This window comes from Bufo gargarizans, chromosome 2 (assembly GCF_014858855.1).
Source record: "Bufo gargarizans isolate SCDJY-AF-19 chromosome 2, ASM1485885v1, whole genome shotgun sequence".
Lineage (NCBI taxonomy): Eukaryota > Metazoa > Chordata > Amphibia > Anura > Bufonidae > Bufo > Bufo gargarizans.
In genome coordinates this window covers 535954304-536026392 of record NC_058081.1, presented here as the reverse complement: position 1 = coordinate 536026392, position 72089 = coordinate 535954304, and the positions used below count along the sequence as shown (strand labels likewise).

Here is a 72089-nt window from a genome sequence, read left to right as displayed (position 1 = left end):
CAAAGTCTGAGAGCCATAGTGTTTTATGTTCTCTAGGGGACTGTTGGAGATTATAAAAATTTAGTACTCCATGGAAGTGTGATACTCAGGGGTCAAGTCCTGGGAAAAAAAGTGTGGGAACTCACCCAAGATCCACTGCAACCCCCCCCCCCCTCCAAAAAATAAAAAAGCACAGAAAATCTAGCATGCTGTAATTTGTGCCGCTGCGGACTAAAAAAATAAATAAAAAAAATAACACTTTTAGAAAAGTTTGTCCTGGGATTCGATCTCATGACCTCTACACAGCAGAAGCAAGGCATATGCCCTCACAGCTATGAAAGCTGTCTAGCTTGTTACTTTAAAAAAAAAAAATATAAGACTTCTACTGTAGGTAACTTTGCCCACTGTGTATGGATGTAGCAGGGCTGGGTGTGTTGGGGCAGCTGTCATGTGTATGGTTGTACACTAGGTATCAGTACACTAGGTATCAGTAGAAGTATCAGAAAAAAAAAAAAAACACTTTTAGAAAAGTTTGTCCTGGGATTCGAACTCATGACCTCTACACATTACAGGCAAGGCATTTACCCTCACAGCCATAAAAGCTGTTGAGGTAGTTGCTTTAAAAAAAAAAAAAAAAACTAAGACTTCCACTTATACCTAGTGTACTGATACCTAGTGTACAACCATACACGTGACAGCTGCCCCAACACACCCAGCTCTGCTACATCCTTACACAGTGGGCAGCTGTCATGTGTATGGTTGTACACTAGGTATCAGTAAACTAGGTATCAGTAGAAGTCTTATAAAAAAAAAAAAAACACTTTTAGAAAAGTTTGCCTTGGGATTCGAACTCATGACCTCTACACATCAGAGGCAAGGCATTTACCCTCACAGCCATAAAAGCTGTCTAGGTAGCTGCTTAAAAAAAAAATAAAAATAAGACTTCTACTTATACCTAGTGTACTGATACCTAGTGTACTGATACCTAGTGTACAACCATACACATGACAGCTGCCCCAACACACCCAGCTCTGCTACATCCATACACAGTGGGCAGCTGTCATGTGTATGGTTGTACACTAGGTATCAGTACACTAGGTATAAGTAGAAGTCTTATATTTTTAACAGTCTTATATTTCTATTTTTTGGAAAATTTTCCATTTTAACCCTTACTTTATTACTGAAAAAAATGGGTTAACAGCCAAACAAAACTCAAAATGGGTTGCCCTGATTCTGTAGTTTGCAGAAACACCCCAAATGTGGTCGGAAACTACTATTTGGCTAAACGGCAGGACATAGAAGAAGGGGAACGCCATACGGTTTTTGGAAGGCAGATTTTGCTGGACTGGTTTATTTACACCATGTACCATTTCAAGCCCCCTGATGCACCCCTAGAGTAGAAACTCCATAAAAGTGACCCCATCTAGGAAACTACGGGATAAGGTGGTTGTTGATTTGGTACTATTTTAGGGGTAAATATGATTTTTGGTTGCTCTATATTACACTTTTTTGAGGCAAGGTAACAAAAAAATTAAATTCTAAAATTTTTCTACATTTGCTATTTAGTTTTGTGGAACACCTAAAGGGTTAACAAAGTTTATAAAGTAACTTTTGAATACCTTGAGGGGTGTAGTTTCTTAGATGGGGTCACTTTTTTGGAGTTTCTAGTCTAGGCTACATCAGGGGGGGCTTCTAATGGGACATGGTGTCAAAAAAAAAAACTGTCCATCAAAATCTGCCTTCCAGAAACCATATGGAGTTCCCTTCGTTCTATGCCCTGCCGTGCGGCTATATAGCCATTTACGACCACATATGGGGTGTTTCTGCAAACTACAGAATCAGGGCCATAAATATTGAGTTTTTTTTGGCTGTTAACCCTTGCTTTATTACTGGAAAAAAAGGATTCAAATGGAAATTTTGCCCAAAAATGGGTGTTTTAGCACCGTTTTTATTTTATATTTTTAACACCGTTCATCCGAGGGGTTTGGTCAAATGTTATTTTTATAGCGACGACTTTTACGCACGCGACGATGCCCAATATGTATGGCTCTCAGACTTTGGAGACACTAAGCAGGCATCCTAAAACTGCGGCCCTCCAGATGTAAAACTACAATTCCCACCATGCCCTGCTGATGGCTGTAGGTTGTCTGGGCATGCTGGGAGTTATAGTTTTACAACATCTGGAGGGCCGCAGTTTGAGGATGCCTGCACTAAAACTAATATTTTTTTGGGGAAAAAAAATTGTTTCTGTGTCTCCAAAGTCTGAGAGCCATAGTGTTTTATGTTCTCTAGGGGACTGTTGGAGATTATAAAAATTTAGTACTCCATGGAAGTGTGATACTCAGGGGTCAAGTCCTGGGAAAAAAAGTGTGGGAACTCACCCAAGATCCACTGCAACCCCCCCCCCCCTCCAAAAAATAAAAAAGCACAGAAAATCTAGCATGCTGTAATTTGTGCCGCTGCGGACTAAAAAAATAAATAAAAAAAATAACACTTTTAGAAAAGTTTGTCCTGGGATTCGATCTCATGACCTCTACACAGCAGAAGCAAGGCATATGCCCTCACAGCTATGAAAGCTGTCTAGCTTGTTACTTTAAAAAAAAAAATATAAGACTTCTACTGTAGGTAACTTTGCCCACTGTGTATGGATGTAGCAGGGCTGGGTGTGTTGGGGCAGCTGTCATGTGTATGGTTGTACACTAGGTATCAGTACACTAGGTATCAGTAGAAGTATCAGAAAAAAAAAAAAAACACTTTTAGAAAAGTTTGTCTTGGGATTCGAACTCATGACCTCTACACATTACAGGCAAGGCATTTACCCTCACAGCCATAAAAGCTGTTGAGGTAGTTGCTTAAAAAAAAAAAAAAACTAAGACTTCCACTTATACCTAGTGTACTGATACCTAGTGTACAACCATACACGTGACAGCTGCCCCAACACACCCAGCTCTGCTACATCCTTACACAGTGGGCAGCTGTCATGTGTATGGTTGTACACTAGGTATCAGTAAACTAGGTATCAGTAGAAGTCTTATAAAAAAAAAAAAAACACTTTTAGAAAAGTTTGCCTTGGGATTCGAACTCATGACCTCTACACATCAGAGGCAAGGCATTTACCCTCACAGCCATAAAAGCTGTCTAGGTAGCTGCTTAAAAAAAAAAAAAAATAAGACTTCTACTTATACCTAGTGTACTGATACCTAGTGTACTGATACCTAGTGTACAACCATACACATGACAGCTGCCCCAACACACCCAGCTCTGCTACATCCATACACAGTGGGCAGCTGTCATGTGTATGGTTGTACACTAGGTATCAGTACACTAGGTATAAGTAGAAGTCTTATATTTTTTTTTTTAAGCAACTACCTAGACAGCTTTCATGGCTGTGAGGTTAAATGCCTTCCTCTGATGTGTAGAGGTCGTGAGTTCGAATCCCAGGACAAACTTTTCTAAAAGACATTCTAAATGATCTCATAGTGAAGGAGATTATGTCATTAAGGGGGTGGGGCGCCATGAGAGGAGTCGCAGGCAGCGGCACCGCACAGACAGCTTCCTCTCAACTGAAGCCGCCCCTCCTCCCTTAGCCTGCCCTGCACAGTGCGCTCCGTCTCCCCCTGTGAATCTGATTCAGCCGTGTTCTCCTGACTTGAGGCTGAAAGGGAACGGCGTTCCTGCCATGAAAAAAGTGCAGGAATGCCGTTCCCATGCGTTCCCCCTCCACTCGACCCCTGGTGATACTCCCTGAAGCAATCGATAATGCAGAGGCCCGGATGATCGGGGCAAGTGTCACACTGAGTAGTGGTGTCCTTCCGTGTACCCTGAGGTACTCTCACAAATTTTGTATAGCTTCACGCCATACCTCGCCCTCGCTTTGTGGGAATGTATTGGCGGAAACTGAGTCTCCCCTTGAACGCAACGAGAGACTCATCAACCGCGACCTCCCTTCCAGGTACGTAGGCCTGCTGAAATGTGGCCCCAAAGTGATCGATGACCGGCCGTATCTTGTACAGCCGGTCATAGGCAGGATCACTTCGGGGGGGACATGCTGCATTATCGGAATAATGCAGACATTTCCGGATGGCCTCAAACCGGGAGCGTGTCATGGCCGTACTGTACAGTTCGGTCTGGTATAGGACGTCCCCACTCCAGTACAGCCTGACACTGGGTTTTTGCACTAGACCCATATGCAGCACGAGGCCCCAAAATGTCCTCATCTCGGCTGCACTGACCGGCGTCCAGCCACCGGGTCTAGCCAAAAATGAGCCCGGGTTTTGAGCGACGAACTGTTGGGCGTACAGATTCGTCTGCTCCACCATCAGATTCACCAGTGGGTTACTGAAAAAAAAACTAAAAAAGTCTATTTCAGTAAACCCCACTGTGGGAATCTGGATTCCAGGATTGCCAGCAAAATCCGGAATCTCAGGCTCAAAGTCCACTGGGGGACACCAGCTAAGTTCATCGGCAGGGGGCTCCGGTGAACTTATTTGGTGGGCCGGGAAACCAGTACGAACCCCAGGGCGGCTCGTACTAGGGTGGGCCACAGGATCCCTAGCATGTGTGGCCCCTGGCTCCGCCTGGCGGCGTCTCCGGGGCAAGTGGCAGGGGGGTCTGGGGTCTGGTAGCTGAAAAAAAAAAGTTTGGAATAAATGTGATTTTTTTTTTTTTTTTTTCTAACTTTTCCCTTCTATCCCTGCCTAAAGGTGCCTCTCCCTCACTGACCCTAACCTACCTGGGTGGCGATGGGTGCAGGAGGGTGATGGATGGCGATTAGGGGGACACAGGAGCTGGTGCTGGACGATGCTGCCGGGTGCTCGTGCAGAACAGGTAGAGGAGGGGAGAGAGGAGCGCAGGAAGTTTGAATCTCGCGCCTCTCTCCCCTGCACCAATCAGCACCCTGGACAGCGGCGTTCAGCACCAGGGCCAGCTCCGCCTCTGCAAATCCTCGGACTGCGATTGGTGGTGTAAAATTACGCCACCGATCGCAGTCTTTTTCCGGTTCATCGGGTCACAGGACACCCGAATGGACCGGAAACGCAGAAAACCGCAGGTCTGAATTGACCTGCGGTTTTCTGCGATCGTCGATGCGGGGGGGTCAAATGACCCCCCCCTGCATTGTTACAGGATGCCGGCTGAATGATTTCAGCCGGCATCCCGTTCCGATTAACCCCCGCGGCGCCGTCATCGCTATTTAAAGCCATGACGTACCGGTACGTCATGTGTCCTTAAGGACTCGGGAAACATGCCGTACCGGTACGTCATGTGTCCTTAAGGGGTTAAACTAATAACACACAAATAATTAAATGTTTTTATTGAACACACCATGTAAACATTCACAGTGCAGGTGGAAAAAGTATGTGAACCCTTGGATTTAATAACTTTAACCAAACGTTTCCTGTAGTTGCAGATCAGACGTGCAGATCGGTCAGGAGTAATTCTTGACCATTCCTCTTTACAGAACTGTTTATGTTCAGCAATATTCTTGGGATGTCTGGTGTGAATCGCTTTCTTGAGGTCATGCCATAGCATCTCAATTGGGTTGAGGTCAGGACTCTGACTGGGCCACTCCAGAAGGCAAATTTTCTTCTGTGTTAAGCTATTCTGTTGATTTACTTCTGTGCTTTGGATCGTTGTCCTGTTGCAACACCCATCTTCTGTTAAGCTTCAGCTGGTGGACAGATGGCCTTAAGTTCTCCTGCAAAATGTCTTGATAAACTTGGGAATTCATTTTTCCTTCGATTATATCAATCCGTCCAGGCCCTGACGCAGCAGAGCAGCCCAAAACCATGATGCCCCCACCACCATACCTCACAGTTGGGATGAGGTTTTGAGGTTGGTGTGCTGTGCCTCTTTTTCTCCACACATAGTGTTGTGTGTTTCTTCCAAACAAATCAACTTTATTTTTGTGTGTCCACAGAATATTTTGCCAGTACTGCTGTGGAACATCCAGGTGCTCTTGTGCAAACTGTAAACGTGCAGCAATGTTTTTTTGGACAGCAGTGGCTTCCTCTGTGGTATCCTCCCATGAAATCCATTCTTGTTTAGTGTTTTACGTATCGTAGATTCACAGGGATGTTAGCATATGCCAGAGACTTGTGTAAGTCTTTAGCTGACACTCTAGGATTCTTCTTCACCTCATTGAGCAGTCTGTGCTGTGCTCTCGCAGTCATCTTTACAGGACGGCCACTCCTAGGGAGCATAGCAGCAGTCCTGAGCTTTCTCCATTTATAGACAATTTGTCTTACCGTGGACTGATGAACAGCAAGGCTTTTGGAGATACTTTTATAACCCTTTCCAGCTTTATGCAAAACATATAAAAACATGGTAACATTTAATTCTTTGTGTGTTATTAGTTTAAGCAGACTGTGATTGTCTAGTGTTGTGACTTAGATGAAGATTAGATCACATTTTATGACCAATTTGTGCAGAAATCCACATCATTCCAAAGGGTTCACATACTTTTTCTTGAAACTGTATATATAAAGAAGGATGTATGTATGTATGTTCCGCGATCACTCAAAAACGCAACCATTGATTTCAACAAGACTTGGTATACACATCCCTTGCTACCTGAAAAGAAATCTTGTGGGGGTCTCAGCTCTCTTGGACGTACCGTTCCTGAGATATTCCCCAAAAATGACCTGCATTAGCCAATACAAGCCTGCAAGTCTTTCACTCATATCCCAACTGCCATACACACTGTCACATAACCCTTATCAGCCAATAGAAGCTTGCTGGCCCTTGGTCTACACATGCACACAGCTTTACTCCAGGTTTCCATAACAACCCAGCCATTAAGTCGCACAGCATTAAGTCGCACGATACAAAGGGCACAACTACAATGCTACACATGTCGCGTGACATTGATGTCGCACCCATATCGTGCAACAATTTTTATAATGATTGTCTATGGTGTTGCACTGTGACATGCTGCGTCTGCAACAGTCACAGAAAAATCCATCTTGGATGGATTTTTTGCAACTGTCGTGTCGCAGTTGCAGCATATCACATGTCGTACTGCGACACCATAGCCTATCATTAAAGAAATTGTTTAGACAAAATGTTACGCGACACATGTCGTCGTGTAGCCTTAGCATTAAAGGGGCAGGGCACTGTGAAGGTCACTGTTAAAGGGACGGGCACTGTGGAGGTCACTGTTAAAGAGGCGTTCACTGTGGATGTTACTGTTAAGGGGGCAGGCCGCTGTGGAGGTCACTGTTAAGGGAGCAGGGGCCACTATTAAAGGGGAAACTGCTGTGGAGGTCACTGTTAAGGCAGTGGGGTACTGTGAGGTCACTGTTAAGGCAGTGGGGTACTGTGGAGGTCACTGTTAAGTGGGCGGGCCCCTGAGGAGGTCACTGTCAAGGGCGTGGGGTGCTGTGAAACTCACTTTTAAAGGGGCGGGCTGCTGTGAAGGTTAAAGTTAAGGGGGTGGGCTGCTGTGAAAGTCCCATTTTAAAGTGGCGGGGCACTGTGGGGAGTTCACTGTTAAAGGGACGGGGTGCTGTAGAGGTCACTGTTTTGGGGGATACTGACGATATTTTTTAACAACACACACAAACATTAAATTAAGTAGATGAAATATACCAGTGCGAAGCCGGGTCCTTCTGCTAGTTTTAAATAAAGTTTAATAAATTTGCCAATAATTTTATCAAATGCACTAAAACTTAAAACCTCTTTGCCCTCTTGATCCAGAACAGATGCTCCATTGGTTCCTTGTAAGTGTCGCTGAAGATTGATAAATCCATGTGGCCAGGAGCTTACATATCTACTGCAGACTGCAAAAACGCTGTCAAAGTCACACAATGAGGTAAGTAAACTTTAGAAAAAAAGGTTGATTCTTTTTCTGTACCTGACTGGTAGGAGGCAGTGATAACAATGGCTTTCTGATTCTTCTAATCAGCGAGTCTTCTATGTGATAATTGAAATTCTGTTCTTGATTTGTATGTGAAATTGCTGTGTAAGTTCAAATAGTAAGAAATGATCAAGTATAAATGTGAAAAAAAACAAAACCTTAAAGCGGTTGTTCAGCCAAAAAGTAAAATGACCTAGAGGCATTGGCTGTAAAATAAATTAGGACGAGCCACTCACCACTTATGAAAGCCCTGATGTCCCAGCACTTCTTCCACACCCCTCAGATGCTGATTGCGGCATCTGAGATAAAAAAAATTAGGGCTTTCAGGGGTTAATCGGTAAAAAAAATATATCCATTTTGCTTGGGATCTTTAATGGAAACTCTTCGCACTTAAAGAGATGAGTATGATTTTTTATTTTTTTTTACGGCCATTTCTGGGAGAATTGATTAGTTACCACGAAGCACAAGGAAATTCGGCTTCACAACAAATCGAATTTTCCCTCAAATTCAGCAAAGTCCACTTTGAATGCTTTGATTCACTCAACACTACATGAGGCTCATCAGTTACATGCCATTCTTGCATACATGAATGCTCAGTTCAGTAATTGGCTGCAGCGGCTACATGGAATGGCACATTGTCACTTCTGGTGCGGCTGGGGACACAATTAGCAAACAACCATTTTAAAGTAGAAATTAGTCTAAATTTGATCAAAACAGATGATGTCAACCAAAACTAATGTTTGTCAGGTAAAATGTAACAATAGATGATGGTTTTAGCCAACCAATGACATACCAAAGAGGAAAAGGCAACAGCATCCAATATTCTTCAAGTATGCTAGAGGTTGAATCATTGTTCATTTTTTGTGTTCAGAAATGCCATAAGTAAAGGAGAAGAATATCAGATGCTGTCGCCCTTCCTTCTTTGGTATGTTGTTTTCCGAGTATCAGAGTTCCTAGATTGAAGACTGTGTATCTGACAGAAGATTTACTGCACTGAGTGACACAGCTGCATGGAACCTTGTTTTAGGCTTTTGACCAATGACAGACTGTTATTATCTGTAATGATGGAATCTCCACTACCAAGATATAGCTTGGGAAACTGAAGCCTGCGGATCTCATAAAGAAAATAGGTTCTTGTCAATAGATTTCCCAACTGATAAAAGATTCATCTAGAGCAGTGGTGGAAAACCTCCGCCACAGGTGCCAGAGGTGGCACTCAGAGCCCTCTCTGTGGGCACCCACCCCCTAGAAAAAGTCCAGGGTGTACCAATTTGCCTTAGACTTTTCCTGCCATTCATCAGCACTATGTACATGGAAGTTATATTATATTGGACTGCAGTATTTTGGTTAAGTTGTCATGTTAGCATTTTGCGATAAATAAGTGGGTTGCAGGGTTGCAGTTTGGGCAATCTGTCTCTAAAAGGTTTGCCATCACTGATCTAGAGGGATGGCCATACTAGACTTAGTATTGCCCAAAAGACTTGACAGAACTGATGTGCAGGTTGGAGGACACCTGGGAAATATTGACCATAATATAATAAACTTCCAATTGATATTAAATAGAATTGTTTGTCATGGAGGCACAAAAACAAATAAAAATACAGACACAAAATGGGATATGTTTAAATGCATCCTAAATTTTCCTTGTGAGACGTACTGTATTTTTAGTTTTATAAGACGCAAATTTTTTCCCTCCAAAGTGGAGGGAAAAAGTCACTGTTTCTTATAAAACGAATGCGACACAAATTAGGTGGCTCAGGAGCTCTCACTAACAGCCCCAAGCCTGCCATTAAACTATGAACACCATGAAAAAACAGGGAAGCAACAAAGCCTGGACACAGGGAAAAGGGAGCAGGTCGCCTCCTACAGCCCCCCTAATCCTGGCCCTGACTCCTCACACCATATGAGTGGACCCAGATGGTAGGACGACTCATACCCAGGAACCTCGGATCCTGGAATCCCTGAACAGCCCTACAGATAATGAAAGGGCGTGAGATAACCTGTTCATCCAAGATACAGAAGAACAGGAGTCTCACCTGGCCTAGATGCGGGAAAAGAGAAGACCGTGAACAGCTACTGTATTGGCAGGTAAGAACCATAACAACACACTTACCTGCCGCAGCCACACGACTGGAACCCGTGAATATGTACTGGAGCCCACACACCAAACAAGACACAGTACAAACACCAAACACCAGTAACTGCCTGGTCCCCCATGCGGACAGGATGCATGAAGACACCAAGTAGAGCTGCTCACAGATTTGTAGTTCCCCTTCCGGGGAACCCTGAGGCCCTCTCACATAAGGCATAAATACACAGGAGAATGTCTAGCAAACATGCAGGACTACAAACGCCAACAGACCAGACATGTAACAACAACTAGACATAAAACACCAACCCGTACATTCCACACCACACATAGAGTAGGGAAAGGAAAGGACGGTGACATAGAGATGATATGGGGGAGACATCGATGTCCCACTAGGAGGCCCTCAAGGACCGAATGGAACACCCAGGAAAGGAGCAAAGCTCCAGCACCAACAAAGGCTGGAGTACAACTGACTCCATCCTGAATGTCACAGGCAATATAAACCCCTAGTGGCTAGTATTGAGCACGAATATTCGAATAGCAAATTTTTATCGCAAACATGCTTCTTGCTTGTGGGCCAATGAGAAGGAAGCAATGTCAAATGCACAACAATACTTAGTGCACCAGTATTGTAGTCAGACCTGCTAAAATGTGAAGTTGCACGTAGTGCGAAAAAATATTCTAATTACTGCCGATTAGCGCAATCACAAATATATTGGAGCACTTGACTCTATCTGCATATAAAGCTATTCTAATGTTCTGCCGTGCCAACCATTTCTCCAAGCTGGTATAAGAAAACTTATACCAGCTTGAGAAATGTAGCCAAAGTGACCCACGCGTTACGAATTCGCATTACACAGTTTTTACATTGCTGATTTTTTGCATTCAATAAAATAATCTCGAATTCTCGAAATTCACGAATATATGCCAAATATTCTACAAAATATTTGTGAAATATCTCAAATTCGAATATAGCCCCTGCCGCTCATCACTACTAGTGGCCACACCCAGGCAGGTAGTAAACCCCACCAGTACCAGACAGGGAAAGAACCAGGAGAGAGGAGGAATGTAAAAACATGCTGCATCAACAACACGTTGCCCCTGGCAACCAGCATGCACTGCACATGTGTCACGGCGAACAACAACAATACCGTGACACAGCCCTTGACACCCGTGTGCACGTCTTGTCCATGTGCTAGATGTCTGTCACACTGTGCGCTCCAGCTCCTCTGTTATTGTGCCTGCCAGCCCTGCTGCTCTCTGCTGATACACCACCCATGTACTGCAGTGTATGAGTTGACTCCTATGGATGAGCGGGGTTATAGTTATATTTAAAATAAACACTGTCCAGGGACTGTTCTGTAATTGCCATGTGTTTATATATGACTATAACCCCCCTCATCCATAGGAATCCAGCCATGTACTACAGTATATGAGTGGATTCCTATGAATGAGGGGGTTATAGTCATATTTAATATAAACACATGCCAATTACAAAACAGTCCCTGGATAGTGTTTATATTTAATCTGACTATAACTCCCCTCATCCTTGAGAATACACCAATGTACAGTACCTACAGTACATCAGTGTATTATTTAGGATGATGGGTGTTATAATCACATAAGTGTCATACACAGATCCCTCATAACAGTGCGTCATCCACAGATCCCCATAATAGTGTCATCCACAGATCTCCTCCATAACAGTGTCATCCACTGATCCCCCATAATAATGTCATCCACAGATGCCCCCATAACAGTGCGTCAAAACCTAGGTGCGTCTTAACATCAGGTGCATCTTATAAAGCGAAAAATACGGTACATACCATATAGGAATAAAAGGGTAAGAAATTGGGAAAGAAATTTGGCTAAACAGAAATGTAAAGGGGGCAATAAATAACAAAAATAAATAACAAAAAGAAAGCATTTAAATTACTAAAATAGGAAGGTATTGAAGAAGAATAAAAAAAAAAAATAAGGAAAAAATAGAATATGTAAAAGACAGATTAAGGCAGCCAAGCTGGAGACAGAGGTTCATTGCCAAAGAGAGTAAAACTATCCCTAATCTTCTTCACTTATATAAATTGTAAAAAGGTTAAACCTGGAAGTGTTGGGACTTTAACACGTTAAGGACCTAGGACGAGTATACTCGTCCTGGAGCACTGCTACTTAGCGCTCTAGGACGAGTATACTCGTCATGGCATTAAACTGTCACCATGTCTGCAGACATTGTGACAGCGCTGAGTGCCGGCTGTTACACACAGCCAGGCACCCAGGGTCAATGCCGAGGGGGGTCCTGTGACTCGCCCCCCCCCGTATCGGCGATCGCTGCAAACCGCAGGTCAATTCAGACCTGCGGTTTGCAGCGCTTTCTGTAGTTTTTGATCCCTGCGGTCCCTGTCTGCAGGGATCAGAAACTTTAAAATGGCCAAAGTAAAATATTTTTAACCCCCCCTGCACCCCTGAATGATTGATTTTATGTCGGCGGGGTGCAGGGGGGGGTTGCGGGCGGTGCGGGCGTTGCGGGAGGCGGTCGGTGCGGCAGGCGGGATCGTGATCCCCCGTCCGCCTCCTCTTGAATTTTCATTGGTGGTCAGTGGTTTATACCAGAGTGTCAGCACATTGCTGACACATATTAGGTATCGCCGTGTCCATAACGACCTGATCTATAAAACAGTCATGTTACTTTCCCCGCACGGTGAACGCCATAAAAATAAAAAAATTAAAACTATCAGGAAATTGACATTTTGCCCACCTTACTTCCCAAAAAAGGTAATAAAAGTGATCAAAAAAGTTGCATGTACGCCGAAATAGTACCAATCAAACTGTCACCTCATCCCGCAAAAAATGACAGGTTCCCTTTAAGATCAGGGACCATTGGTTGTATAAATGTATAAATGTGTGGTGCTGTCTTAGGTCTGTGGTCACAAGGAGCTTCAGGATAAGGTCAGTGTGAGGTGTGTGATTGCTGTTGGGAAAGCTGATAGGCCTAAGTGATCACAATGGAGTTCAGGAGACTTTGGTGGAAATGTTTGGTTAGCTAATATCTATGTGATATGTGGAGTATATCCCTAATTCCAGGGCAGCACCAGAGAAACACCGATTTAGTGACAAGTCATATTCTAATCCTCTTTAAGCAGAAGCGCTCACATGGGATTTTCATATCCGGAGGGGATTGCTTTGAATAATTGTCCCTCGCTCTTACGTAACTAGTGGAATCCTTACTGCATCTGACAGGTTACCTAATGATTATCCATAAGTAGCAGTTGACATCTTGTCATGCCAGACTGTAAGGGAAAACTTTACAAAATGTCATTTCATTTATGTACATTTTTTTAACAGGTTTCAAAGACAAAAACAATTTCTGCCACTTTTACTTTTTTTAGCTGTACTTTTTTTTTTACTTATTGTACTCAGCTACTCTTCAATACAGTTTTATTTTATTGCATTGGAATACCTAAAGATTACAATACATTTCTACCAGGTATTTCAGCAGCTATTCGGGAATACCTCACATTTACTAAAAGCGGCATACCACTAATGTAGCAAGGGCCATATTCTCCAACATGTGGTTATGTTAAAGGCCTATGTGCCCTGCTACTTCAATGTCCATAGCACTGATGAAAACAGCAGATCACAGTACAACATAGGGGATGAGTGGAGACATCGAGCACTGTGTTTGGTGGTCCCATAGAACTGAATAGAGCGTGTACCACAGCTCCATTCTCATATGGGACTCCGGGACCTCCGTTATTTGATTGCTGAGGGTTTCGGTGATCAGACTTCCAGTGGTCTAATAGTGCACCAGATCTGTCTCCATACTGACCTTAAACACTGTTTACAGGCCCTCTCTATGGGAATTGCTTTAAATCAATGGCATCATGTTTATCTACACTTACTGTATCTTCCCCGAGAGCTGCCCAAGGCGTGTGTTCAATTAAATTGGACCAAATGGCTTACTACCCTCTTTTATTAGCATATACCTTATTCTTTTAGTAAAATGGGTATATGAATAATTTTCAGTTGATATCACCATTATTGTCATCCGAGATCAATATACAGTGTGTATATATATATATATATATATATATATATTTATTTAGGTATATATCAGGTCCCAAATAACCAGTGGTATCAGACGTTCTGTGTATAAGTGATATTCACATGTCTGAAATGTGCTTGTCTGATCCGGAAAATGTGAGTTATTTGCAGTAGTATATAAAGTATCGGTATATAAAGTAATACAAATTATTTCTGTCACTGCTATAGACTGTGGTTTAACCACAACTTTTAGAACAAGTCTATGTCCTCTCATAGTGAAACTCACTGCAACTGTTTGAAGCTGGTGGAAACTTTTATCTATACTGGCCATCTTTTTATGTACATGGTATGTTCTATTACAGTGCTCTGACAAGCAGTGCATAGTGTAAGTGACGCTGAGTCCAATTGTGTATTATTTGTCTTCATAAACACTTGCATTCTGCAGTAAAAGGCTTTAAGTGGACTCCTCTTTGAGTCCTCTCCATCATGTGCATGAGCTCAGGAGTCCTCACAATGTATTTTACTGCTGGTTTGTGGGAGCACAATGGTAGGAGTATCATGATAAAAATGACATAACCGGACTCTCATCACTTACTATACATTGCTTTGGGGAGTGTTTTGGAGCTCACAGATTCCCTGTAATAAAACTGCTCTTCACATACAGAAAATTCATTTTAAAGAATGGAATAATGCCTTCAAGAAGAAATAAATTCTAAATGGCTATATTAGGATGGAATATTTTAAATACTTTAAAAATGAAAAACAAGTTCTAGGAAAATATTGAGCATCATTTTGTAATCAATAGTGTAAAATAAAAATGTTTAAGGAATGGGAATGGCTACAAAGTATATGTACTATTGTATCAGTGAACTCTACCCTAATCAGGTGGCTCAATAAAAACTCTATGGTCATAGGGAATAAATTGAATAGGGATAGTATTAAAGGGCTTCTGTCACCCCACTAAAGTCATATTTTTTTTTGGGCTAGTTACATTCCTTATACTGCGATATATGAAAATATAATTGTGTTACTTACTTTCCTTCAGCAGTTTCTTATAAAAACGAAGTTTTATAATATGTAAATCAGGTCTCTACCAGCAAGTAGGGCGTCTACTTGCTGGTAGCCGCTGCAAAAAACCGCCCCCTCGTCGTGTTGATTGACAGGGCCAGGGGCGATCTCCTCCTCCGGCCGGCCCTGTCAGCATTTCAAAAATCTCGCGCCTCTGTTCATTCGGCGCAGGCACTCTGAGATGAGGAGGCTCGCCTCCTCAGCACTCCCTCAGTGCGCCTGCGCCGCTGACGTCTTCTCTTTCGGTGATGTCATCGGCGCAGGCGCACTGAGGGAGTTCTGAGGAGGCGAGCCTCCTCATCTCAGAGCGCCTGCGCCGAATGAACAGAGGCGCACAATTTTTGAAATGCTGACAGGGCCGGCCGGAGGAGGAGATCGCCCCTGGCCCTGTCAATCAACACGACGAGGGGGCGGTTTTTTGCAGCGGCTACCAGCAAGTAGACGCCCTACTTGCTGGTAGAGACCTGATTTACATATTATAAAAAGTTCGTTTTTATAAGAAACTGCTGAAGGAAAGTAAGTAACAACATTAGATTTTCATATATCGCAGTATAAGGTATTTAACTAGCCCAAAAAAAAATATGACTTTAGTGACAGAAGCCCTTTAACAGCTACGTAAACACTACACAATAACTTTTTGAATCTGACCATAAACAGTTCTAATAGAGTTTGCAATAACTAGTAAGGATTTAAATACATTTTAAAAACCTTTCACTTAAAAAAATGAACACTGATGAACTGCACAAATATAGGTTTACAGATGGTTCCTTCTCCTCCTCTCAGTTTCAGATATCCAGAGATGAATGGTGCTAGATAGAGTAAGACAAAAGGTTTTTCTCAAACCTGGTCATCTCGCTCCACTCATCTCAGTATGACTTGAACGAAGAGGAAATGTAGTAATGGACACATCTGTACATACCTCGGAAACCAAGTCATCACTAATTAGAATATAGAGACCAGAACAGTTTCTTAAGATCCAAAGTATTCTTTATTTGCAATCAACCTGCAACAGGGTAACAGAGTATAGTCATGAATAATGCTGGAATCACCAGCTACATATAGATATTTTTTGGGCAAAACCTTATTACTATAATTCATGGTTCCAATTTCCTGTTTCTGTTCTTTTCTTCCTCTCTCCACAACATGCTATAGCTAGACCATAATGCATACGCAGTACAGACAACTGTATAGACTTCTGTTGGGTTTGATACATATCACGTGGGGGGCTTTTCCGCTTGATATTACAAATTTGGAGAAATATCTTTCTGTAATACTGTGATGGACTTGACAGTGGCCTATAAATCCAGTTTTCTTTCAGATTTTTACATTTGGCACACTGTTGACTATGACATCATTCTATTTCAAGTTTTTCATTAGTAAAATAAGTTTATGATTTGAAGCCACTAGCCCATCACCATTTCTTATAGCTCAAAAAAAAGCCCTGAAATAAACTTTTAAAGGAGACCTGCCCTGGAGTATATTATACATTTCATACAAAGGTACCAGAATATTGGTTCTCCTTCCACTGAACATCAGACAAATTCAGGATCACTCTGAATTTTGGAAGATTGAGGAGTAGCATGACTTTGAGTATGGGCATGGGTATGAGATAACATGTATTGAAGGCATCCTTCATAAGAAGGATATACATTTTCATTGTTTGGTGTCGTTATGAATCTGAAATATGTTGAAAAAATTGTCTTGGTAATGGATCTGTACCATGTGATGTAGTGGTACAGTGGGCATAGCCAGCACATACTACTTGCTCTCTGTGTCTGCAGTTGGTGGCTATCCATTAACACTGTTGTCTTTGAATGTGGAACCTATCAGAAGACAGGTGTAATTTACACAATAATGTGTTTTACTCATTGATCACCAAATCAATCACAATTGAAGTCTTGTCACTGCAAGGAAAAATGTTAGTGATAAGCACAATATTTTATTCAGACATCCTGTCTACCTGGCTCTGAATCCTATCCATTTACAGTTTATAATTTACCTAAAGAGACTTTTTGGTTCTCCACCACATGTTCATATAATGTTACAAAAGCATTATATTAAGCAGATTTCATCTTGCTGAAAGCTTGAGGCAAAAGTTGAATATCCCAACAAGGACTATCCCAAAATCCCATTTCGGGTTGTCCACAAAGATGTAATTTGCACAGTTTATATATGGGTCATTGTGGGTCACAGTGATTTAAAATTATTTTTTTCCCCCATTCCAGGCACCCCTTTTCATTGCATATTTGTCACAATGAATGTTTGCTTTTATAAAAGCAGGTACCTAATGAATTGCAGAACTGAGTCTTTGAATTATTACTACAGTTGTCAAAAAAGCTATAATGATGCAAATGTCATTAATGTGGAAGAGTAACTGTACCTTTACTGTTCAGTATACAAAATGTATCCAGAGTAAATGATAATTACATTTAGCTAATTGAATGAGCTGTCCCATCCTGGCTCTAAACCCCACTACCTGGTTAACATCATGAGATCCAAATAGTTGTATCAAAGAATACCACAACGTATTCTAGAATATGAGATGGGAGAATGATAGGTGAAATTTATCAGTCCAAAGAAGATTATACTAATTGGACTAATATCTGTATACTTTAGCAGAACCGGCATCTAATGCAGTGTTTCCCAACCAGTGTGCCTCCAGCTGTTGCAAAACTACAACTCCCAGCATGCCCGGACATGCCTTTGGCTGTGCGGGCATGCTGGGAGTTGTAGTTTTGCAACAGCTGGAGGCACACTGGTTGGGAAACACTGATCTAATGTATATTGGATGTTTGGCCTATGTTGGGGAAAATGGAATTAGGCACATTGAGTCCCCTTTATTCTTAGAGGTGTTTAGCAGCAGCTTTATTTCTCTCTCCCCATTCAGAGCACGGTCTGCTGAATCCAGCGGTTATGTATATAGGAGGATCGGGAAGAAGACTTCCATCTAACATAGTGAGAGCCAATGTCTCCAAAAGGCAGAGTGTTACTCAAAGGACACACTGCCAACTTATCCAACTTATCCAGGAAATCACAATATATTTCCCAGGAACAAATAAAACACAGCAAAGCTTCAACCCTAGTATAGATTAATATTAAAGCTGTTTTTAGGGACTTAGAAATGGATGACCCATCCTCAGGATAGGTCATCAATATCAGATTAGTGGAGGTCCGGAATCTAGCATCCTCATTGATCAGCTGTTTCAGGCCAGCGCTGGAGACTATACAGTGGATAGAGTTGTAAGCACAAGTGAATGGGAGCTGAGCTGCAGTATGACGGCACAGCCACTACAGAGTGTACGGAGCCTTTGATTTATGGCTCTGTCCACTGTATGGTTTCTGGCACCAGCTGCTGTCCAAAACAGCTATTCGATGAGAATATGGGGTCAGGCATCCACCGATCTGATACTGATGACCTATCCTGAGGGCAGGTCATCAATATCTACTGTAAGTCGCAGAAAACCTCTCCACATAAGAAATATTGTTATGTTTCCCTTGGACCCATTCAGTGTGACAAACATGTAATAATAGGTATCTGGAATGATGGTAAAGTTTGGTACAGTGTATGTTTAATCTTTAGTAATCCTCACTATTACTTTACCTGTGTGGATTAAGCATGTGAAATGCAGTTGTCTAAACTTCACCTTATTCTAATGGCTTGAAAAGAAGTTTACAGCTAATCTCCTTTGAGGAATAAAATAATTGATAAGTGCATTGAAGTACATTTGTTCATTTCAGCTTGCACGGATGGTGATCAGAAAATATTGAAATTCATCAATTTAAGCACCAAATACTGAGGCGGCCCATTTTCCATAATACATGGTAACACACCTCCATATTTTAATTAAATTATTCCCACTATGTTGATATATTTGAATATTTTAAGATGCATTTTAGGATTTTACACCTGAAAGTCATGCCTGTAATGGATATTTGTCTATGTTACTATATTTGTTTTATATTCCTTAATTATAAATCTGAGAGATTTGATTAACATTTATTAAGTTTTTTCATTTTAGCAGATCAAATAATATTTATCAAAAGTTATCTCAAGAATTCTCCAGGATCTTGGGAAATAATAATGTCATTCATCTCATCAAGAAATAATTCTTGCTTTATACCTCAATTCATTCCACCAATCTCAATAGCCACCACAAAATGCCTCTGCATTGTGTTTGGGTAATAGTTCACTTTGGTTGCATGTTAAAGAGAACCTGTCACCTGAAAAACGCATATTAATCCGACCACAGTACCTTACTGTATCCCCCAGTGTGTTGCTAATCATGTTTTTCTTTCCTCTTTGTGTTTCTTATCGGTTGGTGTTTTAATGTCGGTTGGCGCTGTCTCCGAGTCAGGCTTGAAGTCAAGGGGGCAGCAGCCTCCTTGCTTCAAGTAAAGCTAAACCCGCCCCTTACCCCTCCTCTCTACAATTAGATGGACATGCTGCCGTGATGCCGGGATCGCGCTCTTCTAGCGCATGCGCTGTACGCTGCCTGTTACAGCGTGACGGCCGGGCGTGCGTGCGATCGAACTGTCCGGCGCATCCGCAGTCAGCAAAATGCAGGCGGGTGAATGAGGATCACGCTGAAGCAAGGAGGCCACTGCCCCCTTGACTTCAAGCCTGACTCGGAGACAACGCCAACCGACATTTAAACTGCGTTTTTAACAATTATGAAGAAACACAAAGAGGAAAGAAAAACATGATTAACAACACACTGGGGGATACTGTAAGGTACTGTGGTCGGTTCAATATGTGTTTTGCAGGTGACTGGTTCCCTTTAAAGTTTCAATGTTGCATTTGGTTTTATTTGGCTTTCAAACTTCGTTGAATTGTACTTCTCAGCAAATGTTTACATGATATTCAAAGCGGCTTGTGTTTCTACACTTCATAGAAGTCAATAAGGTGCCCTAGTCAGAACAAGACACACTAGTCATGGTTATGAGAATTTCATAGTAAGCCGACTTTGCTGATACTTTCTTTGTCCCATAGTTACAACTTGTATTACATGTGAGTAATAAATTATTGGCTACTCAGGATCACCAAACAAAGAATAAGCAGCATTTTTTAAAAGAAGGAAAAGAAAGATAGCAATCTAGTATCAGAAAGCAAATAATTTTGATTGACTTGTCATTAAGGTTGTGACCACTTTCACAAAGCTGCTGGCAAAGAAATACCAAAGGGAGCTTTGTTTAGATAATTCAAATCCTTTGTTCAGATAAAAATTACTTTCCCTGTGACCAAAAAGCCTTTTTGTCACATACCGTAAAAGAAGGAGTAAAAAGATGTATTCTCCTGCAAATATATTTCCATGAGATGGTGAGTTCCAATCTCCATTTTCACCCTCAATCCTCACCCATTAATGGTCAAAGTAGAATCACCCAGCAAATCATGTTAGAAATATTTCTTCTAAGGGATCCACAACCCTAAGCATGTCTAACTCAAGTGAAACCTCCTGATTCAAGGATTTTGTGTCCACAAGGGCAGATTGTTCCTCATCACAGATGCAGGTAAGAGCCACTTCATTCTCATAGCAGAATGAACTATTAGCCACCATTGAGTATTTCCTTTCAGAAAGCTCTTTGGCGCTACATATGGGTGTATTTGTGACTTCATACGTGCGATGAAAGTGTAGGTAGTCCACCTCATAGTGATTACGTTTCTCAAATAGGACTGGTTCAAACCTACAACCCCATAGGATCTCTGAGGGAAGATAAGAACTCCGACACTGTGTAGTCATTGCTGTAGCCTCCACCATGCCTTCTAGGATGACTACCAACTCAAAGTTGGCAGTTTCCAAATCTGCCTTGCCATACTCATACAAAGGGCTTTCTTCATCAATTTCGTGAACAATGGTGACTGGAGATACCAAGAATATTCTGTCTGTACCATTGTCAAATCCAACATTGATATCTGTATGGTCCAGTGGAAGGTATTCTCCTTCAGGGGTGACTCTCGGCTGTTAAAAACATAAAACATCAAAGGGAGAATCATAAGAATAAATGCTACTAGAATATTGTATATTAAGGCGCACACTTATTATGTCAAATACAAATGCCTTTTCAGTCAGAATTTGAGGTATTTTTGAAAGTGACATTTAAAAATTTGGCACTGAAATACAATGTGGGTGATAGTGGAAACTGGCACATTGCAGGATCTTGGGTTTGGGCCAAGTATGTAGGGGTTATAGGGGTAATGAATATGATGAAAGATGACCAGAAGGGAAACATATAAGGGTAAGGTAAAAATATTTCAACCCTGGGTAGTCCAGTATTGAATGTCCTACATGCATTACATACGAATGACATGAAATGTGGAAAATAACTTTTAAAATGTTTTTGAATTATTATAATGTCATATTATGTCATTCTAGCTGAAACGTTAAAAATATTATTCAGCTTTCTTAGAAAGAGTCAAAATATATCCTACTCAAAATCAGATTATCCTATGGCAGAAATTAAATCCGGTAACCCAGTACACCTGGCATTTTTCCCTGGTGTTTCTGCCAGTGTGACCTTGAATGCCAGCAGATAAACTCTTTGCTCATTACTGCTAAGTATAGATCCCCTGCACAGTGAAGGATAAAATAACAGTTCTGGAAATATGCAATGCTGGTTCAGTGGTATATGTATAGTCCAGTCTAGAGACCTGCAAATTTGCAAGGGACATTATTAGTAAGAATGTGACAAAAGGCCACCAGCTGCAAATTTATGATTTCAGTTTGGCATGAGTAAAAACTATGGGGGAGATTTAACATGAAGGGGGTTTTGAAGTCAGTTTTGCAGAAGTCTGCATAGTAGTAATTGGCGCCAATCTTTGATAAAAGTGGTGCATCTTTAAGTCTAACACTTTGGACTACGATTGTAGCAATTTTTTAAACTTTTTAAAATAATGCAGTTGCAAAATTTTTACCTAGGGCTTAGAGAGTGTAAGAGGCCCCATTCGCACGACTGTAGTGTCACCATGCCCGTGTTGTAGACTGCACACTGTGGGTCTGCAAAACACAGCACAAGTTGAGTAAACTCCACACTGCGGTGCAGTGTAAGATAGGACATGGTTTATATTCTGAAAGCCTAGGGAAACAAACTGAAGCTCTTTCGTGGGCTTATGGGTCAACGCCTCTGCACCCCAAAAGATCCAAAAGAACATGTCCTATCTTTCGCCGCATCTTGTGGATTGCTGACCAATTGAGGTCAATGGGTTTGCAGTCTACAACACGGCGCAGCGGTACTACGGTCATGTGAATGGGGCCTAAGAAAACAGGCCACTCGCTGACCCAATCCTGTGCCGTTCCAGTTCCTATACTCCCGCCTCCCCTATGTAGGGGTTATAGGGGTAATGAATATGTTGAAAGATGACCAGAAGGGAAACATATAAGGGTAAGGTAAAAATATTTCAACCCTGGGTAGTCCAGTATTGAATGTCCTACATGCATTACATACGAATGACATTAAATGTGAACAAGCACTTTCAAAATGTTTTTGAATTAATATGATTGTAGCAATTTTTTTTAACTTTTTTAAAATAATGCAGTTGCAAAATTTTTACCTAGGGCTGAGAGAGTGTAAGAGGCCCCATTCACATGACTGTAGTGTCACCATGCCGGTGTTGTGGACTGCACACTGTGGGTCCGCAAAACACAGCACAAGTTGAGTGAACTCCACACTGCGGTGCGGTGAAGGATAGGACATGGTCTATATTTTGAAAGCCTAGGGAAACAAACTGAAGCTCTTCCGTGGGCTTATGGGTCAACGCCTCTGCACCCCAAAAGATCCAAAAGAACATGTCCTATCTTTCACCTCATCTTGTGGATTGCTGACCCATTGAGGTCAATGGGTTTGCAGTCTACAACATGGCACGGCAGTACTACGGTCATGTGAATGGGGCCTAAATGAAAGAAAACAGGCCACTCGCTGACCCAATCCTGTGCCGTTCCAGTTCCTATACTCCTGTCTCTCCTATGTACTGGAAGAGTGATGTCCCATTCTTGGTCACGTGCACTGCTGTAGCCATTCAGTGGTGACTTGTCCCTAAGCAGCATGTAAATGCTGAAAACAATGAATGGCTACAGTGGTGCATGTGATGATGGACAGGACATCACACTTTTGGTCCACAGGGAAGCAGCGGGGAAGAAACCCGCCTCATAGCTGGAAAAGAGTATCAGTGAACTGGTGAGTGACTTATTTTATTTCATTTAGACATTTTCCCAGCACTGGTTAAATTTTGTGTTGGGGTCATACAACGTCTTTAAATCAGCATGTCCACTTTCCCACCCACTTTTCAAAACGGAAGTGTAAAATGTTGCAGAGGTTTGTTTTTTTTGTTACAAAGTTACAAAGCCCTATTTTACCACTTTTGCAACCAGATATCTGGAGTGCAGGGCATGATAAATTCCCCCCTTGAGTCCCTAGTAGACTGAGAATCATATAGTTAATTGTATTCAGTGAGATGAACGAGTCTGAACTGTAATACCAGTCATAGCCACAGCTAAGGTATGAAGCTGTGCCCGATAAACAATGAATGGCACACATGAGTACTGCAGCCCCTTCAAATAGATGATCGATGGGAATTCCAGAATTGGATCCCCACTGATCTGATTTTGATGGCTTATCCTAAGGATAGGTTATGAATTTTTTACTCCCCGACCTTTGATTTAATATATCACTCTGCACATATCTCTGTGTATGATTGAGTCTAAAGAACAACATTAATATTGTCTGGTGTAATGCCACATTTTTTGGTGGCCATTCATAGATAGACTGGCTAACCAGAGTACCAGAGGTTCTAACACAATAATGGGATCAACGGTCCTTAAGAAGACATTTGAATGCAATTAACACTGGACATGCACCACTGCTATAAAGACTAATGGTAGGCCCCCTGAACACAAATCTGACACTGTGGCCAGGAACGGATGTTCTCAATGGCAAACTTAAAGGGGTTGTCTCATACCGCCATTACTAAGGCGAGATGAGAGACAGCCCCAACCACAAGCCGGCCGAGAAACAGAAGAGCGCTTTGGTGTGGTACATAGCAGCCATGGAAACAGCTTAGCATGGCAAGCTATGGTGTTTCCCTAACTCAGAAACAGCATAGCTTGTTGTGCTACCCTGTCTCAGTAGCTCTCATGCACGGCAATGGGAGCTATTGAAACAGCGAGTGCCGGAGCGCTCTGTTGTTTCCTGGCTGGCTGGTGGTCGGGGTTGTGTGTCATCTCGCCTTAGTAACGGGCAGATGAGCCAACCCTTTTAGGTGAATGAAATCTTAATAAATCTTATCCACACTCTGTGGACAAAAGAATTCACGCATAATTTGACCTGTGGTGCATATTTATGTTTCATTTTCCAATACGAGCTAAGGTAAATTAAATGGTGCTATAAAAAACATACAACTTGAAAGTCTGGGGTTCCACATTCAGGTTTTTTATGCAGTTTTTGAAGCCAAGACCAGGAAGAGATAACAACCGGAGGACACTTAATATTCAGCTCTTTATGAATCGACTCCTGGCTTTGGCTTCAAAAACATTATAAAAAAACCTAAGTGTGGAACCCCAGACTTTCAAGTTGTATTTTTTTCTAATAGCACCATTTCATTTACCTTAGCTCCTATTGGAAAATGTGTGGGGTAAAATGTAAAAACAAAATGCAATTCTGCTATAGTTTTTGTGGTTTTGTGATTATAGTGTTTAATGTGCACTAAATACAACATGACAACCTTACTCTGCAGGTCAGCACAATAATGGCAATCACAAATTTATATAATATTGCATGGGCTCCTGCCATGTAAATCCTGCATTGTGGTGTAGACCCATTCACTTGAATGGGGCTGCAAAATATAGCAAAAGATAGGACATGTCCCATCTTTTGCGGTGCAGAAACACCGCCCCCGAAAGCCCACGGAAGTGCTTCGGAGTGTTTCTGTGTGCTCCTGTCTTTCGCTGTATCTTGTGGATCGCAGCATGGTGTGCACACGACCACTGCCTGTATATTGTGGACCCGCTGTTTGCTGTCGCCAATACGGGCACAAAGCCCTTACAGTCGTCTAAATGAGCCCTAAAAGGAAAGGCCTTGCCTGCAGTCCACCAAAAGAAAACATTTGCCGCACCATGAAACAAAATCTCTGGCAAAGAATACCCAGGACTGTTGAGCAGCTAGAATCCTACATCGGACAAGAATGGGACAACATTTCTCTTCAAAAACTCCAGAAATTGGCCTCCTCACTTCCGAGATGTTTGCAGACAGTTGTTGAAAGAAGAGGGGATTCTACACAATGGTAGACTTGGCTCTGACAAACATTTTTTTTAATGTTCTAAATCAGTTAATTTTTTTCATGCAATGGTAAACTGTCTCACTTTCTACATCTGATAATCTATTGTAAAAAAAATATGGGTCTATGACATTTGCAAATCATTGCATCACTTTTATTGATATTGTAAAAACAGTTGATAGGTATTCCCTCTTAAAATCCCAGTCTCCTGCCGCCACGCTTTGGTACAGTTTGTATATCCTAGATCAGGGATGGCCAATCTGAGGCTCTCCAGATGTTGCAAAACTACAACTCCCATCATGCCTGGACAGTCTTCGGCTATCAGCCTACAGCAGGGCATGGTGGGAGTTGTAGTTTTGCAACATCTGGAGAGCCTCAGGTTGGCCATGCCTGTCCTAGATGGTTCAAGTAGTGGAGTGATCCATTCACTGCCCATAATCTCCTGAAGACACCAGATTTTCTGTCGAAACATGTCTGGGGAAGTGTGTAAGCGCATAGTTGCTTTTAATGGCGTGTTGCCGCTAGCAAATACAGCACGATAAAATTGAGGAGAAATAATCAAATAGGCTGGAAGTGAAATGGTGGAAGTGCACTCCACTACTTGAACCAGCCAGGATATACAAACTGTATCAAAACATAGCGGCAGTAGGCTGGGTTTTTACAATATCAATAAAAGTGAAGTTTTAAGCAGTTAAAATGACAGATGTCAAGTTTGGCACCATTATTGTAGGTTGTTTCTGATGTCCTATGCTCTGATAAAACATCCTTCCCTTGAACATTGGATACTCAGTATGGTTCTTGATCCTTCTCTTAAGTACAGCAGAGTGAGAAAAGAAGCCATTTTTTGTGACATTGCTATTACCTGCAGGAGCTGCGCTCGTACATGTGCTTCTACTAAATGGCTTTTCCGAAGATTTGCAACTCTCCACATGAGACACAATTTGCCGTCTCTTAAAGCAATTACTGCATTTTCTGAGAACACAAGAGTTTCATTTCTCTTTTTAGGTTTAGCAATTTTTGCCATGATGGCTCCAATTATGAAGGCATCAATAATGCATCCCACAATGCACTGCAGTACCACTGTCAATACTGCTAACGGGCATTCCTCTGTAACACTTCGAAATCCATAGCCAATGGAAGTTTGAGTTTCTAAGGAAAAAAGAAAGGCTGCCATGAAGCTGGTGACTTGTAAAAAACATGGAGGCAGAGGGGTTTCCTCTGAGCCTGGTTCAGGTGGTGGAGCCAAGTCCCCATGCATTGAGGCAATAAGCCAGAAAGAGAAGCCAAAAATGAGCCAGGAAACTACAAAAGTAAAGGAAAATATGAGAAACATCCACCTCCAGCGAATATCCACACATGTGGTAAAAAGGTCAGTCAGGTATCGTTGGCTCTTCTCACTGAGATTAATAAATTCTATATTGCAATGGCCATCTTTCTGTACAAAGCGGCTGCGCTGACGGACAGGCCTTGTGTGTACTTTTCCATTACGATAGGGGGTTGGTCTCATACCCTGAGTTAGTCCTGATTCTTCTTCTTCACGGAGTGGATCAGGGATTTCTGTGCTGAATCGGCGAATGGCACGGGCTACCCCCATGGCTAGGGCACCACGAGGGAGAATGGTGGTGCTCCCCATCCAGTGGTTGGGAGATTGCAGGGTTGATCTGAAAATCAGGTCTTCAGAAGTTTCAAAGGCACAAAACGTTCATGATGCAGAACTTTTAACCAAACCTAAAAAAATGAGAGACAACAGTAAATGTTTTGCTAAAGAAAACACAGAAACTGAAATGTTTTGGTATATGCCTTAGGTAGGACATCTACTGTATCTCCATGTTGTATTTGGTATATGTATGATCTGCATGTCATGTTTTTATGCTATCTTTATACTTATTCTCATGCTTTCTTTAGCTAGGGTTTAATTCAGTTCTATAATAATATCTGCTGAGGATTGAGATAAAGTTGTGTCTAAAGATCCAACTAATTTAAAAAGCCTCTATCATCACAAGCTACCCTACTAATCTAGGCATATTGCCTGGCAGGGTTAATCATTCTGATTAAAACTATATATTTCTTTTGTTTTCAGCTTGAACGGCTGCAGAGATATCTTGATTGTTAAATAATGTTTATACAAATTAGGTAGTTTGAGCACCAAAGTTTGGCAGTAGCTCTTGGATCACAGCTACAGCTACATCCCTAGGTGCTCAGTACACTCATATGATTTGGAGCAGGATTTCTGAGAAAAAAACTGGGTAAATCCTGACAGGACTCCTAGGAGTGACATTGAGAGTCCTGATTATCCAACCCACAGAGGGTCAATGAAAGCCTTCTCTATATACACACTGGTACACAGAAGCTTGTCAATCACTATGTGTGGGTGGGGTAATCAGGACTCGCACTGTTTCTCCTGGGAGTCCTGTTACGATTCACTCAGAAATCCTGCTCTAAATCATATAAACATATGTATCACTGCGTCCCTCCCTCTGTTATATTCTGCTCTCAGGGCAGCAAAAATCACCTGACAGGTTCTCTTTAAGGACAATTGACAATATTTTGTGAACATAGTAAGGTACTGTATTACGAAGCATATGGTGATATTATTTGGACATCCTCTAGTACTATTACTTGGTCACTGTAGTGGAACAGTTTGCCTGGTCTAGAAAATCCATGTAAAATACCTTATTAGGGTATTCTGAGATAATAGACAGGAGTCCCTCAATCTCGAATTCCAATAATCAGCTGTTGCCGAGAGTTCGCTACAAAGAACACCTCTCGCTATGTGTAGGACCTGCCATGAACATGCATGGCATAGAAAACCTATTGAATTCAATGGTTACCATGTACTACTTAATTTCCCCTCTGATGGCTCTGCCGGAAAATTGAACACTTGCTGTCAGCTGATCATTGTCTAAACCAGTGTTTCCCAACCAGTGTGCCACCAACTGTTGCAAAACTACAACTCCCAGCATGCCCGCCCAGCCAAAGGCTGTCAAGGCATGCTGGAAGGTGTAGTTTTGCAACAGCTGGAGGCACACTGGTTGGGAAACACTGGTCTAAACAGTCCAAACAGCATGCAACCCCATGGTCATAATTTTAGAAATACAATTGAGGGGAGTCTCACAAATATTGTTGCAGTATATATACTATATTGTTTGCAGGAAGCATTAGACATTATGCATGTGGGTGAAGGTGTTTTATAGTTATGCACTTTCATTTCACACTACATCCTCTATGGCAGTGTTTCCCAACCAGTGTGCCTCCAGCTGTTGCAAAACTATAACTCCCAGCATGCCCACATAGCCAAAGGCTGTCAAGGCATGCTGGGAGTTGTAGTTTTGCAACATCTGGAGGCACACTGGTTGGGAAACACTGCTCTATGGGACCCAGGGAATTATATCCGGACATACACAATCAATGAAGACAGAATGTCCTATAGCTTTGGTTAGCATGCGAAGTATGAACATTGTGTTCTGTTAAGAATTCTTATAGCTTCCAAGTGCCCTTAACTTCCAGCTCCGGTGCCAGCTTATTCGTCTCTCTATCAAGCAAAATTTGATGTAATCTAAAGTGATTTTACAAATCTAAAATTCCATAATTATTTGATAATGCTATTTATGAATTATTTTTTATTATATGTACAGAATTGTGTAGCAATTTTTATTAACATTAATCTCTGGCTTATGCCAGGTTTAAACTTTCAAATGAACTAGGGATAATAGACAGCCAATTTATCTACATAAGTGATGCCACCACGGCAGTCAGTTATCTCTAGCTCCAGCACTTCAGATTCACCCTCAAGTAGGCCATACCTTCAGTCACATGTGGCTTAAACTTTTGTCCACAGAACATTACTATGCACTTCTGGCAGCATCTAGCTACTTTTTCAGCCTAATTCTTTTCTTTGTAAGTATCCTCTTCTCCTCATCCCACTGTACTGTGAATACTTAATTAACATACATACACTATACGGAAAAAGTATTGGAGCACATCTCTTAAATAATCAAATTCAGTTTCTTTGCAACAGGTGTATAAAATCCAGCCCCTAACCATGCAGCCTGCCTTTACTAACATTTGTGAAAGAATGGCTCGTTCTTAAGGGCTCCCTGCATTCCAGTGTGTTTCTGCAATAGGATGCCACCATTGTAATAAGTCAGTTTGTGGAACTTCATCCCTCCTAGATATTCTACTATCAACTGTGAATGATGTTATTATAAAGCGGAAGTGTTTAGAAATCCCAGCAACACAGCCACAAAGTAAGCTGTAAACATAAAGTTACCGAGTGGAGTCACTGTCAGGAAGCAGGGGGTGTTACCCCTACTCTGGGACAACAGGCACGGCGCAGGGCACGGGTTCCCCTTCAGCTCGGTAGAACACCTGGTGCCCGAGGTGCGGGTGCACGGCGTGTGCACAGTACACAGGCTGCTCGCACATTTCCGGGTGCATAGATTTCCTGCATTATCCGGCTGTCAGGTGTGAGCTTTGCTGAGGGAGATTCCCAGTACACACCTTCCACCTTCCTCGCCTGCCATTGGTTCCTGGGGAGGGTGGTTCCTATCTTCCCTGGCTATAAAGACCTGGCCTGAGCTCTGGTTCATTGCTGAGTTATTCCACCTTATGGTGAACACCTAGCCTCCCTGCAGATCCTTCTATTGCCTGTTGTTTCTTTGTATCCTTCCCGGCTACTGACCCCTGGACTGTCTTCCGCCTTGAACCTTCGCTGCCTGCCTCGACCCGGATTGGACATTGACTACCCCTCTTGGATTATCCCTAAACTTGTACCGCATTCTGGGCTGTCAGCTGCTTACTGCCAGTGGGTTCCTCCTCCCACTACTGGCTCCCTGGGAGGTTCTGACAGAATAACTCAGCCTTCACCATGGAACCCGCAAAAGCAGTGGATCCCATGACGGCCATGACCCAGCAACTTAACCTTAACTTAAGGGTTGCCACACAGGAGCAGCGCATCGCAGAGCGCACCGCGCTACCACCCTCGCCTCCCCCTACGCCGGCGCGCACCCTGGAATTGGTCTCTAGCGAGCCGTCAGTCAGCCTCCCTGAGCGGTTTTCAGGAGATCGGAGGAAGTACCGCTCCTTCATCATCTCCTGCGAGCTGTTGTTTTCCCTGAAGCCACGTACATATGCCACGGACTTCGTCAAGGTACGCACGGCAATTTCCTTGCTCTCAGGGCCTTCCCAGACCTGGGCGCACCAACTCCTACTAGCCGATGACCCAGTGCTGGCATCTTGGAAGTCCTTTGCCGCAGCTATGCAAAGACTTTATGATGACCCCCTGCGTTCTTCAACCGCCAGGGGTACCTTGCGCACCCTCTGCCAGGGCAGACGTCCAGTGGAGGATTACATCATGGAATTCCGTGAGGTAGCCCCGGATACGGGCTTGAACGAGGTGGCCTTGATTGACCAGTTCCGCATCGGTTTGTCCGAGAAGCTCAAGGATGAGCTCGCCCGCATTGGGGTGTCGGGCTCCTTGGGGGACCTGATGGACTCAGTAACCCACCTGGATCGCCGCTTCCGGGAAAGACGACAGGAGCGACAACAGACCCCGCCTCTAACGGAGCGCCGGTCGGAACCCTTAAGGCTTCCTGTTCCTGTGGCAGCAGACGGTAACCAGGAGGAGCCGATGCAGATCGGGGCTGTTCGGGGTCCCCTGTCCACGGTGGAGAGAACCAGGAGAAGAACCTTGCATCTGTGTTTATACTGCGCAAAACCGGGCCATTTCCTGAAGGACTGTCCCATCAAACCTCCCGAAGGTAGGCCGGAGACACCCACGGTATGCATTAACCTACCTATGTATAACAACTCGTCTCATCTCACCATCCCTGTTTCCCTGCAGCTGGGCAACAACAATATTGATCTCTCTGCCATCATTGATTCGGGCGCAAGCAGCTGTTTTATGGACAAGGATCTGGCTTCCCAACTAGGCATCCCGTTGCGCCCTAAGAAGAACCCATCCCAGCTGCATCTGGTGGATGGCAGCACCCTAAAGACGGGACCTATCGCCATGGAATCACATCCCTTGTTCCTCCGCATCGGCCTTTACCATTCCGAGAAGATCGTGTGGGACATCGTGCCTTCCCCCTTGTTTCCAGTCATTTTAGGCATCCCCTGGCTTAGGAGACACAACCCCACGATTAACTGGACCTCTGGCTCCATCACCTTCACGCCCCCTCCGGTTCTCCTGTTCACGCGTCTCCGGCTCCAAGCCCTCCTACGGTTCTGGGCACCGTTGAACACAGACTACCCGACAAATATCGGGACTATGCAGACGTTTTTGAAAAAAAAGGAGCAGACGCCTTGCCGCCACACAGGCCTTATGATTGCCCCATTGACCTGCTCCCTGGAGCCCCACTGCCGTACGGGCGCTTGTACAATCTGTCCGAACCCGAGACCAGGGCCCTGAAGGACTACATAGAGGAGAGCCTAGCGAAGGGGTTCATCCGTCCCTCGACCTCTCCAGTTGGGGCCGGCATCTTCTTTGTGGGGAAAAAAGATGGGGGTCTCCGGCCCTGTGTCGATTACCGGGCCCTGAACGACATCACCAAGAAGAACCGGTACCCACTCCCTCTCATTCCCGACTTGCTGGACAGAGTCAAGGATGCCCGTTTCTTCACCAAGATCGACCTCCGTGGGGCCTACAATCTGATTCGTGTCAGGGAGGGGGATGAGTGGAAGACAGCATTCCGCTCACGGTTTGGGCACCACGAGTACCTTGTCATGCCCTTCGGGCTCTGTAACGCCCCTGCCACATTTCAGTGCTTCATCAATGACGTCTTCCGTGACCTGTTGGATACCCATGTTGTGGTATATCTGGACGATATCCTTGTCTTCTCCAGATCACTGCCACAACACGAACGGCATGTCAAATCGGTGCTCCAGCGTCTGCGGACCCACAGTCTCTATGGCAAGCTTGAAAAAAGCACCTTCGAAGTCTCGTCCATTGAGTTCCTGGGCTACATCCTATCCCCAGGTCGAGTGGAGATGGACCCCAGGAAGATCCAGGCCGTCCAGAATTGGCCTGTCCCCCGCAATCGGCGGATGGTGCAGCAGTTCATTGGTTTTGCCAATTTTTACCGCCGATTCATTCGGAACTTTTCAGTGATCTGCGCTCCCATCACTGCTCTGACCAGGAGCAACACCCTGTTTGAATGGACCCCGAAGGTCCAACAGGCATTCCAGCACCTTAAGAGGCTGTTCACACAGGCACCTATACTGGTACAACCGGACGCCTCTTGCCCGTTTTTTCTGGAGACCGACGCCTCCGAGGGGGCTATCGGGGCTGTTCTCTCCCAGGTCCAAGGGGAGAAGCAGCTTCTCCATCCCGTTGCCTTTTATTCCCGCAAACTCACCGGGGCCGAACGCAACTATGATGTGGGTGAGAGGGAGCTGCTCGCCATCAAGGACGCCCTGGAGGAATGGAGACATTTGCTGGAAGGAGCAGAAAACCCTGTAGTGGTGTACACCGACCATCGAAACCTCGAATATCTCCGCAGTGCCAAGCGACTGCGTCCTCGACAAGCCAGGTGGGCTCTCTTTTTCTCCCGTTTTCGCCTCCAGATTACCTATCGACCGGGATCCAAGAACGGCAAGGCTGATGCCTTGTCCCGTATGTGCTCCTCCGAGGCCGATCCTGCACCTCCGGAACCGATCCTGCCAGCCGCATACTTTCTAGCCACCCAACACTCCTTGATCGAGAGGATCCGATGGGCCAGCATGCCAGCTCCAGAGGAGGCAGCCCATCAGCCAATGAAGCAGGGGCTTTATTACCACCAACAGTGGATCTACGTCCCAGTCTCCCAGCGACTGCCTGTACTACAGCATCACCATGACCACCCCACAGCAGGCCACCGAGGTAGGCGCAACACCACGGAATGCATCCTACGTCAGTTTTGGTGGCCCTCTTTGGCAGCCGACGTACGCTCCTTCATAGAGTCTTGTTCCGTGTGTGCACTCTACAAACGTCCCACCTCAAAACCTGTTGGGTTATTACAGCCTCTGCCAGTGCCAACCCTTCCATGGCGCAACATAGCCATGGATTTCATTGTGGACTTACCGCCTTCACAAGCCTGTACCACCATCATGGTGGTGGTGGACAGATGTACCAAGATGTCCCACTTCATTCCGACCTCCGGTCTCCCGACGGCCCAAAAAACCTCAGAGTTGTTCCTCCAACACGTGTTCCGGTTGCACAGGCTCCCTGATTCCATCGTCTCAGACCGGGGCTCACAATTCACCTCCCGCTTTTGGACCCAGTTTTGGCGTAGCCTTCATATTACTCGCAGCCTGTCTTCTGCCTATCACCCCCAGTCCAATGGGCAGACCGAAAGGACCAACCAAACCCTCGAACAGTTCATTCGCTGTTACACATCCCATCTACAAGACGACTGGGTGAGCCATCTCCCCTTCGCTGAATTTTCCTTCAACAATCAGCTTCATTCCTCCACCGGGCTCTCACCATTCTATGCCAACTATGGCTATCATCCCGCAACTCTCCCGGATCTCCCCCTTGATGTCCCAGTGCCTGAAGTGGCTCAACGGCTCCGGCTCCTACGAGAACTGAGGCGGACCCTAACGCAACAACTCCAGGCCGCTCAGCAGCGGCACAAGATGCAGGCAAACCGTAGACGCACAGAATTCCCCAGGTACAAAGACGGGGACAAGGTGTGGCTTTCCACACAGCACCTCAAGCTGTCCTGTCCCTCCCGAAAACTGGGACCCCGTTACCTTGGTCCCTTTGAGATCGTGAGTATGGTCAACAACGTTGCAGCCAAGCTCCAGTTGCCTACTTCCCTGGGAATCCACCCGGTATTCCACGTGTCCCTGTTGAAACCACACCGTGCCAACCCGTTCCCGGACCGGGCACCTGCTCCACCACCTCCCATCCAGGTGAATAACGATGATGAGTATGAAGTCCAGGAGATCCTGGACTCCCGCCGCCGGCGTGGGGTCCTGGAGTATCTCATCCACTGGAAGGGGTACGGTCCCGAGGAGCGTTCCTGGGAGCCCTTGGGGAATGTCCATGCGGCCGCCAAGGTGCGGGCGTTCCATCGGGCTCACCCAGAGAGGCCTTCCCAGGGTCGCGTCCGGAGGCCGCTCCTTGGTGGGGGGCTCTGTCAGGAAGCAGGGGGTGTTACCCCTACTCTGGGACCACGGGCACGGCGCAGGGCACGGGTTCCCCTTCAGCTCGGTAGAACACCTGGTGCCCATGGTGCGGGTGCACAGCGTGTGTGCAGTACACAGGCTGCTCGCACATTTCCGGGTGCATAGAGTTCCTGCATTATCCGGCTGTCAGGTGTGAGCCTTGCTGAGGGAGATTCCCAGTACACACCTTCCACCTTCCTCGCCTGCCATTGGTTCCTGGGGAGGGTGGTTCCTACCTTCCCTGGCTATAAAGACCTGGCCTGAGCTCTGGTTCATTGCTGAGTTATTCCACCTTATGGTGAACACCTAGCCTCCCTGCAGATCCTTCTATTGCCTGTTGTTTCTTTGTATCCTTCCCGGCTACTGACCCCTGGACTGTCTTCCGCCTTGAACCTTCGCTGCCTGCCTCGACCCGGATTGGACATTGACTACCCCTCTTGGATTATCCCTAAACTTGTACCGCATTCTGGGCTGTCAGCTGCTTACTGCCAGTGGGTTCCTCATCCCACTACTGGCTCCCTGGGAGGTTCTGACAGTCACTGAGTGCCGAGTCTATGAAAGTCAACAACGCTCTGCTGACTCAATAACTGCAGAGTTCCAAAACTCCTTTGCCATTGACATCAACACAAAAACTGTGCACCTGGAGCTTCATGGCATGGGTTTCTGTGGCCGAGCAGCTGCATGCAAGCCTTACATAATACCCAAACACAATGCCAAGAATCGAGTGGAAGAGTGTAAACAATGATCCACTGGACTCTGAAAAACTGGAAAAATTTTCTATGGAGAGATGAATCATGTTTCTCTATCTGGCAGTCTGATGGATGAGTTTGGTTATGGCAAATCCCAGGAGAATGTTATCTGCTTGGCTACATTGTGCCAACTGTAATGTTTGCTGGAGGAGGGAAAATATTGGGGTTTGGCCCTTTAGTTCCCGTAAAGAGGAAGCTTAATACTTGGTAAGATTAAGATTACCAAGACATTTTGGACAGTTGTATGCTTCTAGACTTGAGGGAACAGTTTGGGGAAGGCCCTATGAGTTTGACAGAGCCCTGACCTCGACCCTATTCAACACCTTTCAACCTCAACACCATTCAACACCTTTGGGATGAACTAGAACAGAGATGGCAAAAAATCATCCAATATCAATGTCTCACCTTACAAATGTTATTTTGGAAGAATGGGCAAAAAGTAGTACGTGTTCAATAAGTTATCTACCATAGCATGTTCTGTCAGTGTTAGAGAGCTGAGCTTGTCTGTGTAGGTTGAGACATGTCTAGACATGCAACACACATAGTAGCAGTTCAGTCTGATGAAAGCACTGGAAGTGACAGGATGGCAAATGCAGTACAGTGCAGATCTACAAAAAAAGTGAGGGCTTTAGAGCATTGCTCTATGAATACATTCTTTACAAAGGAAGCAAAGAAGCCTAAAGAAATTCATGGAAGGATGATTGCTGTATATGGTGATGATGCACCTTCCTACTATCAAGTGAAGTTTTGGGCCAAGAAGTTTAAATGGGGTAGGGAATCAACTGACAATGATTCCCGTTCAGGGCAACCTGTTGAAGCATCTTCAGAGGAAATGTACAGTAAAGTGGAGGTCATGATTTTGGAAAATTGTTAGGTCAGTGCTGTGGCTCATAAATTAGGCAGTTCAGTTAGGACAGTTTCCAGTATCATTCATGATGTTTTGATGACGTCAAAGGTCAGTTCCTGGTGGGGCCATGAATGTTAACACCTGAGCAAAAAACTTGTAGCCAGCATCAAGAGAATTTAGACATGCTTAGAGAAAATACAGGAGACTTCTATTCTCGACTTATTAAGGGTGATGAAACATGCGTCCACCACCATGATCCTGAGACCAGAGTCCATGCAATGCAAGCACAAAGGATCACCAATTCCAAAGAAATTTTGTGTGCAGCAGTCAGCTGGAAAGATCATGGCAACAGTTTTTTGGGATACAAAAGGTGCTTTATTATTCGAATTAATGCCACACAAGACAGAAATTACTGGAGACAGTTATGCTTTAACAATGAAGGCATTACGAGAGGTAATGAAAGAGAAACGCCATGGGAAGTTATCGGCAGGTGTGCTGCTGCTTCATGACAATGTGCCAGCTCACAAGTCTTGCATAATCACAAGCTGCTATCAGGGAATGCGGCTTCATCGAGCTTAACCATCTACCCTACAGTCCAGACCTGGCTCCCAATGATTACTTTCTCTTTCGGGACCTAAAAGCGTTTCTGCATGGGCAACGATTTCCTAACGATAATGCACAGAGGTGGTAGCATGGTTCCTGCAGCAGCGAGAAGTCTCCTTCTATTCTGAGGGCATCTGATCACTAGAGGAGAAGTTGAATAAATGTGTTGAAGTCAAGGTTTACACTGAAAAGTAGTAAGTTAAATTTTCTCAGAAAATGTTGTTTTCATATTCAGGTAGATAAAGTGCCTTGTATTAACTTTGTCTACATGATAAATGCCACTTACTGAAGTGAGACAACCCCTTTAATACCATATAAACCTTATATAACTTAAGCATATTGCCCTGCATATAATACGATTGAAAATACAAATAGACACTTGCACTTATTGCTCTTAAGATAATCACAAAAAAAAATACTTGAATTTACTCTAAATGATCATTTAATAAAATCAAATGTGTGAAATTGCATTATGTCCTCCGATCTATATGGGTTAAGTCCTTCTTGTGGCTCTGGCCCTCGTGACATCGACAGACCTCAAACACACACACACACACTTGTACTTTCGCTCCGGACAAGAGCTGCTTATGTTTCCATATAAAGCAGATGTGAAGCTTAGTGGCAGCAGACTCGGAATTTCATGACAATGTCATATCTAATCTCAGGCAAGGTATCCAATTTGCATGTAAGGTCAATGATGCAGCAAGAAAAAAATCTATGCTGTGTTTCCCTTATTGACAGCAGTGAAAATGTTCGGCAGTCTCTGTCATGCGCCACATTTGGTGATGCTTATGTAATACACATACTGATTTTCCTTGTGACAATTATCTCTGGAAATTATGCTCATTGATAAACACATTAGCAAATGACCTTATTGTGACCGTTCTTGCCACACAAATGAACTGAAAAGTACAATATTAAGTAATTATTAAGGGATATTCCTATATTGATATTTTTGGTATATTCACAGGCACAAGTGTCACAAGTGTCCGATAGGTGCAGGTCTCACCTATGGGACCTACACCTATTTTAAGAGTGGAGTCAATTGAGAGGTGGTTGGCACCCGTGGCTCTTTCCTTTCATATCTTTGGGAGTGAACAATGGGTGAGCTTGCTTACTCAGCTATTTTCAGAAGTCCCATAGAAGTGAATGGAGAGATCCATGCATGCGTGGCCACCTCCTATCCATATGCACCAGCCAAGAGATAGGACTCCGTTCTCCATTCAAGATGCAAGTCCCAGAGGTATGACCTGCACTTATCTGACATTTATGGCATATTTTGTGGATATACCATAAATGTCCAGTTGGAAATACCTCTTTAAAAGTTTTTTTCTAGAATTGAACATGAGGGCATATGGCTGAAATATATTATGGTTTCCTGCTGAGTGGGGTTCTAACTGCTGGTACTCCCACTTTTACTCATGAATGATCCCTTTGTTCTCATGACTGGTGGTGGTTCCAGAGGTTGTTGTCATGCTTAAAGGCTCTTTAAAGGGTTATGAATAGGATATGGACTCACTTTATTTACATAGGAGTCCACCCTCTAGGCCACTGATTCTGGAAATAAAAGGGTCACAGCACTGACTTAATTAAAGGGGTTGTCCAAGCTTTTTCAATTGATGACCTATACTCAAGATAGGTCATTAACATCAGACAGATCGGCGTGGGTCCGACCCCCAGCACCCCCTCTAATCAGTTGTATGTGGAGATGGCGCGGGCATGTGTCATCTCCCATCTCTCTTCCTGTCCACTGCTGCTGTCCAATAGACATACAGTGAAGAGCAGGAAGACAGAAGGGAGATGGCACTTGCGCACTGCGTGACCCATCTCCTCATACAGATGATCAGCGGGGGTGACGGGTGTCCGACCCCCACCGATCTGATGTTGATGACCTATCCTGAGGATAGGTCATCAATATTAAAAGCCCAAACAACCTCTTTAAGTAATGTGTCAGTATGAAAATGCAGTGCAATATATAGGTAGCATGTTATAGAGCAGGAGCAGTTGAGCAGATTGATTTATAGTTTTATAGAAAATGATTCAGTAAAACATGTACCTAAATAAGTTAAATGTCTGCCCCTGTATAAGCTGAATCACTGATTAGGATCGCTCACTTGGCTACTGAGGTGAGAAAGGGCAGAGATTTAACTTTTCCCATAGAACTCTACATCAATCTGCTCAGCTCCTCCTGCTCTATAACCTGCTGCCTGTAGACTGCATTGCATTTTCATGGTGATAGATTCCTTTTAATGGCTTGACAGTCAGGGTAGTAACTTATAGGTGGTCCTGAGAGTCAGTTTTTTTGCTTCTGAAAATCATAATCATAAAAAAAAAAAGCTGAAACAAAATGTTCAATATATTACTCAGAGTTCACGTGTCTACAATGTAATATGAGCTGCCTTTACAGTCAGTGTGTACTTCTATGGCTGAAAATTACGAAATTCCAGCAAGTTGATAACCCTTAGGACTCTTTTGCTGATCACACTGGTCCAGTAGTAGCACCACTAAAAATCTCTGGAGTCATCCTTGCTTATCATGCAGTATATCTGCTTCCCTTGGTTTTCTCTTGGTCCTGTCCATTGCCTCACTCCTTTTCATCACATTACTTCTAATGATAAATTTGTAGTCATTAATATTTCAAAACGGAAAAGAGGTACAACATGATTGCACACCCAAAAGAAAGGTGAACGAGTGAGATCGATGTGGTATCCTTTTATATTAAAGAAAATTGGTAAAAGGAGAACCAGGATTTTTGGTGCTATGCGGTAAAATGCATAATACAGTAAAATATACAGTACCCTTACCTTTGTATGGGTCAATAATTAGCAAAAAGAGTTTCCTTTAAGCATAGGTTTCATAGAATTATGTTTGAATACTGGGTGTAGCTAGAGTCAAACACATTGAGAAAGAATATAAAAATGATAATAATAGTAATATTTATTTTATAACACCACCATATTCCACAGCGCTTTACAAATTCAGAGGGTTCATGTACAAAACAAAAGACATCACAACATAACTGCCTAATATACAACTGAAACACAAGAGCTGCTCACAAGAGCTTACAATCTATCAGCATATCAAAGTTATCCTTTAAACAGGACTCTTAAACTTACTCTTTCACTTAATGATACGCTGTGACATTCTGGAGGAAAAAAGTTCTTGTAATCTATATGCAAGTGAGTAGTTAAGTGCACTGAGGGCGGGCCCGAGCCACTGTGTGCACCACTGCTCCTCCTGCTTCCTTTTCCAAATCCATTTTCTACTTTTTTAATGCAGGAACCTGACTCTGTCAAGAAGGAGAGGGAGGGGCTGGCAGAGGAAGCAGGACAATCAAGGGTGCACAGAGTGGCTCGGGCCCGCCTTGGGTGCACTTAACTGTTCATTTGCATATGAATACTTATTCTCCAGAATGAAGCAACAGATCCCTAAATGAAAAGACGATTACATTCAGCTGAGTTAACCCTACAGGACATTGTGCCTGGTTTATCAGTGAATATCCTGGCGACAGATTCCCTTTAAAAAGCGTGGTTAAATTCTTTTTTGTAGTATACATTTTTTTTACGTATATGTCAGCTTTATAATGCAGTGTGAACACAGCCTTTTAGGAGCTGTTATTACTAGGTCTTACAGCATTTTACAGCATTTGGAAGCAAGCAAAACGCTTTCCATTTAGGCCTCATGCACACAACAGTTTATTTTCACGGTCCGCAAAAACGGGGTCCGTAGGTCCGTGATCCGTGACCGTTTTTTTTGTCCGTGGGTCTTCCTTGATTTTTGGAGGATCCACGGACATGAAAAAAAAGTCGTTTTGGTGTCCGCCTGGCCGTGCGGAGCCAAACGGATCCGTCCTGAATTACAATGCAAGTCAATGGGGACGGATCCGTTTGACGTTGACACAATATGGTGCCATTTCAAACGGATCCGTCCCCATTGACTTTCAATGTAAAGTCTGGAGTTCTTTTATACCATCGGATTGGAGTTTTCTCCAATCCGATGGTATATTTTAACTTGAAGCGTCCCCATCACCATGGGAACGCCTCTATGTTAGAATATACTGTCGGATATGAGCTACATCGTGAAACTCAGATCCGACAGTATATTCTAACACAGAGGCGTTCCCATAGTGATGGGGACGCTTCAGGTTAGAATATACTACAAACTGTGTACATGACCGATCTCTTACAGGGGGCCGTGATCAGCACAATTAACTCCTCAGGTGCCACACCTGAAGGGGTTAATTGTACTATCATATCCCCCTGTAAGAGATCAGGGCTGCCAGGCAGCAGGGGGCAGACCCCCCCTCCCCAGTTTGAATATCATTGGTGGCCAGTGCGGCCCCCCCCCCTCTCTATTGTAATAAATCGTTGGTGGCACAGTGTGCGCCCCCCATCGCCCCCCCTCCCTCCCTCTATTGTAATAAATCGTTGGTGGCACAGTGTGCACCCCCCATCGCCCCCCCCTCCCTCCCTCTATTGTAATAAATCGTTGGTGGCACAGTGTGCGCCCCCCATCGGCCCCCCCTCCCTCTATAGCAGTAACAACATTGGTGGCCAGTGTGCGGCCTCCCATCTCCCCCCCCCCCCCGATCATTGGTGGCAGCGTAGTTCCGATCGGAGTCCCAGTTTAATCGCTGGGGCTCCGATCGGTAACCATGGCAACCAGGAAGCTACTGCAGCCCTGGTTGCCATGGTTACTTAGCAATAGTACAATAGTAGAAGATTCATACTTACCTGCTTGCTGCTGCGATGTCTGTGACCGGCCGGGAGCTCCTCCTACTGGTAAGTGACAGTTCATTTAGCAATGCGCCGCACAGACCTGTCACTTACCAGTAGGTGGAGCTCCCGGCCGGACACGAACATCGCAGCAGCAAGCAGGTAACTATGAATCTTCTACTATTGTACTATTGCTAAGTAACCATGGCAACCAGGACTGCAGTAGCGTCCTGGTTGCCATGGTTACCGATCAGAGCCCCAGCGATTAAACTGGGATTCCGATCGGAACTCTGCTGCCACCAATGATCGGGGGGGGGGGGGGGAGATGGGAGGCCGCACACTGGCCACCAATTTTGTTACTGCTATAGAGGGAGGGGGGGCCGATGGGGGGCGCACACTGTGCCACCAACGATTTATTACAATAGAGGGAGGGAGGGGGGCCGATGGGGGCGCACACTGTGCCACCAACGATTTATTACAATAGAGGGAGGAAGGGGGGCCCCGATGGGGGGCGCACACTGGCCACCAAGCTATTATTACAATAGAGGGAGGGAGGGGGGGGCCGCACTGGCCACCAATGATATTCAAACTGGGGAGGGGGGGTCTGCCCCCTGCTGCCTGGCAGCCCTGATCTCTTACAGGGGGATATGATAGTACAATGCGGCACCTGAAGGGGTTAATTGTGCTGATCACGGCCCCCTGTAAGAGATCGGGTGCTGCCAGGCAGCAGGGGGCAGTCTTGTGCACAGTTTGTAGTGTATTCTAACTAGAAGCGTCCCCATCACCATGGGAACGCCTCTGTGTTAGAATATACTGTCGGATATGAGTTTTCACAAAGTGAAAACTTAGATCTGAAAAAGCTTTTATGCAGACGGATCTTCGGATCCGTCTGTATGAAAGCAACCTACGGCCACGGATCACGGACACGGATGCCAATCTTGTGTGCATCCATGTTCTTTCACGGACCCATTGACTTGAATGGGTCCGTGAACCGTTGTCCGTCAAAAAAATAGGACAGTTCATATTTTTTTGATGGACAGGATACACGGATCACGGCCTCGGCTGCAAAACGGTGCATTTTCCGATTTTTCTACGGACCCATTGAAAGTCAATGGGTCCGCGAAAAAAAAAACGGAAAACGGCACAACGGCCACGGATGCACACAACGGTCGTGTGCATGAGGCCTTACAGTGAGGACCATTTTATTATATAGTCCAAACATAGGCAGCCCCTTTAAAGGGATTTTCCTGTGATTAATATTACATTTCTATATCATGCAAAACAACATTTTTTCAATTGGAATCAGAAACAAATGCTCCTGTGTCCAGATATTGCTGCTCCACACTTGCTATGGTGCCCCTTTGTGTTCTTATGATTCCTTCTCAGAACATCCACCTAAGGGCTCATGCACACAGACCTATTTTTTTGTCCGTGTTGTTTTTTTTTGCGGCCAGTATGTGGAACCATTCATTTCAACGAGGCCGCAAAAAAAACTTGAAATGACTCGGTGTGCATTCCGTCTCCGTATGTCTGCAAGTCCGTTTCACAAATAAATAGAACACGTCCTATTCTTGTACCTTTTGCGGACTAGGACAAGCCTTGTTACAATGGATCCGCTAAAAAAACTGGATGTAATAAGGATGTCACCCGTTTGTTTTGCAGATCTGTGTTTTGCGGACCGCAAAATACATACAGTCATGTGCATGAGCCCTAATGTGTCAAGTGCTGGTGAGAAAAAGCCTCTCCTAGTGCCCTGATTCCTATGGCTGGCCTGCACAATAGTAGTGCATACCTGCGCATGAGTGGTGATGGAACTGAGCTATTGAGCATGAGTGACCACTAGCATTGGACAAATGAGTTGGACGAGCTGAGAAAACAAAAGAACAGCAGGGCGAGCTATGACTAGTCATTGCAATATGTAGACAACTGATTTCTGGGAGGAGATAGTAAGTATTTATAAGGGTATAACCACATGTAAATTTCACGTAGATTTCTGCACGATTAACTTTGAAATCCACGTGCCATTGATTCTAAAAGGAATTTATATGGTGGTGGATTTTTTTCCATGCAGATTTATCTGGGGGTTAGCTGCATGTGCACCACTGGGGCAAATCTGCGCAAAGACCCACGGCAGTTGTTGATGCAAATCCACAGCAGAAATCTCTCGGCCTCAGAGCTCCGCTACACGTTCCATGGTGGACTTCCACAATGGTAGGCGCCTTTTTGGTACAGAATCTGCTCCAAATTCCAGATAGAATAAATATGAGATAGATAGATAGATAGATAGATAGATAGATAGATAGATAGATAGATAGATAAATACAACTATAGATACTCGTAGATAGATAGATGACCTGGTGCTGATTTTAAGGGAGTGATGATCTCATAAGTATGTCCAACTGTCTATTGAAAGCGTAATATGAGAAACGCTCAGCATTCGGTAATCAGATCCAAGCCATCATGTGATCCTTGAGTTGTGACATAACATAAAGCTGTATGGTCAGGAAATCTTTACTTCCAGATTGCACAACAGACTTGTAAGTTTTTTCTTATTATAAGTCCCACAAAATATGTCCCGATATCTCCTCCGGGAGCTTGCCATATTGCTTAGACTGTTCCCACTCTCCCCCATGTTTTTTAATTTCTAAAATTCTTTTTCTAGAACTGTCCCCTCAAACAGAGAAAATAGTGGATCCCAATATCAACGCCTGATGTAGTCGACAATATTAGCTTAAAGAAATAAGAATTCTACATTGTGATTTTTCTCTTTTATTTCTCCTAGAAGTTTAAATAAATAGACAACTGGGTGTTTTTAGTTAGAGATGTAGGGGATACAGCCCCATCACTGCTGGTAGTATCTCAGTATATATAAAGACACCCCTATGACAGGGGGGATTTAAAGGGTCCCTTAGTTTTCAAAAAACTTTTGATATGTCATAGAGACAGATAAAAAGACTGAGTGCTGAGACCCCCACCGATTGATAGAACGAGACAAGAGGAGCGCTCACATAGCACGCTTTCCTGCATCACTGCAGGGGACGAAATCGAGATGGTCCCATAGACTTCTATTGTATGTCTGGATTCCTAGAATCCTACAGCAAGGATAGATAGTGTATAATACCCTGGAGCAGGGTTGCTTTGGACTATGGACATTTGCCCTTTTTACCGCTATGCAAAGCCATCAACTCATTTTATTGCACTTTGAAGGGTTAACTTGCACTGTGAAATATGCAATATATTTGGGAGGGGAAAAAATAGACACACTGATCTTTTTGACTCTCTGGTTTAGCTCAGCTGTTTATGTCTGACGACTTGTTTATGGCTGGAAAAACTGTTTAGTCATTCCCATATTCTTGCACTGAAATTTTTTAAGTCTGATAGACAGAAATTGTAACAATATTTCTGTTTAGGCTGTGATTCTCCACTCCACCCCTCCCACTAAAAAGTTCTAGTTCAGTTAGAAACTGTATATAAGGAGAGCAGTCAGAGCCTCTAGTTGTCTGCAGATAGGAACCAGGGCTTAGTAGGTGAGACTCTATCAGGCTTCATGAGTGACCAGAAGAAGGCGCCGAAATGGGGATTCTGAGCCACAACCAAGTTACCAGCCCATTAACCAGGGAGCCAGGTGGACAACTGAGTCACAGATCCTGGGCCACCAGCCTTTGGTTAGTATTCCTGCCTTCTGAGAGAGAGAGAACAACAGCTAGCTAAGGGCAGCATGAAACATTCTTGTGGCCGGGAGGAGATTACAGAAGCCAGCTCAGTGCATTGCCTGTATTGTTTTGCATTTGAGTTCCTCCAGTAAAGAAGCACACTGGTTTACTGCAGACCCTGACTCCCTGGAATTATTTCCACACCTTACCATCCTGTTCGAAGATCAGCAACACATGGTGATACCTCAATTGTGTCCAGAGGACCAGAGGTAGCGTTGGGGCCACCCCTAACCCAGCCACTGCAAGTGCGCTATGTAAGCACTTCTCTTGTCTCATTCTAGCAATTGGCGGGGGCGTTAGCACTCAGACCCAATGATCAAAACTTTTAACATGTTTCTGTGACACATCAACATTTTTTTTTTCTAAACTGACTCTTTAACACTAAGATGTCAGTTTTATTCTGGAAAAATAGCAGAGGAATGACGCAGCCCATAGTTAGAAGAAAAGATGCTAGATAGTAAGCTAAACATGCAAACCAAAAATGTTTACATAATGTTAGATGCCCAAAGCATTATGAAAACAATCTCACCACTTATAATGATAATTCTAATTATTTTTATATCTTTATTATATTTTGATGTGTACCTATCCCAGCACATCCCTTAACTGTCAAGAACAGATATTTCCAGAGTTCCAATGACACTTATCACCAGTGTCTATAAACAGGGTTTGCTTTACGGTGTTCTCAGCATCATAATATGCAACACCTAAGGGTTGTTTTACACTGCCAGATTTCTGAACGGTAACAAGCAAAGATTCACGACATAGGCTGGCACTCCTTTATGGACATTCTTACAGGCAGATAATCTCCCAAATGAACAGCCGTATGAATGATTGTATCATTCGAGTGGCCGTTCCAGCCAATAATCACCACGTATAAAAGATAAATTATTATTAGTAGTGCCAATCAGTGTTTAAAACACACAGGGCCAGATTTATCATTAGCTCAAGTCAAAATAATGGAGTGAAAAAGTCACAAACTTTTGCGCAATCGCTAAAACTGCGCAAAGATTTGCGACTTGTATTGGCTCTGCGCTATGCTCGCCAGTTTTCTGAAAGTGGGCGTGTTTTCTCATGTAAATTAATCTCTAGACAGATTTACTATTGCGACAATTTAAAAAGTCGCAAAAATTGTGCAATTTCACTCCAGTGAGGACCATGCTTATCTTATGCGACTTTTTAATAGAACATGCGACTTTTTCATAAAGACATGCGACTTTTGTAAAGCCGCTTACTGAAGGATAAACTGCTACCGTCAAACCACATTAATCACAGTATTAAAGGACCATTAATAAATCTGACTTGGCCAAAAGTGACTTTGGACATGTAAAAGTGGAGTAAGATGTAAGTGTAATGATAAATCTGGACCCTAGTACCGAAATAACACCAACCTACAGTGACCAAATAACAGCTCTACGCATAAAGTAATATAATCTTATTGGCATATAATATGTAAGTAAATTCTCTATACAATTAAAGGGAATCTGACATCAACTGGTGACAGAGATCCTAATTACAACAATGGTTCATTTATATTTTGGTCAGTCATTTGTCATTTTCCTAAAATAAGTGGTGAGAAGCTCCAGCAGGACCCTAGCACTGGAGTCCTGAGGTTTATGAGCTGTGGCTCCGCCTGCCTTTCCATGGATGATTGACAGCTTTGTTCCTATACTGTTTGTAGGGAGAAAGCTGTCAGTCTGCATCGGGAGCAAGGCAGCCCAGAGTTCACGAATATGATGACTCCCAAGCGCGCACCCTACATTAAGCAACCAAGTATATATATTTTTTAAATGACTGGTCAACTATAGTAAGAGACAGACATTGTAACGAGGCTCCAGACAGTCAGTATAAAACTGGTGACATATTCCCTTTAATATTATTCGGGAGGGACACAAGCCTTGGGTGGCAGGCCATTGTTGCATCCCCATTCAACAAGACGGCACTAAGCCTGAACCTATATATAAAATGTTACCACTGCATGGTACGGTATGTTTCATGCACTTACAGAGAAATGGCAATATATTGATTTGCAATTAATAGAGCATCGCAGTAGAGGACACGACTATGGCAGAGTTGATTTGACATTCCAGAGGTATTGAACATGGTCCACAAAGAGGTCATCTAAGTCTTCGCTGTGGAATATCACAAATGTTTTTGCTGGTAATGCAGTTTGGGTATGTAGAAATCAATCTTACAATCCTCAATCACCCAGACAGTAGCGTGCAGACAATGCATGGGCAAATACAACATGTAATTGTTAAAGGCTCAAAATCCTTTAGTCCCAAAGTTTACTTTGTCTTGCACGCGACTACATAGCTTTCCACAACTGTTATGTTCCAAATCTATTATTGGAAAGATCACAATGCACATGCAAAGTCAACACTTCTAATAATTACGCGAAAGCATTACGGATGCCTGGTTACAACAATGACAAGATGTATACGAAAGCGGGAGGATTTGGACAGTAACAATTGCTGACCAAAGGTTTGTTGAGGAATTTGAGGAAATCTAAAGTTATGAAACACCCAGGGTGACTAAATAGTATAGCAAATTTGTTCAGAATGGCACGCAACAGTCTGGAGTCCTCATTGGTCTACCGTGTATCCCGACCAGAGCTGGACTGGCCATCTGGCAATTCTGGCTAATGCCAGCTGGAGTGGACCACCTGCTGGGTAATCGCTAGGCCAAAACATTCGGGGCTTGGGTCCAAATGTTTTGCCTGAGGCCACCAGAAGTAGTGGCCATCACACAACTGTATCACAATCCTCAGAATGAAGATATAGTTGAATAGTGCAGTGGAGTATGGGAACCAATGGTTCTCGGCCCCGCTGTTCACTCTCATAGGCCACTAGACTTGAAGCCTATGAGGCAGCACACGCAGTTGCAAAGTTATGACATCATTGTGACCTCCTGTGCCAGGAAGTGGGCAACTCAGGCAGACTGAAACATGGAGCAGCACTCAGGTGAGTATTTTTTTTTTTCTGTCACTTTTGGGGCAATGCAGGGGACAATATAACTAATGTGGACTTTAGGGGGCATTATATCTACTGGGGGCACTATAGGGGACATTATAACGACTGGGGGCACTACAAGGGAACATTATAACTACTGCAGGCATTACAGGGGTGCACTTCATTACTACTGAGAGCACTACAGAGGGCCCTATGGAGGGGCCTTAATACTACTGGGGGCATTTTTTGGCACCTTATTACTACTGGGGGCACTTTGGGGCCTTATTACTAATGGGAGTACTATAGGGCATTATTACAACTGGGGTAACTTTAAGGTGCCTTATTACTACTGGGGGCACTTTAAGGTCTTTATTACTACTGGGGGCAGTTTTCACATTCATCAAATAATAAGTGGGCCTGGGCTAAATTTCAATCCCAGTCAGACCCTAATCCCAAACAGTAGCAAAGTTATTTTTAGAATAGAATTGGCCAGTTGTTTGGAATTTTAGATGTTCATATGTCCCTTTGCTTTTTACTGCTACATTTCTTTCTTATCTAGAACATCATCAAGAGCACAAATATCCTGGAAAATAGATATAGTCATACTTGCAACTCTCCCAAAATGCTGGAGAGACTCTCAATATACGGGGAAATCCCCAGGACTCCATTAACTGGTATATAAATGCTGCACAACTCGTTCAGCAACAATGCACGGTAATCTTGACACTATGCAAGGCATTAACAGTTAACTGGTATTGCAGCACAGTACGTGTAGAGAGCCCCAAAGGAGCCAGTGCAGAAGATGGGAGTGGTAGTGGCCCTGATGAAGTGTTGTCACAGTGTACTCCCTCAGGCCATTGATGCAGTGGAGATGTAGTACTGACAAATGAAGCCGGAATTAAACATATAAAAGTCTTTTTTACTAAGTGCAACGTAGAACGGAACTTCAAATACATCAAATAGCAGCAGATTTTAAAGAGAGTTTGTCACCTAATTTTCACCAATATAACTAAGAGAACTGCCCCACAGAAGAAAGCAGACACATTCCAGACATACTGTGCCTGTGTGCACTTTCTGTCTGTATTCCATGTCCAGGAAAAGCACTTTTATTCTGCTGGAAAACAGCTCAACAAGTGCCCAGCTGAAAAGCAAAACCAGCTTTCACTCCTGACTCAATTTCTAATGGCGACATCTTCTGATATAGTGGATATAATGCTATGATTCTGGTATCGTTTGAAAGGTTGGAATGCCAGCTTTTAAACAAGGTATATTTCTAGTGGCTACCAATCCCAAGATATGAACAACTAAAGCAGGCCTCCCCTCTTCAGTCTGGTTTGCTTTGGGCACTTGGAGCAGCAGAGCTGGGCACTTAGGAACTGTTTTTCAGCAGAATAAAATTGCTTTTCCTGGACATGGAATACAGACACAGAGTGCATGGAATGTGTCTGCTATCTTCTGAGAAGCACTGCTCTTAGTTATATTGGTGAAAAAGAGGTGACAGACTCCCTTTAAGAAACAATCTTCTGGCACCAGTAAGGATTATATGGATGCAGGTTAGATGGCTGCAATTTAGCACTTTGGGGGTACTGGCTGAGTAATGTTCTGTGTGATGGGTGTTTTAGATGTAGTCCCTCACCTCACAGCAGTGTCTTTACTAGAAGCTTAGGATAAGGTTACATGGTTACATAGTTACATAGTTAATAAGGTTGAAAAAAGACAAACGTCAAGTTCAACCAAGGGATAGGTGGGGATGCGAATCCCAGAAGGAAGCAAGATTTCTACACATTTTCATAAGCATTTATGTTTTTTACTTTTAAGAATTTGTCTAAACCCACTGTCCACTGTTCCTGCTGTGACCACGTCCTGAGGAAGTCTATTCCACAGATTCACAGTTCTTACAGTAAAGAAGCTTTTGACACTTCTGGAGAACTTTTTCTTCTCGGAGCCAGTACGTATTTTTTGTATGCCCATTTAGATACTTGTACAGGTTTAATCATGTCCCCCCTTAGACGTCTCTTTTCAAGACTAAATAAATTAAATTATTTTAATCTTTCTTCATAACTAAGACCCTCCATGCCCCTTATCATTTTAGTCGCTCTCCTCTGTACTTTTTCCAGCTGCAGTGCATCCTTTCTATGTACTGGTGCCCAGAACTGGACTGTGTATTCCAGATGAGGCTGCACCAGTGCTTTGTAAAGATTGATTTCTCTAGAGAATCTGTAGCAGGAGCCCAAATTTCACAACTAATTTTAATGTTTCCAATAAAGTAGAACAGTATCACAGTTCAATAAAGTACAATGGTACCACTTGTAGAGAAATATTTAATACCTCTTGAACTGAGCTTTTTGGGAGCTGCCAGCTCCCACCACAAAGAGAGAGGCGCAATAGCCTACCTTTCAAAGAGGCGGACAAGGCAACTGTTAGAGAGCTTCTAGTTGGAGAGGTCCTAGCCCTGAAACCTGATGACACATGGGGGGGGGGGGGGGATTTATTAAGTCTGTTTTTTATATTCTGGCAGTCCATGCACCAGAAAAGATAATCTACATGAACTATCATACATTTATCAACCACCTTGTGATAAATGTTTTTCCTGGGTTAACCCTTAAAAGGGTTGTTTAAAACTTGATTATTGATTACCTATTCTCGGGATCAGCTGATCAGCTGTTTGAACAGGCTGTGGCCTTTTTACAGTATACCAGGAACTGTGCTATACATTGCATACTGGCCATGCTTGGTATTGCAGCTGAGTTCTATTCACTTGAAGGGAATTAAGCAGCCTAAAGGTTATGTGACCAATGCACATAACATCATAGGTTCAGGAAAAGGCCCCTTCCAACATCTGATCTGTTGAGGTGCCAGAAATCGGGCCCACATCATGATGGCTTATCCCGACCTCTTAAATTTTTTTTTTTATTAGTAGTAGTGATGAGCGACAGGGGCAAAATTCGAATTTGCGATATTTCACGAATATTTGGGTGAATATTCACAATAAATTATTTTCTTGATTGCAAAAATTGGCAATGTAATATTCGCGTAATGCGAAGCCAATACAGGCAAGGGTCACTTTTGCTACAATTTTCAAGGTGTTAGAAGTTTTATGAGACTGGAGAAAATGGTTGGCACGGCAGAACATTAGAATTGCTTTATATGCAGATAGACTTCTCCAATATATACGCAATTGCACAAATCGGCAATTAATGATGTGCATATTTTTGCGCAATATGTGCAACGTCACATTTTAGCAGGTCTGACTACATATTACTGATTGGTGCACTAAGTATTGTTGTGAACCTGTGACATCACAGCACTATGTCTATAGCATGTATGTATGGACAGCAGAGCCTATCACACTACCTAACACCCCGCACTGGAACCTATCAGCTACACTATATTACTATCTAACCTACACTGACTATCTGCCACTATCTGTATTATATATATATATATATATATATACAGTCATGTGAAAAAATTAGGACACCCTTTGAAAGCATGTGGTTTTTTGTAACATTTTTAATAAAAGGTTATTTCATCTCCGTTTCAACAATACAGAGAGATTAAAGTAATCCGACTAAACAAAGAAAACTGAAGAAAAGTCTTTTCAAGATCTTCTGTAAATGTCATTCTACAAAAATGCCTATTCTAACTGAGGAAAAAGATAGGACACCCTTGCCCCTAATAGCGAGTGTTACCTCCTTTGGCTGAAATAACTGCAGTGAGACGGTTCTTGTAGCCATCTACCAGTCTTCGACATCGGTCTGAGGAAATTTTACCCCACTCCTCAATGCAGAACTTTTTCAGCTGTGAGATGTTTGAGGGGTTTCTTGCACGTACAGCCCTTTTCAAGTCACCCCACAGCATCTCAATGGGATTCAAATCTGGACTTTGACTTGGCCATTCCAGGACTCTCCATTTCTTCTTTTTCAGCCAATCTTTGGTTGATTTACTAGTATGTTTTGGGTCATTGTCATGTTGCATGGTCCAGTTCCGCTTCAGCTTTAATTTTCTAACTGATGGTCTCACATGTTCTTCAAGCACCTTCTGATACACAGTAGAATTCATCGTGGATTCTATGATGGTGAGCTGACCAGGTCCTGCTGCAGCAAAGCAGCCCCAAACCATGACACTTCCACCTCCATGCTTCACAGTTGGTATGAGGTTCTTTTCTTGGAATGCTGTGTTTGGTTTACGCCAAACATGTCCTCTGCTGTTGTGTCCAAATAATTCAATTTTGGACTCATCTGTCCAAAGAACATTATTCCAGAAGTCCTGGTCTTTGTGAACTTTATCTTTGGCAAATGTCAGTCTGGCCTCGATGTTTCTCTTGGAAAGCAAAGGTTTCCTCCTTGCACACCTCCCATGCAAGTTAAACTTGTACAGTCTCTTTCTGATTGTAGAGGCATGTACTTCTACATCAACAGTAGCCAGAGCCTGCTGTAGTTCTCGAGATGACACTTTAGGGTTTTTGGAGACCTCTTTTAGCATCTTGCGGTCTGCTCTTGGGGTGAACTTGCTGGGGCGACCAGTCCTGGGCATGTTGGCAGTTGTTTTGAAAGCCCTCCACTTGTAGACTATCTTCCGTACAGTGGAATGGCTGATTTCAAAATCTTTTGAGATCTTTTTAAATCCCTTCCCAGACTCATAGGCTGCTACAATCTTTTTTCTGAAGTCCTCTGACAGCTCTTTTGCTCTCACCATGGTGCTCACTCTCACTTCAACAGTCAGGAGCACACCAAACTAAATGTCTGAGGTTTAAATAGGGCAAGCCTCATTCAACATGCAGAGTAACGATCTACTAATTATGTGCACCTGGTGTGATATACCTGTGTGAGATCTGAGCCAATTTAAGAGGGAATACATGTGAGGGTGTCCTATCTTTTTCCTCAGTTAGAATAGGCATTTTTGTAGAATGACATTTACAGAAGATCTTGAAAAGACTTTTCTTCAGTTTTCTTTGTTTAGTTGGATTACTTTAATCTCTCTGTATTGTTGAAACGGAGATGAAATAACCTTTTATTAAAAATGTTACAAAAAACCACATGCTTTCAAAGGGTGTCCTAATTTTTTCACATGACTGTATATATATAAGCTAACTATCTAATGTAATGACACACCAAAGCACAGAGCACAGTAATGTCACTGCTCTCTCTCTCATAAATGCAAAAAAAAATGCAGAAAATGGCTGCTGGGGAGGTTCTTATATAGTAAGGGGTAGGCTGCTTTCCTATTGGTTGCTAGGGATGTTGCTAAGCTCAGACAAAGACACTGCAGCCTTCTCATTGGACCACAAGCAAGAAGCAGGGGGGGGATTATGGTTTCAGATGAAAAAAAATCTAGAATATTTGCGAATACGAATATATAGCACTATATTCTAAATATTCGCACCCAACACTAATTATTATTACTTGATCATTATTGTGTGAAGCTCTCATTTAGAGCTAAAGATAACATAATCTTTAATCAATTTAACACATAATGACTTTCATGTCTACATGTTATAATGTTTTGCTTCTGCATTATTAATGGTTGGAGGCCCCGCAGGAGTTGAACATCAATGTATTGTCTCTACAGTGACCTTTTATCATCACATGGCCCTGGTTTTAGTAATGATCCAATTCACAGAAAAAAAGGCAGAAAAATAATCCTAGGTCGCTTGTGTTGTGGAGCCTGGCAAGGATTCATTTTAGTGTAGGGTCTGCTGTCTAATTTTTTAAATGTCTCATTCAAACAACAGTATTATTGCTCAAATTTTGTCATGTGCACAACCTTCATGGAGATTTTTTTGTAGGAACTGCATGAAAACCATGGTATGGCCCAACTTTTGATTCCCCGTGGTTTAACTAAACTAACTTAAGATAACCATAGGGTTTGGTTCAGTAGAACCATGGAAGGTTCAGGTCTTTCAGCCATAATATAAAGGTTAAAATCCAGCCTATTGCGGGCATCTGAAACTGACCTAATGTTATATTCCCGTAGGCCTCAGAAGTAATAAAACCACACCAAAAACACTACTGTGTGCATGGTGTTTTGTAACTACAAGGCTGTTTTTCAGGTACACTGAATCATTTTGTAATTAAAATTTCGCAACGTCATACATTAATTTAAAAAAAACTCAGACAACCCCTTTAACGTTGTTCTGTTAAATTAACTTGGCGGCCATCAGAGTTCCTACAGTATTCATCACCAAGCTTGTGAATGATCAAGAAGATTTGTCATTAGGAGTGCTGTGTAACAACTCCAAAGGCCTCTTTCATACAAGCAAGTTTTTTGTCCGGGTGCATGTATTGTACTCATAGCATCTGGACTGAATCTTGATTCATTTCAGTGGATCAATGTACATAAGTGTCATTTTTCACGCATCATCTCTGCGTTCAGGAAAAATCGCAGATGTTCTATATTGTATTCTTTTTGCACAGCCATGGCCCCATAGAAGTGAATGTAGCTTGCGTGAAAAACGGAAGGTATCCAGATGTAATGCGTTCCTCACTGATGTTTGATAAGAGATGTAGATTGTTTTTCTTCAGTTTTTCTTCACACGCGTGAAAAACGTCCAATCTGGATAGAAAAGAACGCACACCCTAAACGCAATCACAGACAAAACGGATTGAACTTGCCTGCAACCCCATCAGTTTGAACCTGAACAAATCTTGACATCATCCATATGAAAGAGCCCTTAGAGCAGGGATATGCAACCTCTGGCCCTCTAGCTGTTGTGAAACTACAACTCCCAACATGCATAATTGCTTTGCTCTTCTCATAAGTCCCATATAAATGAATGGAGTGCCGAAGGTGATGTCCCCTGCCTTAGAGAGATGTCATAGCAGCCATATAGGTTGTAACCCAGCCATCAAAGAAACGTATATATTCGGGATATGGCTGGTGGCATCTTTATAGAAACCACTTTAAAGGGATTCTGTCACCAAGTTTTGGGCTATAGAGCTGCGGACATGCACGGCTAGATCGCCGCTAGCATGTCCGCAATATATCTGTCCTATAGGGCTGTGTGGTTTTAATTTCTTTAAAAAAGGATTTTATAGATATGTAAATTAGTCTTGTATGTGTCCAAGGGGCTGTACTAACCTTCCTGGAGCCCAGCCACGCCCGCCTGTGAAGGAGCCCAGCACCGCCTATGTCCTCCGAATCTCCTCCTTTCATCAACTTAAGATTGCCGTAATCTTGCGATGCGCGAGCTAGCGCATGCGCAGTTCTTTCCCTGAGGCTGATGCCAGCACAGGGAAGGAACATCATACGAGCACTGCGCATGCGCAAGCTCGCGCATCACGAGATTACGGCAATCTATAGTTGATGAAAGGAGATTCGGAGGACATAGGCGGTGCTGGGCTCCTTCACAGGCGGCCGTGGCTGGGCACGGCTGGGCTCCAGAAAGGTTTGTATAGCCCCTTGGGCACCTACAAGACTAATTTACATATCTATAAAAATCCTTTTTTAAAGAAATTAAAACCACACAGCCCTATAGGACAGATATATTGCGGACATGCTAGCGGCGATCTAGCCGTGCATGTCCGCATCTCTATAGCCCAAAACTTGGTGACAGAATCCCTTTAAGACTTTTTATTACAATGAGCAATACTTTGACTGTTTCAATTGATTATTTATGTATTTGATACATGATATGTGCACAGTCTTATCTTTGTACTTTCTTATGTCATCTAGCCATTAATTGGCTCAATCAGTAGGACCGGAGATTATTATTGGAAATTTTTTTCCCATTGAACATGTGCCCAGTAGACGCCTGATGCCTGAACATCACCACACCAGAAAGTGATGATAAAGTACTCTTTGTAACAAGGAATATCCATTCTGATAGGGGTCACACTGCATTTCCCAGCGCGGCTACATTATTGATGGTTTGTTTCCGCTGATACATTTTCCTTATCCCTTAGGAGAATCTTTCCTGCATTTCTCCAGCTCCCATTACAGTCTATGACCGATAGCAGAATGACACAAGGGGACATGTGCACGGATATTACTTATCAATTTATTAATGCTATTTATCTTTGCTGCATATGTGACCCTCCAGATTTACCTTTTAGTTTTTTCTTCTGACAAAAGTGCAGTAATTATTTATGAATACACGCTGGGGGGTTTTATGGCATTGATCAGCTACTGTTTCTACCCTAGAATATCATAGACATAGGTTGTCAGTTGTCTTACCTCTTGTATCCCTTACTATTATATACATATTGTTTTATTTCCAGTTTTATACACAATTTATAGCATTTGGACATTCATAGCCATCCTGATATTAGGCATTGTGTGGTCAATTGGAATTCTAGGGGGTGATATTGAGCTTTTCTGATGGATTACGTCGCACTCATTATTGCACAAGAATGTTTTCTAACATATTTAAAGATCCCTCTAGTGAAAATAGGGATGTTCTGGCCACCAGTAGCATGAGCCATCTGCCTATTTATGGTATCATTTACATACCTCCGACAATTTTTTTTACACTAAGCCACTCTTCTAACCCCATCCAATCTATACATGCCCAATCCCACCCAGTCCCCTTAGCGTGCCAACACAGTAAGAATATCCTCTTAGGGCCCCTCAGACAGTAGTGATGCGCTCTTAGTGTCCCCCATGCAGTATGATGCCCCTAAGTGCCTCCCACAATAGAATGTACCCTATTACCTTATTACTTGAAAACCATAATAAAACTTGAATCTGAAGTCGGCTTCGGTACCGGCTGGTACCTCGGCACCGAAGTCGGCTTTGAATTCAAGTTTTAAATGGTTTTCAAGTTGAAAAATTGAAGTCCAAAGTTATTCACCCAAGTCTTGCGAGACTTTAGAGATAATGAATTACACCTCGCTGGAGCCAATATATTTGAATGCTGTACGAAGACTGTTCTCCGTACAGCATTCAAGCAAAGTTTTGACTGAAGCAACTTCGGATCTATGATCCGAAGCTTGCTTCGCTCAACACTATCCATAAGTACAGCTTCATCCACTGGGCGTTTAGACAGAGGGAGGAGGCTGAGAGAACCACCATAATCACAGCATGATGTGGCCAGGCTATCATAACCATGCTCTCCTCCACTGACAAGAACTTTCTAAAATATGTTATATCTTAAATTTATTTGATGGACCTTCACACAGTGTGTGTGGGATCATTTCAGAATTTACTTCAGTAGGAATTGGAAGGTCTTGTCAAAAAAAAAAAAGTTAGTGGGGGAGATTCATCAAAACTGGTGTAAAGTAAAACTGGCTTAGTTGCCCATAGCAACCAATCAGATTCCACCTTTCATTATTCAGAGCTCCTTTGGAAAACAAAAGGTGGAATCTGATTGGTTGCTATGGGCCACTAAGCCAGTTTTCCTTTACACCAGTTTTAATAAGTTTCCCCCAATGAGTGTATAAGGTAATATGACCCATGGTTACCAATATTGAATTAATAAGTATACTATATGGATTCTATACCAAGTGGTCAGTGTTTTATTTGAAGAAAACCAAATAGGAGCCATGTCCTTTCTTATGTATTTAAATAAAGAAAAACTCTTTGTTGCTCAAAGCGACCACTCACAGCACAGCTTTCATTTTACCAGAGTATACGAAAGCTAAGCTCTGATTGGTTGCTATGGGCAACATACCGTTTTAGACACTGTGACGCAGTGAAAGGTATGGTCTGGGAATACCTTTTCAGCCAGGTGGGGTCAAACACCGGACTGGATTTAAAGTGTCGGTCTGGGTTTTGACAGTACCTTGCTGTCCTTGAAAGACAGCTGGGCTCAGCAGCAAAGTGTGTGTGTGCTGGGATCTGAGGCTTGTGCCGTGCTGGAGGGCTGAGACCCGTGTTTAGGGGAAAAAGGCCCCCTAAAAAGCCTGCCATGGACTGCTGGAGGCAGAACTGCCAACAAGGTGATTTTTGCTATGTGGACTTTCCATTGTGTGTGAACTAACACCAAGACTGCAAAGTGACGTTTTGTTTTTGCCTTATGTGTGAATAAACACGGAAGAACTGGTAATTTGCCTCTGTACTGCGTCCGCATACCCTGTCTACCAGAGCGAATCCCCACAACACTTTTAATAAATCTTCCCCATGCCTTAATCATACATAGTCAAAGGAAGAGCAGAGCATCTGCCAAAGGAATCTATCAGATTTTACCGTTCACTTTCCAGAAGCTGTTCTGTTATTATGGGGAGACCTGGCAGGACAGACATGTAAACAATTGTTGAAGAGAAAAGAGGACAATCAGTAACAAGATAGATTGACGCAATTACAAAAATAAGAAAAAAAAAATCTGCACGTTGACTATAAACGTCCGGGAGGTGGTTCTATATCTCTGAATGGACGTTTCCAGGCCTCCAGAGGAGCAGTAGGAAAAAAAAATTGTGATCTGGACACCTTATCGTCAGTACTACTCATGTATTACTGTGATAATAGCCCAACATCGGAATAACAGATTGCCTTTAAACGGCCCATACACATTAGATCTAAGGCTGGGTTCACATCACGTTTTTCCTGTCCGTTTAATGTATACAAAAAACGCACATGTACGTCAAATGTAGGCATAAAACGTGATGTGAACCCACCCTAAGTTGGCCAAGCCTGCTGATTTCAGTGGGTTCAGCTGGTCAGTCAATATATTAGAGGACTCACCGACTATCATGTTGGGGGGAAAGAAGAATCATCAGGTTGGATTTCAATTGCCTGATCCTTCTGTTCTTAGAAGATAAGTTTCTACAGAGTTGTCTGTCAACCTACTCCCTTCTGCCTAGTGACTACAGATGCATGCTTGGCTAAGCTGAGGATGCACATGTATGGGAGGATGCTGAGAGATACCGTAGTTGACCACACAGTGTATAGCCAGTTTGAAGGGGTTTGGCACCTTTTTTTAGGGGGCGGGGGTGGTTTCTGGCAAACCCCACTCCTAAGCAGACCTGCAATGGAAGCATACTTAGCTGGTCACCACCGCTGGGTCCTGACTCCTTAGATCCCCAGCCTCGACTGTCTCACTTGGGGTCCCCCGCTGTCAACAATAACTTTGATGCCGCTGCAACTAATAACTGGACACAAACTTATATAAAGCAGTCCTATACCAGAGCTGTAGAAATGGCCTTGAATCTTGAATAGTTTGTTGTACAGAGTAGATATAGTAATACTACTATTACACCGTACTGCTGTTTATATGTATATTATACCCCTGGTACATTGCTTTCTTTTTATCTCTACTTGCCTGTTTTGTATAGTACATTAATTAGAAATGTTCCCAAATACTGACATTAATTCCCTGCTATGGATTCATTTTGGATACAGAGGGAAAAATACTGATTAATTGGAACATTTCATGAATTAATTGACAGAATTTAGCCTCATTTTCATGCCTGTTAACCGTTTACTGGGAAACTGGTGATGAACAACAATACAAAAGGCAGAAGGTTTTCTTAATATTAAAATTTCACATTTTTTTAATTGTGAAATTTCACCTGGTACCGAAATACCATGAAATATATCGGCATCTAATTACTGCAAATGTCTTGTCCTTAGAGAAAACAGCCTATGCTTTAGTCCTCCTGCACACGAATGTGTGCGCCCCGTGGCCGTGCTGCGGGCCGCAATGCACGAACACCCACTGTGGGGCAGCCGCAGCGGATCGCGGACCCATTCACTTTAATAGAACAGATAGGACATGTTCTATATTTTTGCAGAACGGAAGTACGGGACCTAACCCCACGGAAGCACTCCGTAGTGCTTATGTAGGGTTCCGTTCGCACCATTCCGCATCTCCGGATTTGCGGACCCATTGAAGTGAATGCGGTCGGCAATACGGCCAAGGAGAGAACACATTCGTGTGAAATAAGCCTTAAGATGTTTTGTATGTTGAATGGGCGTAACAAGGACCGGTGGGGCCCCATAGCAAAACTTGGAATGGGACCCCACACCATCAGGATCACCTTCGGCGGCATGTTTAGGAGAAGATTATGATTATGTTGGTTTTTCTGATACACAAGGATAATGCACACAGTGATGTCACAATGGTAGGATAATGCACACAGTGATGTCACAATGGTAGGATAATGCACACAGTGATGTCACAATGGTAGGATAATGTACACACTGAATAATGTGCACAATGATGTCACAGTGCAGCAATAAGGCTCACAGTAATATCACAACAATATGATAATACACATGGCGATGTACAGAAATGATTCAGTGATGTCACAGCACAGAAAAAAAATGTATTCTTGTCTATATGCATCACTAACTGCACATATGTCTGAGTGGAGATTGGCCCCTTAGTTATTGTGGCCCCGTACTCTCTAAGCCTTTGATGAGAATTTTGTGTAAATATAGTGGTCACTTTAAATAAACTTGGATCTTGGAGCTAATATTAAAATATGGTTTCCATTTCTAAGCATTGAGAACATTCATGGCACATATAAGGTTAATGTTACCAGTCGCTCGGTATGGTAGTAGGGCAGTATGTACTGGGATACATCCCAGTAGCCTGCAGGCTGCTCTTTTGTGACGGGTGAAGTCATTGATTCATTAGAGTAACAAGTGGCCACCAACTTAGGGTTTTTTATGAATTCCAGTGAAGTAAAGCACTGAGTACATGGCACACTATACACAAGGGTGGACAGTATGGCTCTTCTTATATACATTGTGTTCATTACCAAGGAGTTTTATTAAAGGGGCCACGCTGTTATATAAGGGATCTTCCAAGTCTCACATCCTGCCCCTGATGTGTTTTTATTGTCACCTCTTCAATAAGGATCAAGTGATTGTGTCTGTTTCCCTTAAGCCTGTCTCTGTTTCTTCTAATCCCTGTGTCCTGGCCTCTCCTTACCTCTGCGTGACTGTCCGAGCTCAGCTAAGTCATCAGAACCAGCCGCAAATGTTCTACTTTCTAAACAATCTCAGCGCCTGCGCTAAATAAAAGCGGATCTTACCTGGAATTACTGGAGATCTCATCCTGATTGACTCCTTTGCTGACTGAATGCTTTTCTTCAGGGTTTCAGATGATTTCTTTAATTCACCAATGTTCTCTGCAGCTTGATAAATGCTTAGGAAAGTTCCTCATTTGTTCGGGCATCTTGGATTTATTAAAAAAAAGAAAGAAGAAAAGAAGAAAAGCCTCCCTTATTTTAGGAAGTGTTCTCTGTCCTGTCAGGCAGCCCCTTGTATGACTGTCAGTCTCTTTGCTTCACTTCTCCAGCTTCACATGTGGGAATTTCAGAGAATAAAATTAAATCACCACCGAGGTGACTCAATCCCTTGATCCAATCAGTGCAGTGCCCTAGGCCTACAGCCAATCACCTCTCCTCCCCCGTCCCCTGTGAGGATGAGCCTGTCTTAAGCTGAGGTCCTTCCCTCCGTCTACTTACAGGCTAACTTTAAGTGTCGGGCTGCAGTCCTTACTTCATGGCGGTAGTGAGAGTATTGGGGCCGGACATTAGCTTGCATTACTGAGGGCTCATTAATGAATTTGTTGGTGCATGGACTGAAGCCTGTTTCATTCAGCAGAAAAGTCAATGTGCATATTGATCTGAATAGCTAGAGCAGGCAAGCTGCAGAGTATTCCTCCCATGTTTTAAATATTAAAGCAGACTTGCAGACCAGGGGAAATTGCAGTTATAAATCAGAGTGTTTAGTGCCAAATGTTGAATTTATTACAGTAATACTTTTTGTTTATACTCAATATTCATGGAAAGCAATTTATTTGGTAGAATCTTTGCGTTTTTAGTTTTTGATGGTACTATACCACTGAAAATTAAATATAAAATAGTGTCCTTCTGTATATAGACCACCTATGCAGATAGGTAATCCATGTCAGCTTACTGCTGCTGTGAGAGGAAGATGTTATCTGCAATGTAATCCTCATCATAATAGTAGATGACTGCTGCATTGATCTCTTGACAGGCCTAGATAAAGATGCCCAATGATTACTGTAATGTTCGAGGCACTAATTGAGTCCCGTATCCCCCTTCCCTCTTTGGCCACAGTGAATGGTTTGACTGAGAAAGTCAAGGGAGGCTGTTTGATGTGCTAAAAGTCTGAGCAAAGAGAATACATGAAGTGACTTCAAAAAGTATATCCAGAAATAGTACTGAAATAAAGCAAGAGTTTGGACATTATAATCGTGTCTGCGAAGATATCTGTGAGTGTGACCCCCTGAAAAGAGACGATCCCTTACACAATGAAAATCCTTAAGCCTTTATACAGGTTAAAAATGCAGAAGGACAGTCTTTAAAAAAATCATTCTCTATGACCGTTTACCATTTACCAACCACATAAAGAAATCCAGGCTGGTCACATAAATGTATAAAATATTCATACATGGAAATCAATAGACGAATGTATGTAATAGCTAGTATTTTCCTCACGATAGTTATACATGGCAATACATGCCATATATGTGCCAAATACATAAATATTATCTACAGCAGAAGCACATTATAATAATAAAAAACACACACCCAGAGAGTGGAGGTAAATGGCCTGTTTATTGAACTAAATAACAACTTTAACCTTAAACTTACAACATGAGCCTAGTCATAAACTCAGACTCCACTAGATATTAACTGTACATCTGATCCATCCCATCCCATCACAGGATGATGTCACGGAAGGTGTACAGGAAACAAGACCATGCAAAATGAATATATGACTCACTGGATCCAAAACTAAGGAACAAAAGGGAGACCCCTGCATCAGACCTGGCTCTCTCCCTGTCTGCTCAGCCTATGCGAAAATCCCAATGGTGGATGATCGCATATCCACGTACCTCGACTATATACCACCTGAACACCCTACAATAGTGAGGGGACACGACCACCGGCTCCCTACACAAGACACGGAGGGAGGCAGGGTCACCTGGGATCCAGCAAACAGAAAATCAGAAATAAATGTACAGCACTTATTGTTGGAAGTTGTATAAGCCGCACACTAATGCATTATGGGGAAGAATTTAAAGGGATGCAATCAGTCCAACTACATGACAGCTGAGAGAGGCTACCGAGATGAGGAACTGAGATTCAAAACAAAGAAAACTCAAGGAGGAGGTTCTGAAAGGCTTCTGTCAGAGCTTCTCAGCTGTCTAGTTGTGACAGATGACTATTAAATTTTTAGTTATTTTTTACATATAAACTATATGTTTAACAAAACAACAACTTGAGGGTGGGCAGGCGGGGCACAAATTATCCAGCTCCACGGGCAGGATGCAGATAACAGGCACCCTGACCCGTGGAGCATGACTTCTTGTAGCCTAGACCCCTCCAGACCAACCAATCATTATATTGTCTCCAGGGTTCGGGAAAACTTACCCAGACCCTGGGAGTAAGATAGGCCAGATAAACTGACCAATCAAACAGCCGATCACCGGGCAGAGCAAGTTCTGCCCAGAGATCTTGAAAATGGTGGGAAGAATTTTCCCTCCAAAACGTTAGGCTAATAATAGCCAGACCGTCACTGGGCAGAAAAACTTTCTCACCCAGTGAGGGTCAAAAGGAGGTCAGCAGCAATGTCAGTATTGCCATGTTTCCCCCTCCTAAATGTCCGGGGGCTATTCATTCTCTATGGATCCGAGCTGCGCACCCCACCTGGACGCTAGTTCTTTCCACCATTATCTGCTTCTGCGCGAATGGAAACTGAAATGGGTGATGTGCTCAATTGTACGATTGAAACTCCATGCCATCAAAATACCCACATGTGCACCAGAAAATGACCTATTGTTTAAATCAAATTTTTATGTTTAGCATATTTTTAAATTATTTTTAGTGATTTTATTTTAAATTTTCCATGATACTGTCTATATTTAAACAAAAAGCATAAAATCCTGCAGTTTTCACACTGGCCACTAAGCCTAATAATAGGCGACACTTCTGGGTCTGTAGAGATCACTTTAAAGCAGTTATCTGCTTATCTATACACAGTGGTGATATCATTGCAGGCAGTATTAGAATGACAGATAAGACAGGATCCACCATTCACAATAGGGGATTGTTAAATCTTATCTATTCTTCCCTTGTACAATGATCTCTGCACAGGTCACAGAGTGTGCCTAGAAGTCCTATAGAAGTCAATGAGGTCCCCTCTTAACCCATGGGGCTGCTGTAAAGCAATTTTCTTAATGCTTTCTAACAGCTCAGGTAAGAAATTAAAAACAGATTAGAAAAAGGCATGTGTGTGTCACTATCTGGTTTTAACTGACAGAAACACATTTTGGTGACACATTTTCTTTAACAATTTCCAACATATCAGGTGGCAAGGACGGACACAAACTTCGCTTTACAAATGCTCAGTTTTATTACACTCAGCTACCCATCTAGAAAGTGATACCTTTATCATTTAATATAAAGAAAAGTAGAAGTAGCAAAACTAATGACTATAGGAAAGAACACTGGCAAAGCATAAAGGGGAACAAAAAAGTCTCACCTGGACCCAATGTCCAAAAGGCAAGTGACACCTTTAGGGGCAAATTTGTCAGCCCCTTTCTCTGTACATAATTGAGATTCTCTACTAGCAGCCTCTGTGTTTAGCCTCTGTGATGTCCAAACACTCATTATAGTTGAGTCCTTATCTTACTGATAAGAATATGGCTAAAATAAGTGTTTGAGCTGTTAGTAGTTCAGAGATAAGGGGTATACATAGCTGTCAGGTGATGGCTTAATGAGAAAGTAAAAGTGAGATGCTAGGCTAAAACTGACCATTTCTCAAAATAACTGATACATAAAATAAAGAAAAAGACCAACCAAATTTTTTTTGACCAAAACGAGTAAAATGCAATCTTAAAGAATTACCCCCAAAGGTAGCCTTTAAAGGGGTTGTGTCACTTCAGCAAATAGCATTTATTATGTAGAGAAAGTAAATACAAGTGTCACGGAGGGAAGGGAAGAGTGCAGCCCTGGACTCCACCCGCACCTCTGTCCCTACCTACTTGCACGACCCGTCCTATCTGATGGCGTGCAACTTGGCAGCAGTCCCTAGCTTAAATACGTGCAATGGAAAAACGTGACCAGAGTCAGGGAAGCAAAAGTCAAAAACCAGAAGGTCACACAGTACACAGGTAAAAACACAGTAGCAAGGTCACAAACAAAGCTGAGGTTGGAAGCCAAGAGGTAACGTCAAATACAAATGGAGGTAGCGAGGTTGAGGTCATAAACAAAGCCAAGGTCAAAACAAGCAAGGTATGAATATATAAAGAAGGCTGGTGGGGGTAACTAGACCAATCACAGGCAACCTGTGGCCAGCAGGCTGCCTGTTTAAATTGCCCTGACTGGTGAGTCACATGACGAGGCCAGCGTCATTGTGACTCACATTACACAGCCCAACACAGCCGAGCACCGATTCATCATTATTGACGCTCGGCTCCCCTGCTGCTCGTAATCTAGGGGAACGCCGGCCACGCTGAGTAGGCGTGCGTGGCCGGATCCTCCCCGCGCCCAGGTCCCCATAGAGACGAGGATGCCGGCCGCGTCCTCGCTCCTGCACACAGACGGGATGCCGGCGGCGCTGCAAGAAGGAAGCACATCGCCGGCTCCCCGTTACAACAAGGCACTTATTATTGTATTGTGACTGTTTATATTGCTTCCTTTGCTGGCTGGATTCATTTTTTCCATTATACACTGCTTCCATGGTTACCACAACCCTGTAATCTATGAGTGGTGGTCATGCTTGCACACTATAGAAAAAAGCACCAACCTATGTGCACTCCTATGGTCCCGGCCAGAGGGGCCAGAGCTTTTCCTATAGTGTGCAAGCACGGTCATTGAATCTGAGGGGTTCAATGGCGCAATCGGCATTCCCCATCATTGCACCCGCTATATACAAAGAAATGCATTTTGCGACAAAGTAATTTCTTTGTGAAATTCAGCGAAGCAGCCAAATTGAATTTCTCATAACTTCGCTCATCTCTACTTGTGGTAGACATAAGGAATCATAAGGAATCACAACCTCGTCATAAGGAATCACTAACTAAAAAAGATGAAGGGGTTAATAAATATGGAGACTATGATACATTGTGTGGAAATGAGACTCCAATGGAGAGATGTGAAATGGGTCATTCTGGAGGGTGTTAATATTGCAGATTTTGAGGATGAAAATAGAAAAAGATTGTTACAGCGGGAAACATATACAGGGAGTGCAGAATTATTAGGCAAGTTGTATTTTTGAGGATTAATTTTATTATTGAACAACAACCATGTTCTCAATGAACCCAAAAAACTCATAAATATCAAAGCTGAATATTTTTGGAAGTAGTTTTTAGTTTGTTTTTAGTTTTAGCTATTTTAGGGGGATATCTGTGTGTGCAGGTGACTATTACTGTGCATAATTATTAGGCAACTTAACAAAAAACAAATATATACCCATTTCAATTATTTATTTTTACCAGTGAAACCAATATAACATCTCAACATTCACAAATATACATTTCTGACATTCAAAAACAAAACAAAAACAAATCAGTGACCAATATAGCCACCTTTCTTTGCAAGGACACTCAAAAGCCTGCCATCCATGAATTCTGTCAGTGTTTTGATCTGTTCACCATCAACATTGCATGCAGCAGCAACCACAGCCTCCCAGACACTGTTCAGAGAGGTGTACTGTTTTCCCTCCTTGTAAATCTCACATTTGATGATGGACCACAGGTTCTCAATGGGGTTCAGATCAGGTGAACAAGGAGGCCATGTCATTAGATTTTCTTCTTTTATACCCTTTCTTGCCAGCCACGCTGTGGAGTACTTGGACGCGTGTGATGGAGCATTGTCCTGCATGAAAATCATGTTTTTCTTGAAGGATGCAGACTTCTTCCTGTACCACTGCTTGAAGAAGGTGTCTTCCAGAAACTGGCAGTAGGACTGGGAGTTGAGCTTGACTCCATCCTCAACCCGAAAAGGCCCCACAAGCTCACCTTTGATGATACCAGCCCAAACCAGTACTCCACCTCCACCTTGCTGGCGTCTGAGTCGGACTGGAGCTCTCTGCCCTTTACCAATCCAGCCACGGGCCCATCAAGACTCACTCTCATTTCATCAGTCCATAAAACCTTAAAAAAATCAGTCTTGAGATATTTCTTGGCCCAGTCTTGACGTTTCAGCTTGTGTGTCTTGTTCAGTGGTGGTCGTCTTTCAGCCTTTCTTACCTTGGCCATGTCTCTGAGTATTGCACACCTTGTGCTTTTGGGCACTCCAGTGATGTTGCAGCTCTGAAATATGGCCAAACTGGTGACAAGTGGCATCTTGGCAGCTGCACGCTTGACTTTTCTCAGTTCATGGGCAGTTATTTTGCGCCTTGGTTTTTCCACACGCTTCTTGCGACCCTGTTGACTATTTTGAATGAAACGCTTGATTGTTCAATGATCACGCTTCAGAAGCTTTGCAATTTTAAGAGTGCTGCATCCCTCTGCAAGATATCTCCCTATTTTTGACTTTTCTGAGCCTGTCAAGTCCTTCTTTTGACCCATTTTGCCAAAGGAAAGGAAGTTGCCTAATAATTATGCACACCTGATATAGGGTGTTGATGTCATTAGACACACCCCTTCTCATTACAGAGATGCACATCACCTAATATGCCTAATTGGTAGTAGGCTTTCGAGCCTATACAGCTTGGAGTAAGACAACATGCATAAAGAGGATGATGTGGTCAAAATACTCATTTGCCTAATAATTCTGCACTCCCTGTAGGATTACAAAAATGGACTCAGTCACACCAAAGGAATTATATGAATCCTGTAGCTTTAGAGTACTTTTATGATCCGCTCTGTAGGTATTGTGTTTTTAAAAAAAAATGTTTTTAATTGTTGTTTCTTTTTCCTAATATTGTTTTGCATGTAATAAATATTCATGAACATAATTATTATTATTATTATTAAGTGTAACCAATTAAGATGCATGTTACCTGACCATCAGTATGCATGATTAAGGGGACGTGTCCTCCGAAACATCTTGCGGATGGAGCAGGAAAGTCATGTTATACTATAAAGCATAATTTGAAGTCTGAATAAAGAAATGACAGCACTTTAAAAGTACCTTGTGGTCGTGAATAGTATATTGATGCTCACTTTGATATATTGAATGAACTTTTTGATTGCTGACCTGCATTTATTATACATTGCATGAACAGGGACAACAAATGGCTGAAAAATTGTCCTGTGTGTGGCTATAGTTGATTTGGGCTGTGTTTTCTTACCTCAGTGCTGGATTCACATCTACACTGCTCAGTAGTGCTGTATAATGTCCTCCATGCTGCTGCTGCTTGTTCTGAGGGTGTGATACTGAGAGAAAGAGGAGCAGGATCTCCACTTCTCCATGTGTGCTGTGCATGGAGACAACATAGCAGCTAGTCTCCTCTGACGCAGCAGCTATTCTAAGGGAAACCTGATAATTAGAGAAACAGAAAAACTGCAGGGTACAAGTCATATAATGGTTAGATAATGTGTTATTCCTCATGCATAAACTTGGCTGCTTATTCTGAAAGTGTAGGTGCTTTGGAATATTTTAATACACAATTTCTTTCCATTCCTTGTCATTATCATGATCTCAGTGAAGTGGAATATTCTTGTTTGCATCCTCTATAAGCTTAATACATCAGCCCCATGTGTTTGTGACAGTAAAACATATCAGCTAGGAGTCTAAGCTATTTAGCGCACAGAGAGACGGACTGGATACATTCTAGCAAACTCTCAGTGACAGGCATCAGGTCTATACAGATTTTCACTCTCTAGAGGAAATCAATAATGTTTCTACTCACTTCAGCAAGTGGGGATATTGAAAATAGCGATGAACTGGTGAAGAAACGACATTAGAAATATGTTAGACTTTTTATAATATAATGTTTTACTAGACATACTGTATGTTGAAAATACTAATGATTCCATTCATTTTTATTAAGTTAGCATGTATTAGTTCAGCAAGGATCTGTTTTTAACAGGAACCTAAAAATATATCCCATTTATTTTTGGGGATTTTGAAAATGGAACTAGAGACCTTTCATGGCTCCATTAATGTAATGCACAGAAGGACTGGGTCATAGCAGTTATTTTTTTTAGAGCCCCCTGGGGGATGAAAGAAGAAACCTTATTCTTTGCTATGGGCGTTTACTCCACTTGTCCACTGCCCTATGATAAACCTCCCCCTAAGAGTTATTAATACTTTCATGGTCACAATATTACTTATATTTTTTACTCAATAATGTAAAATATTTTTCAGGAAGTAACTATATTCTGCAATGACAGGTTCATCCTCATATAAGACTGTTTTACAACACGAATTTATACAATGAAAATTGTGATTCAGTGTTCTCCACTTATTATAGTGGCTGTTATACCGGAATATAGAATATAAACCTATTTTTGGAGCCTTGATAATTTGAATTTCCATATATATGAATGATTCAAAACACAATGAGCAATTTACAGCTTTAATTACAATTAATGGAATCATTAAAAGGCCTTTCCAGTTGTTTAATATTGATGAATATTCATGAATATCAGATTAGGGGAGCGACTCCCGGCACTCCTGCCGATCAGCTGTTTGAAGAGTCTGTGGTGCTCCATGGGTGCTGCGGCCTCTTTCTAGGCCAATGACTTCACGTTTCTAGGAGAAGCTCAGTCCCATTGAAGTGAATGGGGCTGAGCTGCGATACCAAATACAATGGTTAAGTTGCCAGAGCCTCTTCAAGCAGCTGATAGGTGGGGGTGCCAGGTGTCGGACTCCCACTGATAAGATATTGAAGTCCTATCCTGAGAAGGTCATCAATATTAAACACCTGAAAAACCCCGGTAATTATTGCATAATATATAAAATAAACGCTCCCACATTAAACAGTAAGTAAATGTTAAATATTGTGAAAAGTATTAAAAGCCCACAGAATTTTACTTCTTGTACATGTGAAAATGTACTCTCTTGACCTTCATATAATCTTGTAAGTATGAACTACCAAGAAGACTGGGGGAGGATAGTGACAACTGTTAATAATATTTTCTGGTTCACAAAGGTGTCGCTTCTTTAAATTCTATGCAGCCATTATGCTGAGTTTGGAGTGCTATTTCTAGTGTTGAGTGAATCAAAGTGAAACTAATTGACTTCAATCTTTTGTTTTTCAGGAAAAATTTGATTCGCCACGAAGCCTAATTTCCTTTCGCTTCATGGTAACAAATCAATTTTTACTGAAATGAGATAAAAAAAAACAACATACTCAACCCATTGCAAAAATGGTCACCACCTGACTTCCAGTTGGTCGGCACGGGAAAGGAATCACTCCAATGAAAATATAGCAAAAAACATCCCAGCGGATGTTCGTCTTCAAAACATCTCTCTCTTTATTTCATCAATACAGGAGCTGATGAAGGCAGGACGGGCCGATACGCGTCCTCAATATGTATCTGTATTGATGAAATAAAGAAAGAGATGTTTTGAAGACGAACGTCCGCTGTGATTTTTTGGGCTATATTTGCTTGAGGAGAGGCCATCACGGCCATCATGATTTAAGAAACCGCGTGAAATCTCACGCGTAGTGATGTATGATGTCACCATGTCAGCGCGCAGGCCAGGTGTGGTAATGTCATCAAGATGGCCACAGCCTCTCCGCAAGTAAATGGATGAGGTATGTTGTTTTTTTTTACCACTGATTAACCCCTGAAAGGCCTCAATGTTAATGTCAGATACCGTGATCAGCAATGAAAATGTCATCTGAGGTGTTCAATGACATTTTGATGGGGAACAGCTGTTCCCCCATCATTATGCCCGCTACATACAATGGAATGCGATTCATAACCTAAAGTAATTCATACCAAATCGAATTTATATGTGAAATTCTACGAAGCAGTCAAATGATATGTTCACTCGTCTCCAGCTATTACGCTGGGATATATACATTGATCCAACTCCCTGTATAGTAAATGTGGACATGATCCACACAAAAAAATGAAAAGAAAATTAAAAACTATATAAAAAATACATCCAGTTTAGCCCTTAAAGGGGTTCTCCATAGTAGACAGTTTCTACTTGTTAGGCAGAGTTCACACTTCAGTTATTTGGTCAGTTATTTCCATCAGTTATTGTGAGCCAAAACCAGAGTTCTGGAATGTATTGGATAACACTGACAGCATTATGTCAATGCTATACAATACATTCCAGAACTCTAAAGCCTCTTTCACACGGGCGTTACGGAATGGGGCCGGATAGGATGTGCGTGCATGGCGGGGAAATCATGCGAGTGAGCACACAATTTCAGTCAGCAATTGCGTTGCATGGTTCAGTTTTTTCCACGCAAATGCAATGTGTTTTGCACGCACGTGAGAAAAAACTGAACGTGGTACCCAGACCCGAACTTCCTAAATTAAGTTCGGGTTCGGGTCAGTTGTAGTGTAGATTTTATTATTTTCCCTTATAACATGGTTATAAGGGAAAATAATAGCACTCTCAATACAGAAGGCTTAGTAGAAGGTCAATTTATAAATTTTTATTTATTTTATGCACTTATATAGCGCTACTATATTCCGCAGCGCTTTACAGACATTAGCATCTAACTGTCCCCAAGTATGTCTTTGGAGTGTGGGAGGAAACCGGAGAACCCAGAGGAAACCCACTCAAACACAGGGAGAACATACAAACTCCATGCAGATGCTGCCCTTGGTCGGATTCGAACCTAGGACCCCAGTGCTGCAAGGCACCAGTGCTAATTGAGGGTTAAAAATAAAATACAAAATTAACTCACCTCCTCCATAGCTGCCAGTCTCTGCTCTTTCTTCAGGACCTGTGGTGACGTCACTGATGTCATCACATGGTCCATCACCACAGTGATGGACCATGTGATTGGACAATGTGATGTGACGTCACCACAGGTCCTTTAGCCGGCAACTTATGATTAAAGAAGTAAGAAGAGATCGGCAACTATGCGATCAAGAGGAGGAGGTGAGTTAATTTTTTTTTTTTTTTTTAAATCCCTCAATCCACATTTTACTAAGCATTCTGTAGTGAGAATGCTATTATTTTCACTTATAACCATGTTAAAAGGGAAAATAATAAAGATCGGGTCCCCATCCCGATCGTCACCTAGCAACCATGCGTAAAAAATCGCACCGCATCCGCACTTGCTTG

General features: G+C 42.9%; 1 protein-coding gene across 1 annotated transcript; it reads right to left on the bottom strand.

The window, feature by feature from the left end:
- Positions 1-19782: 19782 nt before the first annotated feature.
- On the bottom strand, positions 19783-61183 carry KCNJ14 (potassium inwardly rectifying channel subfamily J member 14). The gene is made up of 3 exons (XM_044281539.1): positions 60939-61183; positions 26159-27024; positions 19783-20989 (listed from the first exon to the last, which is right to left on the bottom strand). The coding sequence occupies exons 2-3, from the start codon at positions 26927-26929 to the stop codon at positions 20420-20422; spliced, it is 1341 nt and encodes a 446-aa protein (XP_044137474.1). The 5' UTR covers positions 26930-27024; positions 60939-61183; the 3' UTR covers positions 19783-20419.
- Between the last annotated feature and the right edge of the window lie 10906 nt (positions 61184-72089).

Excerpts from the sequence above, each read along its gene's own strand:
- KCNJ14 (XM_044281539.1), bottom strand. The coding sequence starts at position 26,929 with ATGGGGAGCACCACCATTCTCCCTCGTGGTGCCCTAGCCATGGGGGTA. Across the intron at positions 20,990-26,158 it reads TACGAGCGCAGCTCCTGCAG|CCGAGAGTCACCCCTGAAGG; the intron begins GTAATAGCAATG and ends TGTTTTTAACAG.